The sequence below is a fragment of the Rhamphochromis sp. 'chilingali' genome, assembly GCF_963969265.1.
Source record: "Rhamphochromis sp. 'chilingali' genome assembly, chromosome: 8".
Taxonomy (NCBI): Eukaryota; Metazoa; Chordata; class Actinopteri; order Cichliformes; family Cichlidae; genus Rhamphochromis; species Rhamphochromis sp. 'chilingali'.
In genome coordinates, this window is record NC_137935.1 from 11,050,386 (window position 1) to 11,121,577 (window position 71,192).

The following is a 71,192-nucleotide window of genomic DNA, read 5'->3' on the forward strand; positions in this document are numbered from 1 at the left end:
TAATGTACACGGTATGAAGTATGTTGTGAATATTCTATAACTATAAGTATGTACAGGCTGTAGTGAGTACAGACCTTCTCTATACTAGATGTATTAGTTGATCTCCTCTATATACTAAAAAATGTAAGTAGCTGGACACTATAGCCTTTAGAAAAAGATGGATGCTTTTAATTGAGAGTATTTTGTTCTATGATGAAATAAAAATTGAGTGTTATTAAATTATTGTTGGCCCTTTCAAAGAATCAACTAAGATTTATATAGCTTGCTACAGTATGTGTAAGAATTACATGCGCATCTACCTTTAAAAAGTCAAGCAATCAGAAAATCAGTAAATATATTTAAAGAAGGAACATCCAATCAGTACTTTTAGATGCATAGATTAAGAGAGAAGGTTAATACATGGAGGCTAGAGACCGTAATACTACCTCGTCTAGGTGAGAGACTTTAGCAATTGCAGAAGTGTCACCCTTACTTTATTGGGGTGGCAACAGATAACTAAGAGGTTGCCATCTTACAACCCGGCCAAATAAAACTCAAACTGTCTGTGAGACGAGATACCACTAGGAGCGAGCAAGAAAAGATGATTTTTATGGTCTGAGTGGACCCGACCTTTCAACTCTACTAGGAGGAGAAAATAGAGTTGCTCTTAGAAGAAGAAAAAATCTTTCTGCACAAATAATGCTGTACATAAAAACTAAAGCACATCTCCTGCTTTATCCCTTTTATATCCTCATCTTGCCACACGTGGAAAGAAAACATTCATTTTCAATCTGCTAAATTTGGGTCTGCATGACCTTTTCCTTTTTCATTACATTGCATATTTATAAAGCGTGGTCAGGTTGCTTCCAGATTACAAAAAAAAACAAAACAAAAAAAACATTGAAATGTGAGCACGACCATCTGCAGACTGGAAACTAATGTAACATTAGCAACATGTCATTTGTGTAGTCTGACTTTCAGACCATTTGGCATTGAATGGATAATAGCTGTCACGCTAACGCTGTAATTAAAACCAGTGTGGTGAAATTCTCTGATTTAAGAGTAAACGCACAGCCACAGTAAACAGAAGACTTGGCTGGGGGAATAATTATCACACAAAGCACATCTCTGTTTTATAGACAAGTATTTAAAAGTAGAGAGTTACTATGCCCCCCAGTGGTGCTCACTAAAAGAAGTTGGGGCGGGAAGCAAAGGGAGGAGAAAGAATGGTTAAAGCAGCTGAAATCATGGTACTTTGTATGCAGGGGACTGAAGCGTGCTGGACTTTTGAGTCAGTCAGGTAATGGGTGAAATTGTGTCTGCTGCACAGCTTATAAATCGCAGTGCTGGCAGTATTTATCTATGTCTCAGACAATCCTGCTGGGAGATGGGAACGGTGAAATGAGAATCAACAGCCTACTTCTCCTCCCCTCAGCTCCCATCAGGTCATTTCACCCCCACAACCCTCTTCTTGAAAGCAACGTGTGAAGAGAAACTGATAAATATAAAGCAAGCTGGGAGCCGCCTGCATCTGCCCTCTGCCTTTTCGCCACAATTCTTCAGGTCATTTTAATGTATTTTGTCCACTTCTGCAGGGAACCTGACAAAACCGCCTCGCTTACCTAAAATTCCTTGTAAAGTATTAGCTATGATGAAGTATTTATCCCTGTCTACCACTGCCATCATGTCTGGCCTAATGTTGCATTTTCCCTCAAACTTTGCATATTTCATCTCCCAAATCAGAGGGTTTTGCACTTAGACGATACCCACTCTGCTTTGTAATAAAACACGCATCTGGGCTATTTCTAGCTTCCCATCCAAAACAATTGCCCTTTGGCTTTGTCTCTAATAGTCACACACAGTTAGAGAAAGATGCAATGAAAGGGACAGACGTGGGCATGAGAAAAAGGGTGGAGGCAGAGGAGAGGACAGGAACACGGGGAGGCAACAATAACACGCAATTTCAGGCCTTGTTGTAATTCCTCTCTCATCTCGGTCCCAAGTGACAAGCAGTGAAGCCGCCCAGGATTCCAATCATTCCTGTTGTCAGATTGGTACCCCAAGTGAGACTGAGTTGATTGCTTGAACAAATTTGCAAACTAACAATGCAATTTGATGTCTTTGGAGGGTTTTAGGCATCAGATTTGTGGCATCAGTGGAGAGAGTCGCGGGAGACCACGCTGGAAAGTTGTTGCCTTCTCAGAGAAAATTGTCGGCAACTAAATTTATCTCACTGTTCATGATTACACCCATAAGGCACCGAGCTGTTTGATATCTGTGTTTGTGTGGTCTGTGTGGGTTTTTCTGGTGCTAAAGGAAGTTTTTTGAGAAATATCCACGTTTGCTTTATTAAGACAGGAAGACCGGATGAATACGATGCTTTAACTCTCTTCTTTTGTACAGTGAACACAAAGCTGAGCGGAGTCAGCAGCAGCAGCAGCAAGCTTGGCTGTATCAAAGGGGAGCAAAACTCACCTGCCTGCACCTTTAATGTTTCATTTATACTTGTGTGTTAAAACTTGACTGTGGCAGTTATGTGTTCAGCTTCTGTGCACCTCCTCACAAATGTAATACTTGTGTGAAGGCTGAAAAATGTTTCTTATCTTCTCTTTAATACAAAACTTGAAAAGCCATTTGCACTGCAAACTTTCTGCAGAGTGCAACCCCTGCAGTGAATGGAAGAACGGAAATGTGCCAGCTGCAAGTTTTGTATTCGGTAAAGCGATAAGGGAGGCCATCCAATTGGATCTTTATAGTACGCATGAGATCGGTTCAAAAACTAAAGAGATGACATTTCAACATAATGTTTGCTTTTGTAATTTAGTGTTTTATGTATCAAAGCACGTATTATTTGGTGAGATTTATGGGGTGGAAGCTTTGGTTTGTGAGTCGTTTTGGCCTCTTTTAGCCCTCTCAGTTCTTGGAAACCAGATGTCAAGAGCAAAGGCTAGTATGTCATGCTTTATCATCTATTTAACTCTAAATGAAGCCATCATTTAGCAAATTAATATCATGCTGTTAACTAAGACTCGGGACTAGCTATTGAGACCACAAACACATAAGGAAATTAGTTATTGAGGGCATAAATCAAGTGAACAGCAGAGTAATTTTTTCATAGACATCTGGACTCTGGACCTCTTTTATTCCAGAGAAGTTGCCCCCTGCTGGTCAGTAGAGAAAATGCAGGTTTAACACACTTCCACAATGGCTGTGTGATCATAGGCATTTTTCAAAAATTAAAAAAAGGACCACACTAGTTCCTCCCGCTCATTTCGGGTCCTTATCCTAAGCTCAACCAATCAGCTTCTCACTGTAGCTTCAAACAGTATTTATGAGAAATCTGATATAAGATCAATATTGATTTTCTCATTTAATTCTTATTAAGGAAGCAAATAATCGGGAAATGAGGAAGCATTCAAACCATTGTGTCCTCTAACACATCAGGGATGTTTCATCCTTATGTATAATGAGACATGTCATTTTCCACTATCTTCGATCAATGGACGTCACAGCCTGAGGAACCCCAATCATAGACAATATGAATATGAATTGGTTGCTGTTACAGATCATTACAGATTCCACCGACATGTTAGTGCACCAAATATAAAGACCGTTCATTTCCAGTGTGACACTCTTCATGGCAATTACTCTTTTATGAAGTTTGACATATTTTAATAGATATGACAGATCGGTGGACCAAGGTGTGCCAGAAAAGTATATTTGTCTTGGAATGAAATGATTTGTCAGTGAGATCTTGGTGAAAGATTTAAAGGCAATTTCATGTATGTAGTCCTATGCAAATGAAGAAACCGATGGAAAGATCAGCCAAATATTTGCTTATGAAAAATCGCATGACAGATATAAAACTAAATAAAGATCTGTATGTCAAAAAGAAATGGGGTTGCTAAACTATATAACTTCAACTGTTTAGATCTCAAGAGTGTAATAAACTCACATTCCAGTATTTCCAGCATCAAAAAGTTCATCTTAAGTCTCAAATCAAGAGTTACATTTCCCATTTAAAAATCACATTAATCTGATAGTCGGGGCTTTTACACAGACATGTTTCCTGCTGGGTTTTTAACTAGCAACCAGCATTACGTTAGATATTTTAGTGTCTGTGTACAATTTATAAACTGCAGCAGAATCTTACTGAAATATATAATGAAGTAATTTTTTTATTTAAATACCTAGTTGTCTGTTAAGTGACAACCACTTAACCAGACTCAGATTAATACATCAATATCAGTCATTTGTTAGCTCTCAGACTTTTTGTTTATGATCGTCCATAATTTTGACCTTATTGCTTAAACTGTTTATTCTGACTCTGTCTCGTGTACAGGAGCAAAAACGTCTACTTTTACTCATGTAGGCTTTGATGGTGACATTTGTCAATCTCAGAAACTAGGTACATTTTGAGCCCTACTCGTTGGCTTAGTCCAGGTTAACATTGTCATGCAACATGTGCTGCACAGCCAGTAAAGGCAGTGGTTCCTGTTAGATTGCTGTGTAGTGAACTGTTACTGAGCGACCACTGAGCTGCTGGAATCGCTGGAGGACCACTGGAAAAACGATTATCCAGACACCAATGGGCGCCTGGCTGCTCCCACTGGCAAAGCAATCACTGTGTTATTTGGTAGAGAATGAATTACTGAACATTTTGAGATTTGATGCTTAATCCCCAAATGAATGGCTCAGAGTATTAACGTGCTGCACTACTGTTTGTGTGTTGCACCTTTTTTGTCTGTCATTTATTCTCCCCAACCTCCCATTCTGTGTTTTTTTAATCTTATATTATATGGATTTTATAGGTACAAGCAGGAACTGTTTGTTATAACAGTCCCTACAGTGGTGGCATCAAAGGATTGTCGTCTCCTTGGCTTTGTTCTTTGTAGTTGATCCAACTCTATGCTTTTACTCATCTCCTGTGGCCATGTTTGATTTGCTGTAGCCTTGACCAAGGCTCGGTACTCAGCATTGTCACCCCAGATTACCAAGAAGCACAGATCTCTACAGAGCCCTGCAGAGGGCAAAAAAAAAAAAAAAAAAAAAAAAGCATCAGAGATTGCAATGGGTAATCACGTTTTTTTTTTTTAAAAAAAGGGCTGCAAAGGATATGAGAATCTTTGTACAAAGAGGTGTACTCTAGCAATATGAATGAGTTGGAAAGGCTGTGCCCTGCAGGGATTTCTATCATCTCTCTCAGAACTTGATACCAGGTTGAAGACTAAGCTTGCACCAGCTCCTTTTATCTAGCCTGAGATTGGTGATTAGATTGAGGAGCCCGGCAGAGGAGACGCAAGTCCTCTCCTCCACACCAAGAGGAAAAGCAATGTTCCACAAGACTACACATTCATTACTCAAAATAAATCTCCATTAAACAAATGCCACAAGCATAATTAGGCTATAGGAATAATTATAATTGTGATTAGTTTCTCCATGGGCCGACCTATGTAAATTGTGATTGACACTCTGCAAATAGGGAATGCATAAATCTGGCATTGGAGATACACAGACACATATGGCAGCAGAATACTGAGGAGACAAAGGGATTGAGGGCATGGGTGGCTGTAAACATGCCTCCGCTGCACATTCACAATCCAAGCTTTACAAGGCTACACAACCAGCATGTGTTTTGTATAAGAAATAAATCCTCAAAGAAAGGATTACATGCACTCGGCTGCAAAGGCATCGTACCACAGCAGTCCAGCAACAAATCCAGCCATTATGAGGGTGATAATCTTTACATTTTATTTAGCTGTAGGCCTCTATTGAAATAAACACTCCATTTGAAATGATACAAAACAACAGCACCACAATGTACAGTCCCATATAGCAGTGGCATAATATTCAGATTGTATGCCTGCGTGTGTGTGTGTGTCTGTATTTTTGTTTTTGTCCTTCTTTTTTTTTTTTTAGATAAAACAGGAAAAATTATTAGTTTAGTGCAAGTAAATTTGACATATGATGCCGAATAAGTTATTTTGGGTCTATTAGAAAAACAACGTAAGATTAAATTATGAGCTAATTATGGCATACAGTATGTAAGGCATAACCGTGTCCTGTCATTTAATAACAAAGGGACGACTTAATTAAAATGGCGAGATTCAAAACAGACTTGAACTGTGTCTCAGTTCCATAGTGAGACATCATAGGAAGGACTTTGTTTATAACACAAGAAATCAAAAAAATTAAAGGAGAAGTCTGTCACTAAAATAAAAGACATGGATTTGTTTGGGAACAGCACTATCCTATGGCAGTAGTCTCTCCCAGCAGGACAAGATGCCCCAAAAAATGCTCAGAAACTCAAAGTATGAACCCCAAAGTCTGGCCTTCAAGTTTACCAAACCCAGTCAGATCCAGTGTCCACCGAGGGTGACCACGTCGCAAGAAACTAAATGAGAGGCTAAGAGTAAGTTTGTCAACTAGTAAACTCAGTGCATTTTACAAAAATAATAATAATAATAATAATACACATATGCAAAACTACACTGTTCAAAGATTTAGCATTGATCACACAAAGAACCTTAATTGACTAATTAAACTTAACTAATTCAATTAAATACATTACTTGAGCACCATTTCCTGACCAGCTTAAACAGAAGCTTAAATTTATTTATTTTTTATGGTCTGAAGCAAAAGTCTATGTAGACTTGAGTATTTCTATTTCTAGCACAATGTAATATAAACTGTAATTCCACTGCTGCTGTCTGGTAACTGTCTTTGTTTCCCCCCTTGGGATGCGACCATACATTTGCACATTTTGTTTCAAGTTGACCTTTGTAAACTGGAGCCAATCAAAATTTAAGACTTCATCAAAACCCAAACCAAAAGATCTGTTACCAACATTCTGGTGCTAGACAACATTACCCCCAGAGGTCGCACCATTACAAAGTGTTCCCAAGAACTAGGCAGATGGTTCTACTGTCCAGGCTACCTGTGGTTAAATTTTATTTAACAAATTCAGTATAAAACTATTACCTTTATAAAGCCAGACGAGTTTAGAAAGATGGTTCTAGTCCGCATGCACACTGACCATAAAAGCAGCCATCGTTTGTGTTTTTACAGACACGTTTAACACCTGATGCAATAGGACAGAGGATGCCTGTAAACTTTGATATGCTTAATCTCCACAAACAGCAGTCAATCAGTCACATAGCACAGAGTCCCCGTCTAGCTCTTCAAAAGGAAATGATTACAGCCTGGGCCTTGATCCATCCAAACTGCTGCAGGATCCCGCTGGCGGAGCAGTCCAGATATTTGTGTGGAGATAGCAGAGCCTATTATTACCAGGCTGCGGTTGCTGCTGAGGTTCCACTTTATGCGCACCTTTGATCTCCAAAGATATCTTTTAGAGAAACAATACCCAGCCCAACCCATCCTTTTGAACTCACCAGGTGGGGGCAGCAGTGCTGATATCAACTGAACAGGTGACTGGTGGAGGGAGGTGGTGTCTAGTGTTTTGTATCTTATCTGCTAATACACTGTGTGACTGCTTTGTCAATACATATGGTAACACTAGTGTCAGCAGCTTTGCAATATATTCAAAAAAGGGCCACCCAGCTTGCACTTGGCTCTTTCCATTTTAATGGACCAGCTAACAATAGCAGATAAAGGCATTGATAGAGAAAGAAAACCATCCAACGCTTCTACAACCACAAGGAGACATTTTCAGGCTATAGGATCTAATCCTGCCCTTTGGAAACCAATTTCCCCAGAGACACTTGGATTCACACAACCAGAAAAATGACATTAAAAGACCACAAGATAATCAGTTATGATATGTTCACATTTATTGTGCAGTGACTTTTATATACATACATTTTATACACCTAATTTACATGAACAGAAATAAATTAATCTGCTAATGTTCTTTAACTCATCTGGCTTTAGTGTTGCCATTGACTGGACACAGCAATCGTTGAAGGAGAAAAAGCACAATAATTCCAAGTGACACATGAGTGACAAGGCAGTAATATGAGTCAATGTAGTCTAAGTTTCAGTAGTGTTATATTTTTTACGCACATAAAAGAAGCAGTTGGTAAGAGTTTTAGTGTTGTGAGTTTGAACGAATGGAGAGGCCAGCGTGGAGCTTTGCTTCCACAACTGGATGGAGACAAATGAACAGATGTTAAAAAACTTGTTTAAAACGACACTGTCACACTTGTCTGAAGCACCAACATTTGGTTTTATCTTTTAAATATAGATTAAACACTTTCCATAGTGCTGGTCCTCTGATTTTAGCTTTTAACTATATCAAAGTGTTATTTAAGAGACTAAGTCAGAAAACTAATTACGTCAGTCGTTAGCTTAAATCATTTTTTAAAAATGGCTTTATCTTAGAGAAAAGATGTGCATTATTTTGCACCAATGCATTTAAGGGGGTTTAATGTTCCATAAAATATATTTATCTTTTATATATTAATGAATTAAAGATGTTTCAGACACAATTTTAACTCTGGATTCCTTTTACATTATTATGTGTTGTCATTTACTTGTGGCGATGCATTTGATGTGAAACTATTTTTTATACAACATGGTCAAACAGACGCCCCCTAGTGTCCAAAACATCTCACAAACTGCATCTTTAACATTAGATGACTTACTATTGTGCTACATACAGTATTGTTCACTGACAGACACAAAGATAAAATACAACTCGGCTTAGTAGTGTGTTCTTTATAAAAACTAAATCTAAACGAGCTAATGTGAAAATCGTCTTAAATGTGTACACTGTAGTGTGTGAAAACGATAAAAAAATACATTAACTGGAGCGGCCAGGTACCCACACACATTAAAGTCTGGCATAGGAAAAGAATAAAAATGTAAACCACTTAGAGATCATCTCTAGGTTTCCCTGTGACAAACTAAATACAGACATCAATTTGCTCTCAACTTTTCAGTGTTGAAGAACCTGACAGGAAGTCTAACTTTCTACTGCTAGCTTATGATAAACACTGACACTACCTAGAGTGACATGCCTATGTAACACGAAACAACACATCAGCTCCAGCCTCCTCTTTTACCATACAGAAACACAGAAAGAATTTGCAGGATACACTGATGGCTCTTAAGCACTACAATGCTGCAAGCAGCAAAAACTCTAAGCTATCAAAACATGCAGCCTGTGGTGAGTTTCTACAGTACTATTCAGAAGTTGTTGGTGGTAAATGTCTTTGAGTAAACCCAGAGTTTGTAGATTGTTTTTATTACTATTATATCTATCATAATATAATGATTTTAAACATGGCTCTGTTGTTCCATTAGCCTCACTCAAAATCTTTTCAGACTCTCTCAAATAAAGTGAACAAATAATCGCATGGCAACCGCACTGGAACATCTGATTATTGCACACTAGCACTGAACTTGCAAATGTTCATGCAGAATGAATGAGAAACACACTCCACTCAAATCAGTGTTTGCTCACTATGTGACAGATGACCGTAGAGTTCTTTGGAAGACTGAAAATACATTGTTTGAGTCGGGGAGCGGGGTACATGACTACGTGGCACATCACCAAGACATCTAAAACTCTTTTGTTACAACCTAAGGTGAGAGAGAGAGAGAGAGAGAGAGAGAGAGAGAGAGAGAGAGAGAGAGAGAGAGAGAGAGAGAGAGAGAGAGAGAGAGAGAGAGAGAGAGATGCTGTGATGTTTTAGAAAATCAGTTTGGGGATCTGACACCAACCGACCACAAGTGGTTTACAGTACGGTCTTTAAAACAGTAGAAAAGGAGGCGTGCCGGAGATGATAATTGCACTGAGGGGTACGAGGGGACGAGAGCATATGTGTGAGGGAATTTATCAACCTCTTTTTCAAGCAAAATCTAGCATTGCATTTAAAATATAATACATCCATATTCAACATTCATGGCATTGTTTCTGTTAAAACACAAAAATATTAAAGACTCACAGGAGGAGTCCCGGCAAAGACAACATTTGATGCCAGGGGCTCATCTGTTTGGAGATGAGAGTTTAAAATTCTTGTATAAAGTAAAAGCCGAAAAAAATATATAAATAAATGCAATCTTTTCAGACACACATTTTCCCCACAAACTACTCTGCACACTGTAGACTAAGTGACGAGACAAGTCGTAAGGCAGAAGGATGAAGAGAAGGACAAGTGAGAGTGAAACGGGGGCTGTTGTGATGGGTCCTGTGTTTAAAGGACAGTGTATCATCTGCACTCGAGCTCACGGGGACTGAGATCCTGACCTGTAGCTCTTGAAGCTGCCGAGCAGACTCTGCATGCCTTTCTTGACGCGGCGAGCCACAGAGTCGGCGGGAGGCGTGGGCAGGCAGGAGGCGAGGCTGGGCGGACGTGCATCCAAACATTTCTGGTAGCGAAGCTTGAAAGAGAACAAAACCACAAACATGGATGTCTAAGGTGACAAAGACAAGACTCAACACTGGATTCCACAACTGTGGCAAATTATCTTCCCACTTAAGGACAAACAGGAACTCTTATTTAGTTTAGTCTCATGCTGACTCATGGTGAGTGTTTCATGTGACTCACCATGCAGGCAGCCTGCACGGCCTCACTCAGACTGGCCGCATTGGGTTCACACCAAAACATGTGACAGGTGAAATCGTGGGGACCTTCCGCCATGATGAACGCAAAGGTGTGGACGTCCTTCCCCACACCCATGAAAGACAGGAAACGCACCCTGCACTCTGACAGCACCTCCTCATCCTAGAGTTTTAAAAAAATAAAAAATACAAAGGTTGTCCAGTCAAAAAAATTTGTTAAAATGTGGAAATCTTCTGCAGTCCACCCTAACCCTCAGACACAACTCTAGATCATCACACGAGGAAAACCAAGTACCTTATAAGTTCTTTTCAACTACCAGCAATATACAAGATGAGTTCAGGAAAACAAATAGGTCAGAAAACAAAGTACCACTTGGTAACACTTGGTATGTGGCTTTGCTTCATCTGTTCAGTTTCTCCTTACAATCTAAATATTTCATGGTAATTTTAGAGTAAATCGCAAAATCCTAGTCATAGAAAAATCATTTGATTTTCAAAGCAATTCCAAAAGAAAAACATTTAAGTTTATCCTCTAGGATGGTTACTGCAAGTGATAAATATCAGAGTCCAGACTATGAGAATCACTGCTATTTCTCACAAAACTTTAAAAAGAAAAAAAGAAAAGCGGACAAAAGCAAAAAGGACTGTTCTTACAAATGTCTCTTGTGTGTGTAGCTTAATGCCCCCAAATTAATTAAATTACTTTTAATTAAAGTAAAACGTAAATAAAATGACTTATTCCCACAGAATAGAGTTAGGTTTAGGGTTATCACTGATGATGACTTCATCGCACATTTTAAACATACTGATGACAACTCAGAAAAGGACCAGTGAAGATGACAATCAGTCACTGACTTTAATTCCCCATACTGTTCTGTCATGTTCAGACTGTTTTCCAATACCTGTCGTGAAAGTATTGTGAGGGTGGCTGGTGCAACATTCACAAAGACAGGAGTCCAGTCATTTTTATCTCTGCCATTCATTGCTGTCTCTAGTGTTTCATTGACTATGTCCATACCTGAAAAGAACACACACAGAATATATGATCAGCACATCACAAACACGGTCAGCATGACAAAGTACAATAGAAGTATTTAGCACAGCAGTTACACACTTTAAGGCGTTTTCTTACCAACGGGTTTAGCCACAGGCTGATTGCCCAGGTAATAAACACGGAAGCGCTGGAAGAGTTCATTTTTTGGAGCTGGAAACTCTGTTAAGAAGTGAGGAAACATTATGCAACTTGTTCCTATGCTTTCAGAAATTAGGACATTCAAAGTGTCTAACTTTGCTTTACCTTCAACAGGGATGACCACAGGTTTGCCTGGGTCAGAGTTGAGCCTGCTCACCCCTGGCTTGGAGGCCTTTCTCTCCATCATTATCTGAAGTTAAATAAGGGAAAAACTGTGAATTTTAATTAAATTTAAAAAAAAAAAAAAAAAAACCTCAAAATCAGCGGAGACTCTTTGAATTCATAATGACAAATCTAATAAGGGCTAACCTTTGAACACATCTCATGTAAGCTGGTGGCAATGTTCTTGGCGGGCGAGTCGCAGCGGAAAACGTGACACTTCAGAACTTGGGTCAGGTTGTCTCGTGCGACATAAGCAAAATCCCTGCAGGAGAAAGATTATATACACATACAGAGTGGCTTATTAAATCTGCAGTTTTTAAAAATACGGTTTTAAAAATACAAGCTTACGAGAACATAAAACACAGACAGACATAGGGCTGGGCCATATCATGCCGGCCACGGTAATACCGGTATAATGTTGGGCAAGGATAAGAAAATGAAATATCGTGATAGAATATGGGTAAAACGTGCATGCGCAGTGCCTTTGTTTTCATACACACATGGCAGAAAAAGCATGCCGGCGGCAGAGAATGAGAAGGGCGAAAGAGGGAACGCTGAATGAAACAGATAAACCAGAATTGGTTTGTAAAGCACAAAGCACTATTTTTGGTAGAGCATGCTACCGTGTTTTTTGGAAAATACGGCACACTTAAAATCAATCCTTTGATTTTTCTGAAAATCTACAGTGCCCCTTATAATCCCGTGTGCCTTATGTATGAATTCTGGTTGTGTTTACTGAGCTCGAAACGATTTTATGCGGCACACGGCGCAAATCTGTCAAATGTTTTAGTACGACTTTGCTAAGCTATGAACCCGCACCGCTTGATGGATTGTCAAAGCATTACGGCTATTGTAGGTAGGAGCCTCACGGAGTGATACGTACTGTGCTTCAACATAATATTACCGTATTGTGTGTTTATAACCTCTTTTTAGGTTTTGTGGATATTATACATGGTTATGCTGAGGATATTTCAGCCAAATGCAAATTCCTTGCTGGAAGGAATTTGCATTAGCACTGTTACATTTTTATATAACTTTAATGCACATAAAAAACAGCTGCTGTTTAAGTGAAAATACATTGATTGTATTTTGTCTAGTGTCAATTATATCACCAGTTATATGGTAAATGGCCTGTATTTGTATAGTGTTTTACTAGTCCCTAAGGACCCCAAAGCGCTTTACACATCCAGTCATCCACCCATTCACACACTGGTGATGGCAAGCTACATTGTAGCCACAGCCACCCTGGGGCGCACTGACAGAGGCGAGGCTGCCGGACACTGGCGCCACCGGGCCCTCTGACCACCACCAGTAGGCAACGGGTGAAGTGTCTTGCCCAAGGACACAACGACCGAGACTGTCCAAGCCGGGGCTCGAACGGGCAACCTTCCGATTACAAGGTGAACTCCCAACTCTTGAGCCACGATCGCCCCTATATCGTTATTGCAAATTTTCAAATGTATAGCGTGATAAATATTTTGGGTCACATCGCCCTGCTCTAGACAGACACACACGAAAATAACAACAAAATGGCACACAACAAGAATTATATACAGTTTTTAGAATAGTAATCATTAATGGATACCTTTCCCTGCTCATGATTGAAAATGCAGCATGAAAGAAAAGAAAGAAATACACAATTATTAAGAAATCAGCAACAGGAGGCAATGTTATTAAAAATCCAGCAGAGGGCAGCAGCATGCTGCAAAATAAAGACTAACACAGCCACCATGCCAGATCTCAGAACTGCAGCACATCATTTTAAGTCACTGAGTAAGGACCCAATACAAAAACAGCAAAAAAAAAAAACCATTCAAATATGGAAAATAAAGCAGCTTATTCAGTCAGAAGTTATGAAGAATATTCAGGAACTCAACTAAACTAAATTTCACTCAATGCAAAAATTCATCACAGCAAACTTCAGTTAACCTTAAACCGAGTAGGATTTCCGCTCCATTTAAACATTTTGGCATCCATCAGGATAGTTATCAAGATTGTGATATGCAAGATATGATCTGCCCCCCTCCATTTATAAAGTGGAGTTAAATTTACTTAAGCTTAAAATACATTGTGCTTGTCACTATTCAAAGTAACTCAAAAATTGGGAAATGCAAAAAAATTTTTAAAAAAATATTTAAAAAAAAATCCAATCAGGTTTACATGCCCTCCAAAGGTAGATTTTAACCTAGGAAAAAGCCTGGAGATATATTTAATTTGAGATTTAAATAGCCTCATTAGAAACATGCTGTCACTGAGCACCTCAAACAAATTACAAATGCGAGCTACATTTTAATAGAAAGAAGAAAAAAATGCATGTCCAATTAAAAAAAAAAAAAAATTATATGAGCTTAAAGTTAAAAATTATATTTTTTAAGTATCATAAAAAACAGCAGAGCCAATGACATTACATTTGTTTTCAAAACTGACTGAAGAAGGCAGTTAAATACATTTTATAGTTCTGCCATTTTCAATTTGCCCTTGTGCTGTGGATACTGACCTGCCGTTGTCTCTGCCGACACCCCAGACCCGGATGCTGCCAATCGGCTGAGCATGAAGCAAAGTCTGGCCCAGCGGGTCGATCAACTTCATGGTGTCATTCTCCAGGACCATTAGCATGTCTTTACCCTGTCACAACACACGTTTCAGTTTGAGAAGTCAGACTAAGCACACATTTCTACAAAATGTTGTTACCCACGGTACTTTAAGTATTTCTCTTGAATTCAAAACACTATTTTAGAAATGGAAATGGAGCATTATCAATCATTTTCAATCAAATCATCAAAGACGAATTGTGGTTGGAACCAACCACTAAATGAAACATGTTTCTGCCCTGCACATTCAAAGAAATTCTTATTAAAAAGAACATTACATAAAATGTCATGAACATATCTGTGTGCGTGTGTCATTACAATCATCTTACCTCTCCCCAGATCCCAGCGGTGTCATGAAGGTTGTGTTTGTGATAAGAGAGCTGCCTGATGCAGTTGTTGACAGCGACACTACTCTTGCCAGGTGCCATGTCGTCCTCAGACATCTCAACCCAGCCCAGAGAGCGCACTGCGAAACACTGACAGTACAAAAGTGCTGCATATTAGTATAAACTAGGACACAAAAAACTCTTTCATGTGCAGAAAACTATTAATCTTTGGTAGGTAGGTAAATAAATAGATAAATAATCAACGCCCCTACACATTTCATATGTCCTACATCTCTGAGACCCATTCCAATGCCAGTTTTCTGTGACAGCATTTCTAAAATGAAAACTGAAACCCAACTACTCTGAACATATTGAAAAAATCTAAAATTAAGCAGATGATTTACCTTAGTTTCTAAGTCTGTGCAGAGTGGAGCAAGCTTCTCTTCATCCTCAGATTGGGAGCAATTATAACTACAATGACAGAAAATAAAGTTTAACATCTCCAAAATTAACACTGACTAATTAGAAAGTTTTAACACCACATACTTCAGGTTGATAGATGCATAGCGTAAAGTTGCTCCTTCAAACTCCTTCAGACTTTGATCAGATGCAACTTCTCCCTCCTCCTAAAGACAAACATTTATGTGCAGATGGAGCCATTTGATCACAGAGCACATATGCATGAAAGGTATGTAAATTCTGTCATATTGTCCAAAATACTATAAGGCTTAGGGTTGTTCCTGGTGACTAACTTACTAGTCTTAAATGGGAGAATGCAAAAACTTTAGTGAGCTAGTCTTAAAGTTCAGGAAAAAAAATCAAGTTCTAATTCATTCTAATGAATTAGGGTAAATAGTCTCCATCAAAAAAAACTGTCTGTTTGTATTTAGGGTGTTTTTAATCCATGAATCATATTCTTTAATAGTCAGATCTTATTTTAAATGTCTGAAATGTGTGGCATAACACTGCACACCCTCTCTGTGAGAGGCCTGCTGCTACCTAATGTGATTGTTTACACCTGAGTTTACCAAGTGTCTTGGCAACCTGCTGCTTGATTGTTAGATACTGTGTTGTTATTTTTTTTATTGATTATTGCACTGTAGAGGCTGGTGAGAAACAACATTTCAGCCTGTGTATTTCTGCAAATACCATCCAAAATTACAATAAACTATCTTGAATCTAGGAACTACCTAGGTTTGTTAGCAGATTCTGAATAACATTAAATGTGCTAACCAACAGCTTTCATTCTTCAGGGATGTAAGCATCCCACCTAGCGAATGCAGTTAAGCATTGATTTATTTGAGTATTACATACAACTATCCTTGTTCTAGATCAAAGTACTGTAGAACATCTGTCTTACCTTCCACCTTATAGATTGATAAACTGAAAAATTTTTCTAACTAAGCAATGACAGCAACATTTAATCTTCTAGGACTCGTTACGCACAACCCTACTAAATATGCTCAAAAGACATTTCAAAGAGGTGAGTTGAATAAAACTCTAGCCATGATTTACCTTCCACAGTTCCCCTTCACCAGCACCTTCATCAGTGCTGGACAGTTGGGCCCAAGATTCCTGGAAAAATGTGACAAGACTTACCGTTAACAACAGTTTTACTTGTCAGTGCCTCTGTCAAATTAGGATGCTGGTTAGACCTCACCTCAGGTTCCTCGCAGGGCGTAGTCTCCAGGGACATCGTGGAGGACATCATGGAGTCCCCAACTTTACCCAGGGGTGAAGGAGGCTCCCACTGAGTGGTGCCTGTGGGAATGTGCCAGTAGTACGTGCCCGATGTATCTCGCACCCTCATCCATCCCGAGGGCAGGTCTGTGTCCGTCTCAAAAGCGCTGGAATCCCAGAAAGACTCTGAAGGGCGGGAAGTAGGAGACCAAGGTTACTATAGGTAACTTCATCTCAACTAAATGCATGGAAATGCATATTAATTATCTAATTAACAAAGTAAAAAAACATTTTACTTTTTTTGATTTGGTCAACACAACCAGCCTTTGGAAGCGTTGGTGAAGATGTAATAGCTGTTCTGCTTTCTAAATTTTGCCCCTGAGAAAAAACACCCCCCTAATATTGCAGTATTTAAAAGGGGGGAAAAAAAGGAAAGGTTTAAACTAATAATAACTAAAAAATAATGAGTTATTTAAGTAATAAAGTATAGCATCTGGCAATCAAACTGTAATTTAAATAAAGAGATGATAATTCACTATTTCCAGGAGTCTCTTTTTTACTGATATGTTTAGCAGCCAAATCATCCTGTGTTGCTTCTATTTTGACCGTTTTGGCTTTTCTTGTTAGCTGCAGTATGATGCTAATAAACAGAGTGTATTCTTCAGATTTTTTAATATCTGCACAAGCTACAACATAAAGTTGTCTAAACACCTTGTATGTTTTGTTTAGTTTTTACCTCTGTTGCCATTTGGAGAGCTGTCAGCTGTGTTGTCCTGAGACAGAGCAGGCCAGCTGGACTCTTCATCACTTGGTGTCCCGTTCATGTTGGAAAAAAGCAGGCAAGCGTTCCTCCCCACTCTCTGAGACTCCACATTACTCTCTTCTTCTGCCAGTTTCTCTCCTCTGGTGTCACCTGATGTTTCTTCATCGTCTTCCAATTTACTTTCCTTCTCTTTATCATCCTCTTCTCTCTCTTTATCTTTCTCTTCTGTGGATTCCAGGGTGTCAATGAGAAGCGGCTCATTAAGGATGTTCTTTGACTCCTCCTGACTGAGACCAGGGGTCATTGCGATTTTGGGAGACTTGGTCTGCTCCTCGTTACCCTGTTGATCTTCCTGAGTGGTGTTCTGGTGAGGGAAGTCTTCCCTGTTCCCATTCTGATTGATATTGCAGTTGTGGTCTTGGTCCTGCTGGTTCTCCGCTACTTTCCGCAGCTGGTTTTGGCCTTCCTTGACCCACTTGGCATTGTTGCCGGTGGACTCCTGGTCGCACCAGTGGCTGCCGTCATTCAGTTTGTTCTTTAGCTCTTCGTCTTGCTTCTGTTTATTCACAACATATGTCATATCTTCATCATCATGACCACCCATGGTAACTGTCCATGTAGCTGCTCTGACAGAGAGAGGAAAAAATACATTAGCATTGCCTTTAGCATACTAGTTAGCAGTGATTTTAGCAAAGATTCTCATCAAGGTTTCTCAAATATAGAACGACCACTTGATACAAATACATTCAAATATTTCACAGTGGCCGTTAAATGTTGAATCAGCGAAGTAATAATGTTTAAAAATATGAAGGATGAAGTCCGTTTCTTGTTCGTGTATTCCGGGTTGGTCATTTTACTGGCAACTTTCACTGTTTGGTTTCAGGCGAATACAAAACGCACTTCAGCAGCTTCACCTTCCATTTGCCAACACGACCTTTTTCATTTTTAGATAAACGGGCGCTGTAAAGAGCCTGTATAAACCTGGGTCATTATTTAGGTTCACTCACATGATTGTTTAATAAAACCTAGGTAAATACCGTGGTTTTACTTGTTAGATAACATCGCCGCAATTGGAAATAACGGGCACCGTCCGCCATCACCGACATCTTTGCTAGGCTAATGTTAGCTTCTCGGTTGGCTAGCTAACATTTCCAAACTGCAGAAGCAAAGTGACTGCAGCAGCACTGTTTTTATTAAAAATTTTGACTCACCAGCTCACCAAACTCCTTTGTCGTCGAAATGCGCTAAAATGTGTAGCGTAACTACATATTTCCAAAGATCGTGAGGGCTCTCGCTCGGTTTCTAGGTGGTGTTTTCTGTCTGTGGGCTCGGCTAGTGATGGAGGGCGAACCTGCGTCACGGATTAACGTCACGGCCAGAGCCCACTGCTGCCACTCAGGCACAGAGCAGGAGGCAGACCCAATGAAGGAAAACCGGTCCTTCACACTTCACACACAAATATTGATTAGACGCTGAGCGGGAGGGGGCATACAGGTCGCAGGGTAAGCAGCTCCCGGTCTAACCAAGAAAGAAACCATAACGAGTAAAATAACAAAAGAAGGCATGCAAAATAATCACAGGGAGATGAAGATGACATCAAAAAGAAGCAAAAGTTGGCCAAAAACAGGCTCAAATTGAATTTAACAACCACAGAGAGATGCAAAAGTGACCACAAAACACCTGAAATTAATAAAAATGACCAATGTTAGACGCAATAAAAGAATCAATAAAGAGCTGCAAAATCGCACCACAAGGAGACGGAAGGGTTCCAAAAAGGTGGAAAAATACAAAAAAAAGAAGAGGGTTTTTTTTTGGGGGGGGGGGGGTTGCATCTGTGTGTGTTGATTCTTGGGGCCTTTTACATTTTTGTTGTCTCTGCATTATATGGGTTGATCCCAAATGCGTTAAATGTTCATATTCATATTAGCAGACCACTTTTTAATAAGCCCAGCTTTTATCTATACTAACGTCTTTGGCCAAAAAAGTGCTAATGCAACACTATAAAATACTTTGCTGAGTAGTAGCAGTAGTAAAAGCTTGAAACATATATTTAAAAAAAAAAAAAGTCAATTGTATTTCGGTGCCTCAACTCCACTTATATCATTGAAACTAATAATGTACTGCTACATGTCACTGGACACGTTTGGAAGAAAAACTGCCCTTAAATGAAGAAAGTACTGAAAACATTTCTCAGTGATTTTGGTCCATACTGACATCACACTGACATCACACACTTGTTGCAGGTTTGTCAGTTGCACATCCATGATGCAAATCTCCTTCCACCACATTCAAAAGGTGCTCTTTTCCACTGACATCTGGTGACTGTGGAGGACATTTTGAGAACTCATTGTTGCATTCAAGAAACCAGTTTGAGCGTTTGTGACATGACATTCTATCCTGCTAGATGCACTGCGGTGATAAAGGGATGAACATGGTCAGTAACAAGACTCAGGCAGGTAGTAATTGGCTTGAATATTGCAACAGAAATCAAGACTCATCAGAACTGTTATTGTCTAATTTTGGTTAGCCCAAACCCCCCGTTGCTTGTTCTTAGCTGACAATAGTGGCACCAGATACGATCTTCTGCTGCTTTAGCCCATCTACTTCAAGGTTTGCTGTGCAATCACAAACCCTCTTCTGCACAATCACAAACCCTCTTCTGCACATCTTGCAGTGAATGGTTATTTCAGTTACTACTGCCTCCCTATCAGCTCCAAGCCATTGTCGTCTGACCTCATCAACAAGGCATTCTTGCCCAGAGAACTGCTGCTCTTTTTTTTCCAGACCATGCACAACTACACCAAATTCAAAGCGACTTAAATCATTTTTCTCCTGCATTCTGATGCTCAGGTTTATCTAAGCAACATGTTCATATGCCTAAATGCACTGGATGATAGCAGATATATGCATTAGCAAGCAGTTAACCTGGAGAGTATGTCCGATATTGGGAAAGTATGCTTTCTAAAATAGTGATAAACCCATAACTCTATTATTGTCTCATACTACTCAATCATGTTTTACATTTCTGATCAAATTTGTATGTCAACACTGACTGAGATAATGAGACTCAATACTACAGAAAGCTCAGAAAGCCCTGTTCCTCATAAGATAAATGTTACGTTTAAATGTCAATACAATGACACTTATGTCGCCTCTCTTGAAGAGATCTGCAATCTTTATGCATTTCCCACAACAATCCTGTCATGTCCAGTTCCCTCCAGAAAACGCACACATTCAAGTTGTCCATATGTTTTATTTTTTAATATACTCATATATAAATACATACATTTGCATATGTCATTCTTGATTTTGGCTTCAGCACAAACAAGCAAGCTGGTGGAGGCACAGAAAAGACAAAAAAACCTTGAGTGGGATATAAAGCAAGAAGTAATCCAGTGGATCAAATAACAAATGAGAGAACACAAACACATGTTAAGTCAAACCCTTGATGAAAACCAAAGAACTGGGTGAAGTGTCCCTGACAACACCTAATTTTGACTGCATCCATCTTATGCTTTAATAAATTACATAATAGGGTGCAGCTTTCATGTTGGTTCACAAAGAAATGATGCCAGCATTGAGCTGACATCATTTCTTTGTGAACATTTTTCATATTTCATCATTTCTTTCATACATGATGACACAGGCTGACTGACGTTTTTGTTCAACAGTAGAGCAAACAGGATTCAAATAATGTATCAGGGGGAAAAATAATTACTGAAAGATTAAGCAAATAAGTAATGCCGATTACATTAACACAATTACCAAAAATTCCATTCCATTCTGGGTGAATTTTTCCCAAAAACTCCAAGCTTTTATGGCCAGTTTTAAATCATTGTGAGGTTGCACAAGATATAGTCGGTCCACGAAAAGGCCAAGCTCATCATTACCACTATGCAGCCCAGCTAAAAGGCACAACGCTGCTTTTTGTACATGCGCTCAAGGGCACTGCTCATTCATATTGTTTTATTATCTAATACGTTTAAATGTTCAGCTTCAAACATTTGATGATATTAATACAACATATTCCCACAAGCTTTTGGTTAATATGTTATCCATTTGTTATGGACCATCATTGCAAAAGGAGCAGTCACCTTAGAGGGAGACTTTTTAATACAGCGAGGATCAGCATGGCAGGCCCACCACTGAAGGAATTCAACAGAATGTCATGCTGACCTCCACGGGTTATTTTGTCACTTGAGATTTTACTCAGTTCAATATGATTGCAGTTTATACAGTGAACAGTAAATACTATGCTTCTGCAGACAGTGTCAGCAGATCAGTAACAAAACTTTGATATCACTTTAACAGAAGAGGAAAAAAAACAGAATATAAAAAGGAGTGATTTCTGCTGAATTCATCTCACAAGCAGAAGGTACAGTGGTGTTGAAAACAGCGGTAGAGTGTGAGAATGAGACTTTAAGGCAATATTGGTAAGCACCACACCAACATCTCAGAGTCAAATCTGGGTTAAGATATCCTGTTGTTCATCAGTTAGGTAAAGAAGGTCAGAAGACGTTTTTCACTTGTCCTGCATTTTTTCCAGAATTGGCACAATCATGTCAAATTTAGGCCTCTTTGCTGGATCTTCGTTCATGCATATCTTCATGAGCTTGCAAATGTGGGGAGAGATGCCAGGGGGGATAGTGGGCCTCAACCCCTCCAAAGAAACCTATAAACCAGAACATACAGACACCTTAAATCCATTAAACTAACAGGTAATAACTGTGAGGTCTGTCTGCAAGCTGCTGATATCCATTTGTTAATCTAATAAGCAACAGTGCTGCTAACCTTCATGCCTATCTCCATGTTGGACAGGTCAGCAAATGGCACTTCCCTGGTTACCAACTCCCACAACAGGATAGCAAAGCTCCACATGTCTGCTGACCGGCGGTTGATCTCTTCTGGCTTCTTCTGAAGGGCTGAGCAATGCCAAGAAAAATAAAGAAGGTTATAGAGTAACGTAACGACATGCCACATCCTCAGACTACTGTGGAGAAATGAAAAGTTATTGCAACGAGTGAGGCTGTTCCTTCCTTAGGATGTGCCTAATTTGATAACATCATGAATAGCTGATCAAAATCACCACCTTGTGTCACTTGCGGTGTATTGTCAATGAGTCTGCAGAACTCAGGTACAAAATATAGTAGTCAATGGTCTACTAATCTGCAGCAAATAACATCCAAAAAAAACCCTGCATTATAAAACAAAATTGAGGCAATTTCTGTTTCCATTCTTGCAAACTAGTGTCTGCCTGCAAACAGCAGCAGACAAGCAGAAATATATACAGTATAAAGTGGGGAATCCCAAGGAATGCATTTTGCACGACAGTTCAGTATTTATCTTAAAAAAAAAGCTTGAACAACATGGAGCTCTGTGGGCTTTTTGCCTGTGATCTAGCATCGTATAGTATATGTTGCTATGGAAACCAAATCTTGTAGATGAAGAGAAACTGAAGACATTTGAGCAGCCGATTTCACAAAGGAAGGTAGCAGGTTACAGATACAAAGCGCAGCACAAACCTAATGTCAGATTAAATACATTTACTTCAACAACAGTGTGTTGTGCCATCTGTTTAGTCTCACTGTAAGGTTAGTACATGTACATCAGCTTGGATTCCAGGCTAAAGTAAAATCTAACTAAACTAATGCCTCTGTAAGTGGCCATGTTTCTTTGAAGATTAAACAGCCTGTTTAAAACCAATTGCCAACCAGCCATTAAACCAAATTCCATAATCCTTTAGAAATTACTGAAATGTAAATATCATCATGTTGCAAAAGCAGTAGAAACATATTGTTGCAATTCTTCTACAAAATGATACAATAAGCAAACTTGCTAATATAAGGAAAATTCGAAGCAGTAGTGCATTTCTATTATTACATATTACAAACAATTCTTGAATATAAGGCATATTATTAAAATCTGTTACCATGCCAACTATGTGAATTTGTTTTAAACACAAGAAACACTCCCTTGCATATCACAGCATACATACATGTTGTTTCTATGTAACTGGTGGTGATAAATCCCCTTCATCCCATCCCCCACACGCTGTTTCTGTTTGCTTCTCTGTTGCAAATGTTCCCTGGTTATTTTCACATTTTGTAATCAGTTTACGTTTCGAGCTAACTTTGATTTCAATCTATCTCCTGGGGAAATCAGCTGCAAATTACATTTGGCTCAGAGACAGTCTAGAGTTTCCTGCATCCATCATTCAAGTGCAAGCTTGTGTGGCTTCAGCTGTCACTTTGGATCTGTGCTGTATGACTGATGCCTACCCTCAGGGGCTACCCATGCTGGCGAGTACATCCTGCCAGGACACTGGAAGGAAAACTTGACGTCTGCCATGCTGATCCTTGCCGTCATGTCCTCATCTATCTGTGAAAACGGAAAACAGAGTTGACTTAGACGCCTCAAAAAACTGTACCACACATCTCTTATTCATAGTTTTCTTCTTCTTACCATTACACTCTTGCTGTTGAGGTAATGGCGAGGGATCATGGGTTCAAGTGTGTGTAGGAACGCCATTCCATTAGCAATGTCAAGGGCAAACTTGACCGCCTGTGTCTGATCCACCACAAAATCTGACAGCATGATGAAGAACAAGTAATAACAGGTTTAAGCCATGTCTTTCACTACATTACTGGATGACAGTGAAATCACTACTGTAGAAAAAGTGATGACAACTTAATGACCAAAACAAATACTTAACTCCAATAAATCACAAATCCCTACAAATCACCCAAACTGGTCACAAGTATGGCCTGTGACCAGAGTAGAGGTACTCACTGGTGCCTTCATGCAGCACGTTGTAGAGGGAGCCATAAGGCATCCAGTGTGCGATGATGATGGGGTGAGGGGCGGGAGGAGACTGACATGCTCCCAACATGGGTAGGACATTCGGATGGGAAAATATCCTGGGATTCAGCCCAAGAGGGAAGGACAGGGGAGACAGACAGACAAAAACAGGCAAATCCACAAAGGATTTGACATAAAAAGTATGAGATGCACCTCCCCACGAAATAAAATTATACACAGAATTTGGCTCAAGACAGTGCAAACAGACAAATGAGTGACTGTGAAGGCAAAAAACGAAAAAGTCTGCAGAGAAAAGTCAGGATTATATAAGAACCTGAGTTTGGGATACTCCTCATTGAAGTCTCTGCCTTTCCTAGTGGTCCAGTCACGAACTTTTAGCAGTTTAATGGCAATTTCATTTCCCTGCCAGCGCCCTTGCCAGAGCTATAGAAGAGAAACAAAAAAAGTGAATCTTTAATTCATCATTAGCAGCTCTGCATTAACATTGAGCACAATGAAAAACAAGAAGAAATTACCTCTCCAGACTGGTTCTCGTTTACTTTATGGGCTAGAGAAAGCTGTCTGTAGTCAATGCCTGCCTGTTTATTCAATGTTCCATTGCCTAAAAACACAAGACAGAGACATAACTCAGGACGCGAGTTAAAGCTCAGACAAAAAGCTCATTATTTATATGAAATCTGAAAAATCTGTGGAAATTTCAAAAGCCACATTAAGATTAATCTGGAGACTAGCACAGAACATTTTTCCATTTCATGCAGCACTCTGTGCAAAACTGTGGGTGGAAAGTGGTCAGCTAATAAATTGGTTTTTGGGTTGCTGGGACTCACGGGGACGGGTTCTGGTGGTGCCTTTCCAGAAACTGTCCTTGAAGGGAATTTTAGTCAAGTTCTGTCCCATTTTCTCAGCCTTTTCTGTATTGATAGTAAAATGAGAAAGTCAGTACAGAGCAACAAATCTGAAAGATGTATGACTGACGCTGACATTTTTTTTTTAAAAACCAAACAGTCAAACCACAGGCATACCTCTGAGGAGTTCACGGAGGTGAGGTTTCCCTTTGTCCAATGGAGTTTCCCCATACTTGTTACAGATGCTCACTAGAGCTCCATTAGTCACAAGGTCCTGAGAAAAAACAAACGTTATCAACACTTTAAAAATACTTTAAAACACACAGGTTTTTAGCTTCATCGCCACCAGGAGGCACACTAACCTCAGCTACTTGGTCTTGTCCCCAGAAGCAAGCATAATGCAGTGGTGTGTTCCCGTGTTCATTGACGGCATTGGTGTCTGCTTTGCACTGGATCAGCTAAAAGAAGGAAAAACAACGGATTACATGCAGAGAAAGGCTGGTCAGATCTTGTTTAGGCTGTACACAGAGATGATCCCAATGCTGCCAAGAAAAATCATGCACGGTTGTTTTGCCTGTAGACACATACCAGAGGTATTGAGACATGTCTAATATTAAACTCAGTAGCTGCTTTACAGCCATTTTAAAATCGACATCGTGGAGCAGAAGCCCGCCATTATATCAACAGGACTGTGTACAGGATAATACAAAATACCTTTCTTTCTTTTATGGACAAACATCAACAACTTACAGCAAATACACTTACTGCCACAATGTGTTTGCTGCACTTTGAAAACCCAGCTGTGTTTCCTATAAAGAAAAACACTGCAGGTTTAATATGCTGCATTGAAGTCCCTGCCGTTTGCTTTGCAGCTCCAATTTTGTCTGTGCATTTATATGTAGCAGTAAGCACATTTTATATTCATGCTTCAGTTTTGTCTGTTACAAAAGGTGCAAGTACAAGAACAGACAAGACATGTTTCAGTTTTTCAGATGATATCATTTTAGCTTTCACAATATCCTGTGCTAATGAACCAAACTTGCAGGGAGAGCATCATTTTGAAACTTGTATATTAAGATCTTGCATTTGCTCGCTCTCACTGCTCCGTCTCCAACCGATAACACAACCAATTTGTATAGAAAACCATTTTGATCCCCACTGCTCATTTCAAACTAACAACTGCAGGGATGATATTTTTGTTTTGTTCTTTTATATATAATCAGCTCATATAGAGAATAAGGCTTAAAGTTAGGTGCGTGACTGCTTTGCTACACAGATGTGCAGACACAGACAACTGTATCCAGAAGTTATCTGCTAGGCTTCACTTCTGCAAACTAGGGCTGCTCAATTAATCGAATTTTAATCACGATTACGATCTGGGCTTTCAACGATCATTAAAAATGACTGAGCCGATTATTAGCCCCTCCCTCATGCTTTACTCTCGCGCTGCTCCATGTGGCAAATCAAGCGCACTGCTCTGCATTTCGAACACGCGTCACAACAATTAAGAGGACCCGAGGGAAGCTCGGAAAGCTAAGCAGAAGTTATTTGGAGAGGAGTGGACTGCCGTTGGTTGAAAAGAGAGGTAAAAAAAAAAAACTTAAGTGGTGTGGAAACATTATGGCTTCGCGGAGTCAGACGTGGATCAAGTAGACACAGTGTGTAAACTTTGCTATGGTGTCGTAGCTGCACCACAGAGCAACACTGCAAAGTTCACATTTTTCATTTATTTCTTATATTGCAAACATTTGCACTGTTATCAGTATTTGCACACTATTTTATATTATTTTTTAAAGTCATTATTCAATACATTGTTATTGTTAAACCTTTAAAGCCGGTCAGAGCAGCATGCTCGTTCTGTGTAACTATTTTTAAATCCCTGTAGAACCTGAACGCTAAGCTAGCACAATCAATTTTTTTCCATATGAAACCAGAGGAGTTGTACTTACATCTTATGCCATCAGCTTGTCCTCGGTCACGGTTTCGTTCCACATATAGCTTTGCAAAAATTGCATAAAAAGCGCTTGCAGGAACAAAAACATAATATTCCAGAAACACGCTTTGCCGATCCGATCAGCTGTTCTTAACACTTCCCACATTGAAAAAGACGTCAACGTGAACTATCGCAAGTGACGTCATTTTTGCGGAAAATGTAGTTTTTTACTTGTAGGCCTTAGAACTCGAATTGCACTGCTGGAAATAGTTTATTTTGATGCACATGCACATTCTTTGCAAATTTGCATCATAGGATTGTTTTTTTGTTTTTCCTGCAGTATATACAAATTGCTGTATCTCCAAAAATAAAACTATGAAGACACTCAAAATAAATTTCCTGTTGTTGTAAACTATTTTTTGCAACTTTTTTGTATTTAAAGTTTTGAGGGATAAACCTCTTCAATTTCTCCAAGTAGAAATATATGTAAAAACAAAAACGATTTTCAATTTTTTTGTAGTTTATTGCACTTTTTTGCAATTAATGTAGTTACTATGGACTTAATGCATACACATTTTTAAAATATGGGCTATAACAGTTGTATTGATGTATAGCAACTTGAAATGCTCCCACAAATGGCACTACAGCATGTAAAAAAATAATATAAGCTCTGGCGGACAAAATAAATATCGTCAAATAATCGTGATCTCAATTTCAGTGAAAATAATCGTGATTATCATTTTTGCCATAATCGAGCAGCCCTACTGCAAACTCTAGTCTGGTCCTCTTGACCATGTTTGTATTGCTGATACATAATGAGCCTGAAGTTTATGCTGGCTACAGTTCTAGTATTTAATAATCTGTTAATTACCACTCTTAAACAGACCTATAGACAGTATTAAACACAGATATTGCTTTTGAGTCAGAAAAAGAAAGCCAATGCCTTAAACCTGTAATCTATGTGAAAGCTGCCAGATGGCTTATGACCCTATAGAAGTCTGTGGGAAAATGGCTTTCTGTCTTCACCTCTGCAAACATTTTCCTGCTAAGTTTATGGTCTCAGTCACTCAGTTTGGGCCATACTGAATTTAAAAAAAAAATGAGTCTAATTTGGAAATCTCAGTCATATTATGTTTCAACATAGAGGATTATCTGTGGTATAAAACTGCACGCTCAACGGCAAATGACTTGTCAATCATGATTCATTAACCAATTAGCATGTAGTTTCAGTAGAGTCAGGTCTGCCCAGCCTCTGGGGTTTTTTTGCAACCAAGACAGCAACAACAGAAACAGTCAGCTCATGGCTTCAAAACAGGAAGCCAGAAACCAGTGGGTGATGAGGGCACAACAGTTGCATCCATCTTTTATACCACCTATTGTTACGTCCATTCAATCTATGAATGCAGCTTGCTCACCAAGCACTACTATCACTCCATACATAAAGAAAGCGGCAGTAGCCAGAAAGCCAAGGGTGAGTCCATAAACTAATGGGTGATGTCTGTCTTTTATACACAATCCATGACACGTTTATGATACATTTTATGTTATAGCCACAGTGGAATTCATCCAAGAGACTCTAGACAGAGTTACTGTGCTCCAGTGTTTACAAGAACTCTACCTTTCCCACAATGTCGCGATGTCCATGGCTGGCAGCCAGGTGCAGGGGTGTGTCGTCTCCCCGGTTCATGACATTAATGCGCGCTCCTCGCATGATGAGCATGTCCACCACATTGGAGCGACCCTCTCTGCAAGCCCAGTGGAGAGGGCTGAAGCCATGGTCATCTCTACAGGGGCAGAAGCAATACAAGCTGAGCATGTTTTTTTATACAAAAACCTGCTTAGCATAACCTGAGGGACAAAACATCAGCAATTTTCCACACAAACACCTCTGTGGTATAAATGGTAAAAACTACAGCTGTTTTGGGAAATGGGTTTTTGGTTTGACAAGAAAACTTCATAAAAAAAAGAAAAACCCAGATCCTCAATGTAAAGATATACATGTTAAGTGAGATTACCAGTGCCTCCGTTCATGCTTAATTACCAGTGCAATGAGAAAACTGAGCTAAAAAATCTAATAAAATACATTTACACAACTGTTGCTTTAATGTAGATAACACAGCTCCAAAGCAATGCTATGAGTGAGTTCTATGAAAAAAATTGAATGATTAATCCTTCACAAAGCCTGAATTTACTGCAAAAATACTTATTATATTTGTTCCTAATAATCTGTTATGCCAGTGATGTGAAGCTGAGTTATGTATGCATGATAAGTTTATTCATTTTTACAGTCATTTTCTGCTTCTGTAAAAAAGGAAGCTCATGCGACTCAGTGACAAAAGCTAATAAGCCTCTGGCACTCATCATTCCTGTCTCGGTGACAGCAGCAATGCCACATGTCGCACAGTGGCCTCGATTATATGACAGACACACTGATGGAGTGTCTTCACTGTGAAACACAGTAAAACAGAGATTAAGACACAGGAAGAGCGCAGTGACAGAGTCGATCACGAAAAAGACTGGACAAAAAAACAGCAGCGCTGAAGTCCTTAAAAGGCTCAGTGAGCCGCGAGTATGACTCTGTCTCATCACTCCACTCACTTCTACCAGATCATCTGGACTACTATGATGGATTTTACTTTCCATGAGCACAGTGCTCTTTTTAATATCTTTTTCACTTCTTCCAAAATTATAAGTAGACAGACAGCATAATAATAAGATCTGAGAACTGAGGGAGTATTATGATTCTGCAGGAATTTGAACCGTCTGCCCCAGCACTCAATTCACTGGCTTGTATTCACACAAAACAGCATCAAGAGTCCCACAGAGACCCTCAGTCCCACAACACACATCTAACTGTGTGACCTGCTGTGGATCAACTCAGAGAGTAATTTCCTCTCAGACCAAAAGGCCAAATCCTGAAAACTAATTAGCTTCAGTTTAGGAGAGAAAAACTACCCACACACTTTTCTAATCTGATTAGCTTTCAGTGCCAAGCAAGTCTGTTTGGGGGAGGAAGTGGAGCATCAAGGTTCATGTACATCTTCTGTAAAATCAAGAAATTACAAAATAAGCAAAATTGTGCTCTGTATGGGCTTAAATGTTCTGTTTAACAACAGCTGCCATGGATGGATTAGCTTTAAAACATATTACTCCTCATCTGTCCTGAGAGTTTTACATTTGAATTCTCTTACAAATCAAAAGCTTCTCCAATGATACAATGTGCTGCTTTTTTCAGTTTTATGTCACTGAACAACTTTGAGTTGTGGCTTTAAATAAGAAAAATAATAATAATTCCCTATAGCTTTTGACAGTGTGATTTTCTTTTAGAGTTTCCTGAGTTGATGCACAACTTGTTCAAATATGACTTGTGCAAAACATTTTAACAAAATAAAGATTTTAGATGAAGTTATTTCCCTTTATTTTTCAAGATATATCTTGAAAAATCTAAGTTCAGTTAACTCATTTTTATTCAAATATTTATATAAAGCAATTTTATTCTAAAAAAAAAGTACACAATAATAGCTCAGGTCCACATATAAATGCTGAAAATGTACTGTGGTTACATCAAGTAAGCCTCAACACTGGTCTCTGTGTGTATTTTTGTTACAGGATGGATTTTCCCTTTAAGCTACCTTCATCCCACAAACCCATGAGGACTTGAGTGCCAGGGTTTCCTCTTGCTCACTCCCTCCTCACTGACTGCAGTAATTTATTTCAGGCACTTTCACCTGCCAGCAGAACTCATCCGGGCAGACTGAAGAGCCAGAGGAAGCGTCCCTGTCTGCACCTTGTATGTCTGCACTGACATCTCCACTGGCTCATATAACAAGCCTCGGCTAAAGAAAAACAAATCCACTGAAATATCTAAAAAGCAGCTACGGGAATAGTAAATTAGTGTTTTTACTCTTGAAAAACTCATTTTTCTAGTATTCATTTTATTCATTCAAATATCCAATGACAAGAAGGATCATTCTAAAATAAAAGGTACATAAACTACAGTAGAACTACCACAGCCAAATCACAGTGCATTTCTACCTAATACTTTATATTCTGATAGATGGGAAATTTTATCTCTTAGTGTTACAATTAACCTGATCATGTTAAATCCCTTTTGCAGTAGCTGCATACAAGAATAACAACCTGATACTAGCTACACTAAAAACAGCTAATCCGGGACTACAGCTACATATTTTTATTCAAATGTGCAGAGCATTTTCAAATTGATTGTTTAACATATCATACAATGTATTCTCTACCATTAAAAGTTAGAGAGGGGAATTTAAAAGAAAGTATAATTTATTGTTTCTTTACTCAATTAATTTGTGTTTGTTTTACTTCAGTTCAGACACATGGAGCAGAGCACAGGAGACACAGTGAAAGTAAAGATCACATTACTTGAGTTAAAGCTTCTCTTCACTGCAGAATTGATCTTTAAATCCTCCTTCTCGTCCACAGTCCTGAATAAGCAAGCTCCATCACATCTTAAAGACCTCAGTCTCACATTGACCCAACAGAGCACTTTGCTCTCAGACTGCAGGTTTTGAGCCTTCAGCTATGAGGCTGCTCTTCTGCAGAACCAGCCTCCAGTTTGGGTTCAGGAGCCAGACATCATCTCTACTTTTAAAATTAAACTAAAAAAAAATCTGTTTTGATGAAGCTTACAGTTAAGGCTAGATCAGGTGCCTCTGAACACTCCCTTAATTATACTGCTATATGCTTGGGCTGCTGGAGGACGTTCCATGATGCACAGAGCGTTTCTTCTCCACAATCCTATTTTCCCTCCTGTTGAACTGACATACAGCTGTTTACTGTCATTAACTTCTTTCCACTCACTCCCACAGTCTGTTTTGTTCTTGGATTTCTATGCTCCTTTTTTCTTTTCGTCTTCCTGTTAACCTAACAACCAGTTGCAGCAGATGGCAGCCCCTCTTTTTTTAGATGGAAATAATAATAATAGTAATTATTATTATAATAATAACCCAATAACATAAGACCTGAATCAAACCTTATGATCTCTGTCAATGCTTAGCACTGCTTGTTCTGAATCCATTACTACCCATTTGAACAAGAATTTAGACCACTGTGTTTCCAATTACCCACCATCAATCAACCACAGCAGTCATACTGGTCAATGGAGCTCTATGTTAGAGGTAAAAAATGCTTGGACATGGTACAGATACCTTACTAGGAGTCAAACCAAAGAGCAAAACTAAATATTATTATAGTACTATCACTTAATCTGTCAACGGTCTGACTTCAAGCTTTCCCAGAAGTTGAAGACACTATGGATTTAGGGAGAATAGGGAATAGGGAGAAAACACACATGTGAAAAAGTCTTTGCCTCCTTCCTGTTTTCCTAGTGTTTTTCATATTTGTCACACTTACATGTTTCAGATTATCAAACAAATTTTAATATTAGACACAGATAACCCAATTAAATACAAAATGCAGTTTTCAAATGATGATTTCATTGATTAAGGGAGCAAAGTTATTTAAACCTACCTGGTTCTGTGTGAAAAAGTAATTGCCCCTCTTGTTAAATCTTGAATTAGCTGTGATTAACCCCCTTTTTTTGGAGAGCTAAGCTTAAAAAAGGCGGTTCTGAAAAGACGAGGAGGTCAGATTTCCTCCACAGTACTGTGAAAGACTCATTACCAGTTATCGCAAAGTTATCGCAGTTGTTGATGCTCAGGCTGGCCCAACCAGTTATTAGGTTTACAGGGAATTTACTTTTTCACACAAGGCCATGTAGGTCTTTAATAATAAACACCTGCATTTTGTGTTAATAATAATGATCCACCAACCAGTAAAATGGTACTGTAAAAAATACTGAGAGACAACATCAGAACATAATGACCACATTACAAATATTTAGGAGAATATGTTTTAAACTTTGCAATTAGAGTCTTCTAAACTTGGCGGCAGCAGTAAGGGGAAATGAGTGGAGCTATCTAATACCACAGGGAGACATACAGGAAACATATCAGTAGAGAAGGGGGAAGGTGATGTGGGCTGCTATGGCTTAACTATGCATTCCTCTTTTGAAAAATTCACTATACAGCCCCACATACACAAAGATTTTCTGTCTGTCTTTTCAGCCCTGCCCACAATAATAAACTCCTCCCCTTAGCCCTCAGTTCTGGTAGGTGGTAAAAGCTTCCCTTGAGGCCCATGTGTTGCTCCTTGTAAGGAGATTCTGCATTCCACTACTACTGTTCATGTGGGAGTTACATCAGTGTAAACACATCGTCATTGTAGAGCATAGAAAATATCTCAGGGAGGGTTCTGTCAGGCAAGAGCACAGTAAGTTTACTAAAACACAGAAAAGGAAGGCTTGAGGCTCTGTAGTGTCTTATACACTGGAGGACACACATCAGCCGGAAAAGGGAACTAGACGTGTAATCAACTAATGGGCGAGTCGCATGCATGAATCCACACTGGCTCAATGCAATCAGATAGACTCACAAGAAGTGGAAAAAACAAAGCAAACAGGAAGCCAAAGAAAAGGAAAAAAATATAACTTTCTGAATAAAGTGTATGTATAGACAGACATATCTTGTTTGCATCTATTTTTAGAATACAGCTATATTTTCAAGTTATGATGTATATTCTCAAGTTCCTCTTTTATATTTAGAGCAAACACGTCCCAAATAAGAAAAAAAAAAGATGCTGACCAAATAGCAATTTTAACAACATTAAAATATTTCTTGAAACATCCCTGTGCCTCTGACGTTACCAGTTATCTTTTCTGTCAGTTAACAAATGTTTTCTTGGTTACAACCATGTCAAAAAAAAAAGAGGACGACCACTAATCCAAAAAAAGCTCTTTCGTTTTCATAGTACTAGCAACATAATGAAAGCTTGACAACTATGTCATTTGCAAATGAATAACTGTCAGTAAAAAAAACCCTACCACAAGTCCACTAAAACAGAGAGAAATGGAGAAGGAAAGAGAACAGCTACCACTTACACAAGGAACATAATTAAATTGACTCATTTATTATTTCTTTGTTTGCTTTGAACACAAACACCGGTAGTCTAAATCTTAAACAGAGCTCTCTAAAAAGACAAGATTCGTGGGTGGCCATCCAGACTGGACTGCCAAGTTTTTCCCAATGTAGCCAGCTTAGGATAAAAACAGCAGCCCAGGACTCTTAATCTGGAACTATTAGACAGAAAATGCTGTGTACTAAATGTGTCATGTCAGAAGTAAAGTACAATATTTTCTGCATCCAAATCCATCCAAAACCAAGTTGTATCCAGAGCATGCAGAGCCTGATTTTGACTGCTGTGACTAACTATACCATCACAGCATGCTTCCTGTCCAACATCATGCTTTTGATTTACTGTGCTGGCATTCTAAACATAAACATGCGCACACAAGGAAATGGGTTCAACGGCAGTCCACAATCTCACAGGGGATTGAAAAGGCGGGCTTTCAGACTGCACCAGAGAAGAACTTTAAGAATAAAACATTTTAAATAAAACACAAGATCACATTTGAAATTTTGAGCCACGCTATTTGGAATCACAAATTCATGTTTTAGCAAGTCACAAGCAAGCAGGCACAGCTGCTTGGGGATATAAATGAAATTCTTAATTAGGATTCCAGTATCCAACTTTCATTTGAAATAATATGGACAGAAGTGACTGATAAATTCTGGCTATGAAAAAAACTGCAGCTCACCCTTGATTGAGATCATTCTCTGTGTTGTCCAGCCATAAACGAACTGCCACTGCATTGCCTTCCCGGCACTGAGTGAATATATCATCCATTTTGGCTGGTGTATTGTTTTTCTTCTAGGACGCACCCGTGGGAGCAGATGCAGAACTAAACTGGGACAGACAAGAGTTGCAACCCGATGGGTTCAGGCACGTCCTGGCCAGCATCAGTCCCTCATTTGGGACAGTATGAACCACAATCAGAGCAGCACCAACACGATCCTAAAGAAATTGATTTAAAGAAAAATGGTCACTCAGTTAAAATTATTTCTTAAAAAACAAAAACAAAAAAACAAAAACAAACAAACTGCTGTACAAACCTAAAAAGGAGAAAGCCTACAGACAAGACAACCTAGTGTTGAGTAATCTCCAACTGAGTAATACAGGGTGGGTATGCCGTTTACAACACAGTGACTCACAAAATGTAGCTGTATGAAAAAATAGCCCTGGACACCATGGACACCAGAATAGATAAATATAATCATCCAGAGTCAAACTGAAGTCTGTATTCCTTTAATACACCGGCAACAGACTAATATATTATACTGATTATACTAATATATTGATAATAAATCAATCACTTCATGGCCCTATCAAGTTTACAGTCTGGATTTGCTGCTCTTCTTTGTAGAAAGAAAGTGGTTGATTTTTTATTATCTTCGTATTGGTTTTGCAGCTCTAATTGATTGTGAGACTGGTATTAGCCAATAAGTGGGACGGTATAATATGATAATACAATATTTTTTTAATTTTTTTTTCAGTATGGTCACAACCTAAGTTTCACGCGCCATTGATCCACGCAGTTTATACCATTTACACTCCCAACAATGTTGTCACTGCCTGACTAGCTGCTTTGCTATCCGGCTAACACAGTGAGGGGAAAGCTCACTTAAGTCAGCCGCCTAGTTCTTCTACAAGTGGCAGCACCACCGACTGCTTTTACTCCACCATATGGAAGATATATATCTTGGTTAGCTCCTCACTATAAACTTGCATCTTCTACGTCGTGAAATAAAATCCATTTGGGTCTGTGCTAACAAGCTAACTATCTATCCTGCCGCGGGGGCTGTCCGTGTTTCTCTCATTTAACGGTGACCGACTGAGGATTTCACTCGAACCATCATTTAATAGTTTAAACAGGTCAAATTAAAAAAAATTATTTACCTCCATGCCTTTAAACTTACCGGATATATTAGCTTGTTGCGGTGTATTGTAGCTGTACAGAGGAAAAGTTACAAGCCTTGCTGTGTTACCTTCAGCATTCAGAGAGCTGTGCGTCCACACCCGTACGTACGTGGAGGAAGAAGAGAGAGAGAGCCGCCTATAGGTTGCAAGGAGAATTGCAACGATTTCAAATTCACCCCCTGAGGTCATGATTTTTTTTCTTGAAATAATTACATTTTATGTGTACAAAAATCTAAAATACGAAGCTCAGCTCAGAATTACAATAAATGCCACCATGTCACTACATGTAGTCTATAACATGTTGCTCTGAGACCTAATGTTACACACTACAGACTCAGACAGCTGATGTCAGACCTCCAACTAGAGCATATATTGAATTAAAATCAAATTCAAATTTTATTTGTCACACACTTAAGGGAGCGGAAGCGCTTCCCAGACCTCAACAGTGGGAAGAGTCCATTGTTGGGATGGGAAAGGTCCATCATAATCTTCCTAGCTTTAGTCTTGCACCGCTTGGTTTAGATGAACAGCAGGTCAGGAAGCTCTGATCGAATGATGCGTTCGGCCGAGCGCACCACTCTTTGCAGATCTTGTCTGTCCTGCTTGGTGCTGTTACCAAACCAGGTGCAGTTTCCCTTCAGGACGCTCTCGATGGTGCAGGAATAAAAGTTCTTGAGCACCCTCAGTGGCAGATGGAAATCTCTAAGCCTTCTGAGGAAGAAGAGACACTGTCGGGTTTTCTTAACCAGGGTTCTAATGTGGCAGGACCATGACAGGTCCTGAGTGATGTGGACATCCAGGTACCGGAAACTGTCCACTCTCTCCGCTGGCATGCCATTGATGATCACGGGCTCATAATTCCTCACCTGCTTTTTAGTGAAGTCCACGATCAGCTCCTTAGTCTTGCTGACATTTAGGAGGAGGTTGTTCTCCTGGCACCAGGTCTCCAGGTTCCTAATCTCCTCCAGGTAGGCCTTCATGAAGGACACACACACACACACGCACCGTTTTGAACCTTGTAAAGGATCTGAGTTTTACAGAGGGTCAGTTTAAATTGTCATATCTTCCTTCTGAAGTGACATAGGGCTTTCTACTTATTTCATTTAAAAGCAAACAAATGAACAAGGAAGGAGCTTTCCTAGTGGGTCCACTTAAGCGGTAAACATGTAAATAAAACTGTCTGCTGTTTGTAGTGTCTGCAGATTAAGTTTAAATTCTCCATTCTTCTGTCTCTAATCATAAGCACAAAGACATGTTACAGACACATTTTGGGGTCTGTAAAGGGGAAAATCCATCCTTAAACACAACATTTCTTGTCATATTGCATGGTATGTAATATGATGTTTAAGAAAGTTTTTTTTATTACAGGTGATTAAGAACATACATATGGCCTCAGTGGTCTGGAAATCATTCCCTCCGTCTAATTTACTAGTTTTAAGTAAACAAATAATTTCAAGTAAAGTATGTTTCAAATTTCAAGTAAAAAGGAAAAATGTTTTTTTTAATTTTATTTATTAAACCCAGTGTGTCCTTTTGCGTGTCCCTAATTACAGAATATAACAATTATGCAACAAATATATTGTGTATTTGATATGTAGGTTTACTTAAGTCAGTCCGTCTGTTTATTGTTGTTTAGATTGGATCTTACAAATATCTATAAGATCCTAACAAAAACACTGTTAATTTTGATTATTCAGAGACATGTTTGGTGAGAGAAATCTTTGTAAAACTATATTTTCTTGAAAATCGTTGGAGCCACTGAAGAGTTGCATTTTTATTTTAACTATTTTTAAGTTGTTTTTATTAATACAACTTAAAATCCTTAAAATTAAGAGAAGCTGAATGTTTATCCACGTCATCACGGAAAACGCCATTTCCCAGATATCTCCGGTGTGCTTACGTCAGTTATGTGCGCCCGTAACTCTGTTTTGCTCCCCTGACGCGCATGACACTGAACCAACGTGGCTTTTGCTTGAGAATAACTTTATTTCTTTTAGGTATTACGTGTAGTTACACGTTCATTAGATAAAAAGGTTTCATGCAAACAGCGGGAAGAGTTCCTCTGACACGTAAATCAACTCGTTTTGCTGCCTGAGAAACAAACTCGTGAGTAGTTCAGACATCATATAGGACTATAGGTTAGCTCTCTGATAGCAAAGAAGTGCGCTCGAAAGAGTTTTTCATCTCCAGTAGCGGTTTACAAAGGTGTGCGTTTTTCTAAAAGGACACACAGAAACATGTTTAACGAGGATGAAGACTGGAATGATGAAGAAGAGGGTCAGATCTTGAGTAAACCTGCCCTCAGTAACACCAAGAAGACAAGCAGTGGCATCAATGTGAAGGTACGTGTTTCTTTTGCGCTTACGGAAAACTTTTTATTCTCGCAAAGCATTACTATGTTTCTACTTATGGTAGTCGCTACTCGTTTTAAAAATATATTATTCAACCTGCTGTGATCCTCTGATCAGCCCAGGGTTGTGGGTAAAAGCAGCCTGATGCGGACACTGAAGACTCTGGGGTCAGTACCAGAGTGGAAGAGCGACAACCATAAACAGGACAGTGATGAAGACTCCGAAGAAGCTCCATCAAACATTAGGACAAAGAAGAAGAGAAGAAAAAAGAGAAAACTTGCAGAAAAAACAGAGGAGCAGCAAGAGAACACAGACCAGATCTTAAAGGAGGAGAAACCTGCACCAAAAAAGAGGAAGAAAAACAATAAAGCTGGTGAGTAATTAGCTGGTTATAAGCTTAGAAATCTGACACAGTGGTTTGCCACATTAGAGTTTTTAATCCAGCATCTGTAATTGGAGTGTTTGGATGTACAGTATTGTGCAAAGTCTTGAATCACATCTCATTTCTTTGTATTTTTTTAAGAAAATGAGAAATTAGTTCATCTATTTAGAGGTCGCCACTGCAGGCCATTTGTTTCCATCTCACCCTGTCCCTAGCATCTTCCACTGTCAACCAACCCTCTGCATGTCCTCTGAGTTCTTCCTCTTTTTCTCCTGCCTGGGAGTTCCATCTTCAGCATCATTTGTCCAATATGTCCAGCATCCCTCCTCTGCACATGTCCAAACCATCTCAGCCTTGCCTTGCCTCTCTAACTCTATCTCTAAACTGCTCAGCATGCTCATATCTAATCCTGTCTAACTTTGTCACTCCCAGTGAAAATCTTAGCATCTTCAACTCTGCCACATCCAGGTATGCCTCTTATGTTTTTGTCTTAAAACTCTACATCACAGCAGGTCTCACTACCATCTTAAAAAATTTCCCTTTCACGTTTCAGGCTGTCCTTCTGTCACTCGTCTCTACCCAGCCTGCACTCTCTGCTAATTATCTGTTGTTTTTGATGATCTTGCCCTGGTCTTTTAACTTGTCCACCTTCATGACCTCTATTTCTTGCATCTTCACTGTTACACATGTCCCCCTCTCATTCACACACATGTATTCTGTCCTCCACCTCGCCGGGCTCTCTTCCACACACTCTCACTACAGATCACAGTGTTATCTGAAAACACCATTGTCCATGAGAATCCTGCCTAAACTCATCTTTCACCACTGGAAACAAAAAGGGAGTCAGATGTAATCCAGTCACCACATTAAACCTATCTGTGCCTCTTACCGCACACCCCACCACAGTCTCTGTGTCCTCATTCATGTCCTGGACATCTTCATATACTTCTGTCCATATGTCCATACTATATGCTTTCTCTAGAGCCAAATAGACACAGTGCAACACCTTCTGACCTTCTCAATGCTTCTCCATTGTGGTGCAAAAATACTATTTTATATCTGTCAATCTGTGTTATCTTTGGCATTTCTTTGTAGATTCAATTCAATAAATGGGGATAAATTATGCTCTTGCAACAGGCTGCAAGTAACAATTCAAAATTAGTTGTATTAGATGTCTTTCTTTGCCCTGAAAAAGGTCAGGTGGAAGGATAGAAATGAGTGAAGAAGCAGCCAATGTCCAAAGAAAAACTTAAGACTTAAGTCTTTCAGAAAGCCTGGAGAACTATTGCTCAAGATCACTACATCATTGCAAAAGTCTGGCTCCTTGGAAGAAAAACTTAAAGAAATTAGGGGTCACTGAAGACTTTTGCATAGTACGTAGTACCAGCCTCAATCTTTCCTGAGTGTAAAATATTGACTAAACTGTTTTTTTGTTTTCTTCCAAAAGGATCTTCAAAGGCAAATGGCACATCTTCAGGGGAGGAGAAGAATAAAGAAATGACTGAATTGCTGATGAATGTAAACAATCCACAGAACACAGAAAAGATTGGCAGAAAACAGTGGAAAAACAAAATGAAGAACAAGAGGAAATGTAAAAATAAATACCGCCAGAAACAGCCTGAGGAGGAAGTAAATAAAGTAAAGTCTGTGGGTAAACATGAACTAAAGGAAGTAGTTAAACCTGATTCACATAGCAACAGCAACACTGGCAAAAACAATCAAAAAAAGAAAAATGAGAAACACCCTGAGGAGGCGAGTAATGAGAAGGAAACAAAGTGTGTCCCAGTTCAGAAATGTGTGCCTGAATCTTCTGCTGATGGATCAGAACAGAAAACACGTGAACCTGCAGTGGAGATTAAAGTTAATCAGCAGCAGTTCCCCATGAAAAGACTGAAACCTGAGCAGAGCAAAGCTCAGAGTCTGAAAAGACAGAAGCTGCAGAGGATGCTGCACAGCGAGGAGACAGAGCACCACGAGACTCCTGCAGAGCAGGAAGATAAGCCAGCAGAGTCAGAGGAAGAGGTGAAACAAGACCGCTCTGCCTCCCTCAGGTCCCGGATGGAGCAGCGGTTGGAGGCCGCTCGTTTCCGCTACATTAATGAAGTTTTGTACAGCACGTCCAGCGGCGAGGCGAAGCGTATGTTCAAGCAGGACCCACAGGCTTTCTGGATCTACCACAAAGGTTACACGGCTCAGGTTCAGAGGTGGCCCGCCAATCCAGTGGACGCCATCATCTCTTATATTCAGAAAAAGTGAGAAGCCTTCAATTTTCTGTGATGTTAATGCATGAAATAGAATTTTGCCCACAACCAAGGAATCTTCATGATTACAAATTTATAAAATTGTGCCAAATTTTTCAAATGTGTATGCCTATAGCTGGCATACACATTTACACCAGCAACACAAACAAGCACATTGTGTTCTTTACTCCCACCCTTTTAACCTTTGGGCCAGTAGAAGCTGTGATATGACTGTGAAACAATCAGGTAATATATCCATGAAGTATAAACACTGAAATGTTTTAGAATACAAATAGTTCCAAAGAGCACAGCTGGGAATATCCATTTATTTAAACTGCTTTAGCATTAATTGAATTGGGGGTTGGAGCACAGACCACTTAAAGTGCTCTCTGGTCAAGAAAGTGTGAGACCGCCTGATAATGGCTTTGCTATAACAATCCTTGGGCAGCGTTTCAAACAGAAACAATTAACCTGATGATAACAAAGCCCACCTCTTTAAGACAAGTTCATGTGATGAAAAAGTCCCTTGGAGGCAGGGAAAAGCTCCAGAAAGCTGAACAGGACCTCTGAGCACAAAAGGTTTAAAATTAAATCTTAAATGTCTGCACTGCAGTGTGTTGTCTGACCGAATAGGTTGGTTTGTCAAACTGTGCACTGATGGAATTGTGCTTTAAGATCTTTTCATCACAGGATGATCTTTAAAGTGGGTCTTTGATGCTCATTTCCACCTCCATACTTTTTCTTGGACTTTACTAGAGTTGCTTTGCCTGATTCACCCTTCAAAATAATACTTTTGATTTAAGCCCCTCTGTTCGTCACCTGTCTAAACAAACTATTTTATCTCCTTTCCCTTTAAAACATCTTTCTTCTGAATTGCAAACCATCTTAAGCACAAGGACTGGACAGCAAGGCTGCGATTTTCACAGAGCTGTGTGCCATTAAACAATGTGACATTGTGCATATATAAAAAAGAGAATAGGGAGGGGTTTCTGTCATTATTAGGCATCATATTCACACTAATGGAAATCCTCAGTTGGGTTCCTGTCTGCATAGAGCATGCAGTGGGGTTGGGACACCCACTGGCTCACCATAAATTCACCTGCAACAGAGATCACATCTGCTTCATTTGCTTCAAACGTTTGTGTTCTCACACGCACTTGTGTTTGGTAATGTCTGGAAAAAGTTCAATGTTTGCAGTGCATGTGTAAAACTGCTTAAGACAGGAGATTCTTAATCACCTCAGCTCAACATCTGAACGATTCATCATATTTTGAGCAGAAAGCACGGTGTGCTGTGTACACTGTTACTTTCAGACTTTTCCCAAAACATTTCCAGACCGTCTCTGCTCATCTCAAGAGTAAGAAGGAATTCTTCATGTAGAACTCCGGATGCTGACATCATTTATCTGCTGTAAACGGTAAACAGAAGACATTACTCTGCTGCACACTCTCGACAGCGAGGACTCACGCAGCTGATAATTTTGCACTGTGGGTGTTTAATCGATGCCTGGTTTTGCTGCTGTGAGAAGTTTGCCTCGTTAACATCAGCGGTTTGTCAGAAGACAACAGTTCTAACTAAAAGAAACACATCTACTGTACTGTTTTCTTTTTGCAGACCTTCCTCTCTCGTGGTTGCCGACTTTGGTTGTGGTGACTGTAACATAGCGCGCAGCGTGAAGAACAAAGTTCATAGCTTTGACCTGGCAGCCACCTGTGAGCTGGTTACGGTCTGTGACATGGCTCACGTGAGTGTCTTTCTGCAAAATACAGACACAATTGCACTGCGATTGTCGTAAAATGGAACTAAAATGAAACGCCCCGTGTCTGCAGGTGCCTCTTAATGACGCCTCTGTGGACCTCGCTGTGTTTTGCCTGTCCCTCATGGGGACCAATCTGGCGGACTTTTTAGCAGAGGCCAATCGAGTGCTAAAAAAGAGGTGTGACAAGGATTCTGCATATGCATGTGTTTAATGTCGTGCACACACTGTGTTTCTCATTATTTTTTGGCACCTTTGTTGCAGAGGAGTCCTTAAAATAGCAGAAGTGGCAAGCAGATTCGACAACGTGCGAAACTTCATCACTGCACTGTCAAGTCTTGGATTCAAGATGGTGTCGAAGGTGAGAAAAAGGGGTGATGCTTGGGACCATGTTTACAGGAAAACAAGTACTTCTTCCTTCTTTAAAAAATTCATGTCACAGTTATAAGATGAAAGTCTGAATTAAACATGTAAATATATAATATTTACTGTGTTCAGGTGTATTTTCTTTCTTTTGTCGTTGTCCTTTTTAAGAGCCTGTTGCTGAAAAATGCTTAATAAATTTGTCACAAGTAGATCAATGTCGTCTAAACAACTGAGTCTGAAGAACACTTGGACCACGTGATGAGTAATAGCTTAAACATTCATGTTTGTCTGCTAGAATTACTGTTATTTTTTTTCTTCCTTTCAGGACACAGAAAATAGTCATTTCTACTCCTTTGAATTTGCGAAGACGGGAAAGGCTCCAGAAAATCTGAAGAAAGTTGGACTACAGTTGAAGCCTTGTCTTTACAAGAAGAGATGAAGATGTAATAGGAATTCATAAACTTCTCTGTGCATCAGTACATAACTGGACAATGCTTCACGGGGTCACAGTTAATATACACTTAAATGTATCATATTTTTTGGTATATTTTTGATTATTCCTTTTGCATTTTGTTATAGATACGTGATTTTTTTTTTCATGTAACAGAGGTCTGTTAGTCTTTATCATCAGTATCAACATGGACGCACATTTTCTCATCACACAATGCACAGATCATTGATTGTATTGTTTACTCAAATACTGTAAATAAGAAATGTTTTTACAGTCCTGGAGTAAGTCACTGCGTTGGGTACAAAATCAAAAATGAAACTCGAGGCTGCTTGGTGACAGAATTTTCTAAGACAACTCTGTAAGTGCTACAATTGCTGTGGGAAAACCTTTAAAAGTCTTTAAAAATATAAACTTTTAAAAATAACTGTGTGATGTCTGTGATGCTTCAGACCCAACATGTCGTTCCCTAACCCTATTACAATTACTCTATATGAACAAACAACTGACTCCATAATTATTTTCCACAACAGTGCTGCAGAGAAGCTGCAGTTCAGTCTATTTACATCTGAATCACACATAGTACAGAAATGTATTTATAGCTTCACTCCTTTTGTCGTAGCAGATGGTCCTGACTAATTAAGCATTGCAAAGACACTAGAAGGACTTTTTTCATGTTGGAGCAGTGTGACAGTCATCAGTATGTGGGACTGTTTGCTGTGCTTGTAATGAGTTTGTTAAAACTAAGAAGTTAAAGATGAAAGATATTTACTTTGGAATCACTTTATTGACAGATCAAAAAAAATATACATCTGAAAAGAAACTGTAATAATGAAAAATTCAAGTAAGATTTAGTTTTTTTCTAAAAGTGCAAATTTTATGCATTTGAATAAAAAAGCCGGCAGGTGCCCCAAACTGCAGTTCCTAAGTGCTTCAAAAGTGAGTGACTCATGTTGAAATATTTACAGGATGGTGAAAAAGAAAAACAGTTTTGATTTCTATGGATGCTTTTCCCTTTCATAACAACTCAAGGGTGGATGCATTTTGTATTTAATTTGGTATTTAATCATTTTAAATAAGTCATCTTATTACGTTGTGTGGGTCTGCAGACATAGTTGTAACCTGTTCTGTCACAGAACTGGACTTTTTGTGCTGTCTAGTATTATGGCCTGATAAAAAGATACTATTAGCTGCCCCCTTGTTCTCTAGGGCAGGTGCTTTAATTTTCCCATAGGGGTTTGTGTCTCCTGCAGGAGTCTAGTATTATGGCCTAATGAGTATTTTATTAGTCTGTGACTTACTGCTAATTACCAGATATATTACAATTTATGAATATGAATAGTTTGTTAGCACTCCACCCTCTAGTACAAATATGTGAGGTCATGGCTCAAAAAGCACAGAGGCTTCAGAATGTGGAGTCTAGTATCAAGGGGTGACTACGTACATCCTTTATACAGTCTTTAGTTTAAACAGTAAAGTCATCAATGCTAATCTGCTCAAAATCTCACATTATTCAGGATATATACATACACAGTTTTTTACTTCAATGCTACAGAAAAACAAAACACTTGGAAAAAAAGAGTGCTACAGTTCCACTAAGATGCCACACCTAGTTTGTGCACAACTGGATGTGGTTTAAAAAGCCCCACAAAGCATTGTTGTCTTCACACTGTACTCTTGACGTCAATGACTATGGAGTAATTGACCATAGGAGTGCCCTCTTTGCTGTCTTTTTCTGTTACTGCTGGCTTTTTCACCTCAGGGGAGCCGGGGTCCTGCATGAGGGATGTCAAGGCTGAGAGATACTCCTCCTGAATTATACGGAGACAGATGGAGATACGGAGGAAAAGAGTTCAATTTAGTTTTGGATTTGAGACACTTAGCAAAGCTGGAGAAAATTATCATATTTAAATGTACCTTGTGCTCTTTCCTGCTGTTTCTTTGACTATAAAACAAAAAACAGAGGTTGATGGTGAATTATCTCAGTCTGGTATGGCAACCTGACTGTGGCAAACAGGAACAAACTGGACAAGATTGTCAGAACAGCTGGAAAAATCTCATTAGATAAACTGTATCACACTACTGCCTTACAGAGAGCTCAGTCTATTGCTGACTAAGAACGCCCTCTTTAATCAGATTTGATCAAATGGCCCCAGGACAACATTATAGGATGCATTTTGTGCCAAATCCAATTAGTATAGTGAATAACAAGATGCTGTGATGTGATTTCTGTAGTTTTGCTAATGTTTTATGTATGTATATGAATGAATGACTCTTGATGACTATCAGTATTTTTTTATATAAATTGATTTGTGACTTGGTGAACCAAAGACAATTATTCAGTTCAATTTAAATAAACCCGTTTTAAATTTTTTTTGAGAGATTTCACCACTAGATGGCACTGTGACATAACTGGCCACACCGAGTCAATTCAAATAAGCAAGCTGCAGAGGTGAATGCATTATATGTGACGGGAATATCAATGAATACGAGTGGTGACCCAAGCCTTCATCATTGATCTCTGGTGTCAAAAGCAGACGCTCACTTTGTACACTGCGACCTCAGTGACACAAACCCAGTGATGTCCTGCTGCTGACAAAAAAAATGTCCTCATGCAGCACTGGAGATGAGGGAAGGAGGAGTGGGGGGTTGACATTAGTCCCAAAATAACTTTCCTCTGTGGGGAGTCATGTTTTCTTGTTGTTCACTGGGTGCCTGACCTTCCCAAATTAACTTGACAGGACCCTCCCACTGGAGCATGCGATAACGTGCCTAGACTCCGTCAGCCAATGGCACCTTCACCAAATGTTCCGGTCAGAGTGACAGGCGTATTGAAATAACCTGTAAACCACTCTTGTGCAGCTCTATTCACAGCGGGGCTTGATCTGATCCTGACAGACATTCTTGTGAGAAGTTAGATTTGGCAGTGAATGTGGAAATGTGGAAGCTTCTGGAGGCAGAAACCATTAACAGTTCTAGGACTGTGAAAGATATCCCACATCAGTACTAAAAGATGTGACTCTTTCTCCAACAGCAACAGGATTAAGAGATGAATTTGTGGATTTTTTTCCACTGGTGAATGGCAACTTGAATTTTATTATACTAATAACTTCCGAACATGTGGACCTTCTGCACATTTCACCTTCCCTTTTGCAAAGTGTCGGTGATGATAATTGGCCAGCGAACAGCAGTCTGCTGCGCAAATTGCCAGAAGTAACACCGCTAAAAGCCAGAACAGGAAACTGGAAAATAAATCTGTTTTTCTGACTGCCTAACAGCCTCTACCTGTCTGCAAGCAGGGCTGTGGTGGCAGAGGCACCTGTCTGCTTCAGCCACATTACTTCCTGTTTGTGAATAACAGCTTGGTACTGGGGTTTTGGTTAGTTGGGTTAACGATCCACACATCCTGTTTGTCTAGTACTCTCTGTACACTCTGTGCCATCGGCAACATTGCCCTCATTTGCCCGTCAGCGCATCACCTGCCGAGTTGCTGTTTGTCACCTGTGGAAGCGCTTAACTCACCAGCACACACAGAGGATGATGACAGAGATAAGAACGAGGGCTAATGCTGAAGAGATGCAAATCATGGATGTGAGAGCTGCAACACAAAGCACACAAAGAAACTGATATCAGCTAAACATCTCAGAAAACCTCACAGTGAAACTGGTTACGCACGTAAGCATGCCGATATTATCAGGAGCTCTCTGTTGTGTCATGTTCCTCTGAGTGCAAAAGCCCATCATGGCAGACACGTACCGAGCTGTTCAAGCCTAGTTGTGACTTCCACCTGAAAGCTGACTGTAGCAGTGTGGTGACAGAAGGATGCCCAGCAGGTGTACAGGCCTTTGTTCAGCTCTGCAAGCTCTGACTGGAAGATCATCGCAGATCCCTCCGTTTGCACAATTGAGCCATCACTCCTGAAATACCAGGGATTTACAACTGAGTTTCTCTTTAAGTGACATTTTTGGGGAAATATAGCCATGTGCTGTATTTCTGAGGGTTAAAAATAAAACTCTAATCACTCTAATGTCTGTACAGTAAATAGGAGGCTGTAGGTAACTGGCTTAACTTTGCTTACAGAGTGGAAGCAGGGAAAGAGCTAAGCTGGCTCTGCACCACTATCCCTAAAGCTCACTTTAACGCTTCACATTGTGCCAAAAACCCCAAAACAAAACCAAAAGTGTAGAAGTTTCCATTATAGACATTACATGCCAGATCATTTCTTAGCTGGTAAAATCATCTGAAAGACTGAAAACAGGTGGAAAGTTGGTTAAGAAATCTCTGCACATTACTCTGCATTACAAAAGTTGTTCACACGTGGTTACAAAAAATCAACAAAAAATGTACAAATGGACAGAACCAGGGTAATTATTTGCCTTTATTTAAACGGTAAAATACCCCCTAATAAATCGTGCTCTATGACAATGTGTTGCTTCTTCTACTTCCTCTACTACTGTGGGAACACTCAATTTTGTGTGTTCACAGGAACTTCCTGATCATGATTAGGTGGTAGATAACAGATATACCTCCTGCCAGCTGAGACTATAATTGGACAGGCTACTGTTTTTTTGACAACAGTAGGAAAGTTAATGCACCTGGTACTAAAGGTGCTGTTTTTAGTTGTTTGCCTGCTCCCAGATAAAGCAAAGTTAAACTGTCTCCTTGCTGTTGTTGGCTATTGCACTAAGCTCTTTATGTAAATAACTCAACTGATATTTTCAGAGAGCTACTTCTTAATTGTGGGAGCACAGATTTTTGTGCAGTGCACTATGTTCAGCTTCCTCATTGTGAACAGGTGGTTTGAAACACCGGATACAGCACCTCTTACAGCTGAGCTCGTACTCTGGCACGTTGCCTTCAATTTCGAGCAGTATTTTCTGGTTGTGACAATTCTTGTCGAGGGACAGTCTGTATACAACAGGTTGATCGCTGTAGCGGCTTTGCAGAGGAGTCGTGAAGTTCAGGACTCTCAGAGAAGAGATATCTGGCAAAAAAACAGTAGAAATATTTAAGATGAACTTTGTGCGTTAGTGTTCAATCGAGTATTGTTTCTGTTGCTCTTACAGTATCTGGGCATATGAACAGTCCTTCTCTGTGTGACCCCTGGTTCAAAATGGTACACACAAGTCAGGTTTTGCCCCTCATGACGGTTCAGCGGAAATTCATAAGTCGCCCTGAGATTCATTGAGTTTCTTTCATATTCTGAGTGCACAGAGGTTTGCCTTTCATTTTTTTCGGGAAGGTCCCATGCAAGGTTTGTCTCGAAACACTCCCCTGTGCACTTGCACACTGCCAGCCAGAGATGAGAGTCTTGTTGTCTCACCACAGATGCGCTCAGCAGGGGGGCTTCTGAAAAAGAAAAGGGGGGTGTCAGGAAGGGGATGAGCAACCGCGTGAGGTTGTCTGTGTCATAGAAGGTAATATTTCTAAGAAATGACTAGCGTACTGTGCATGGGGATGTTTATTATTCTTTCCTCTTCTGCCTCCAGGCTCGGATGCTTTACTATGCAAGTCAAATTCTGACCGGCATAGAGAGAGGACAGGAAGTGCACAGAGCTGCGAGCAAATACCAGACCATCAGCCTGCTGTTTGGTCTCCACCAGGCTATCGATGCTGTTGTTGGTGTTCCTTACGTGCCAGGTTATAACTGCTGCCGGAGGGGCGCTGTCCACAGAGCATTGCACCTTTGTGTACTTCAGACCTTGTCTCCACTCAGTGCTGGTGTTGACGGTGATGTTAGGGTGAGCTGTGCAGGAAAGAGAAGTTAAACAACAGGAAGTGGAGGGCTTCCACTTGATGAAAAAAATTTAATCTATGGCCACATATATCCGCTACTGATAAGAAATTAGGGTTGGTTGGTTGATTTGCTGAACATACCACAAAGAGGGAGTGTTATGCTTCTGTTCTCTGGTTTTTCAAATGCTGGGTGATTTATCACACACTCTGCAGTGAGCTCCCAAGGCAAGCAGGGAGGGAGGAGTACAAACCCCCTGACAGAGTGGCTTCCATTATGAGAAGTGGAGTTGAACCAAAAGTCTTCAGACACACCCTCTGGTAGAAGCCAGGACATGTTGGCTGCAGGAACAGCATCATCTGCTGAGCACTCAATCACTCTGTGTCCATCTTCAGTCCGCAAATCAACTCGTATTGTAGGAGGAACTGATGGGAAACGTATAGAGAGAAGAGTTCACATCAATATTTCATAGTCAGATGATAGAGAAGGTCAAAGCAGAGTTTCACCTACCTTGTTGTATAGGTTTAACAGTGACATTGAACCGCAGCACTGCTGTAAGGTGCTGATAAGAGAAGGTGCATTTGTAAAGACCAGCGTGTTGAAGATCCACAGGGCCCTGGAGTCTCAGGCTCTTGTCCACCAGCTTCACACTCTCAGGCAAGGGGCCATCATCTCTGGAGGGCAAATATGCAAAATATGCAGGAATTCAGAAATGTTTTCATTTGTCTTAATATAAGAATACAAAAGGAAAAAAAAGCTTGAATAAATAAACATTTGAATCAGAAAATGTATCTAAATATGGTTCCTGCTTACAGTCACTTGTGGTTTTTATGCCACCAAATATGCCACCACTGAAACTACCTACATATCCTGTGGAGGATGTGTATATTCTTTCTCTGTATATATACATGAAAAAAGTGTGACTGAAGCTTGTTTTTATTTTTGTAAAAGCATATTATTTTTGCAGGTACTGTTCATTTTTGCTCCTTTTCTTTTGGTTATGTGGTTAGTTTCCCAAATATCTGAACCAGCCCATCCAGCACCAACAAATGTTTCTTTGCAGGTTACTCGACCATGACCTAAATTCACTCAGTTGCTGATTAGATATTTGCACTGATTCACAGTTGAACAACTGCACCTAATACGGTAAAATAGGGAAATCAAACACAGTACGAGCACTTACTGATGAATATACTTCTTATTTTGTCATTAATGGGTAATTTCCCCATACTTTTTTAATAAGTCATTTTTATCTGTCTTGCACATTATTTTCTATTATTTGTGCACAATAATGGAGTGGACCTACTTTGTATCAGATTCTCAACCTTAACCTTCCCTAACATGATGAATTTCATCATCATGCCAGCTCATAACGCAGTCTGTCTGTTATAATTATCATTTTTAGAGTTCGAACGCTTCTATAATATATGAAATTGATGTAGTAGTCCTTTGACACCAAATATTTCCTACTTTTTGCAGGTAACATTGTAGCGTGGCACGTTCCCTTCGACCTCGAGTCTGATAACAGCTTCAGTCTCCTCTTCCTGCAGCTCCACGTCATTGCTGTTCCCTTCCAAGTCTGAGTACAACTGACCTGGAGCCAAATCTGTAGATTTAAAAAAACAAAAACAAACTCTGTTCCTCTGTTACCTCTTGAGCATTAGCAGTTTATTCAACACTGATTGTACTCACAGAAAACTGGCAGTGTTAGGGCTTGTGACTCCTTTTGTGTAAATTTAGGATGGTCAAACACACAAGTGATGTTGTGACCCCCGTATTTTGTTACGGGGAGGCGGACTGAGACTCTCTGTATGTCTGAGTCTGTGTCGTTCTCTCTCGCCAGCTCTTCAGCCATGTTCAAAGCCAAAGAGATGTCAGTGTCAGGTCTCCCTCCAGATGAAATGCAAGAGACCACCCAGAAATCATTTCCGTCTTCTTGGTGTACCATCTCTGCTTTAATAGTCACATTTGGCCTTGCTGCAGAGCAGGAAGAAGGGCGAGAAGAGTTATTTTTCACAAGCTCTAATGTTTTTTCCAGCAAATTAAAAAGTCAGATAACAAGTAGAGGCTCAGGGTGTTTTGGTTAAATAGGAAGCTGGGGCCGGATGAGCTGAATGTTAGCTAAACACACGCCATGAGGAGCTTCTGCTTGGGTTTGGAGAGTGCTGACTTAGGCTTATCACCTGTCCCATCTGTTGGCTGAGCTGCAGCTGAGAGCAGATGTCTGGCCCAGCTGCTACCCAACCAAAGCTGAGAGAACCGCAGGCTTTAATACGAGGAATCAGCATAGATCAGAGTCTATTATCAAATACGTAAAAGTTTTGGTGTTACGCAACAGTCAAATGCCTCTAATGAGCAAGTGGGTTAACACCTCATAATAAATTGGGTGCTGGACAGGGGTGTGCACACATTTGGAGTGAGTTAATGCTCTTTGGCTTTAAAAAAAGTTCAATCTGTTTACACATAAAGTTATGTCTGCATTTAACCACTGCAGTTTGAAAATTACCTAAGCTGCTATGCTTCAGTGAAGTGGAAATGTATTATGGACAAATGAACTGGGTGGTGTGGCTTACGTTAATAGGACTGTTACTAGGTCTGCCACTGAAAGAGCAGTAAGAGGCTGTAATGCTGTACATATTAGTATGATTGTATGAAGAGAGCATTTAAAGCTTTATTACCAAACATATACAGTGGTGTAAAAAAGTGCTTGGCCCCTGATTCCCGATCGCCTACTTTTTGTATGTTTTTCACACTTCAATCAGATCATCAAACAAAAATAATACAAGTAAACACAAAATGCAGTTTCTAAATGAAGTTTTTATTATTAAGGGGAAAAACAATCCAGAACTACACGTCCATGTGTGAAAAACTAATTACCCCCTAAACCTAAACCTAACTGATTGGGCCACACTTAACAGCAACAACTAAGATCAAGCATTTGTCATAACTGGCAATGAGTCTTTTACAGCCATGTGCAGGAAATTTGACCCTCCCATCATTGCAAAATTGTTCTAATTCAGCCACGTTGGAGGGTTTTCAAGCATGAACTGCCTTTTTAAGATCATGCCAAGGCATCTCAATCGGATTCAGGTCAGGACTTTGACTAGGCCACTCCAAAGTCTTCATTTTGTTTTTCTTAAGATCTTCAGAGGTGTCCTACTGTCCTACTGCAGAACCCAAGTGCACTTCAGCTTGAGGTCACAAGCAGATGGCCCGACATTCTGTGGTGAATGAATGTGGTCATTTACCACAGCAAGTTCCAGATTCTGACGCAGCAAAACAGCCCCAGATCATCACACTACCACCACCATATTATACTGACTGTTTTCTTGTGTTTTCACTTTAAATTTGTGTGATTCATTTTTGAATTTGCATCTTCGGTGAGTGAAATTCATGGACTACATGGTGTTTTAAATAGCCAGCAAGGGCCACTAATATAGATGCAAAAATATGCTGATCGACATACAGCTTCATTTAGACTTCTGTGTTCATATGTAGTAATCAGAAACTCATTTTATCTCTACACCACAACCTGCTGTGTAATTCAAGTTGTTGTGACGGAGTTCTGGTTATGGGATAAGTTATGAAGTAGGACGTAGTTATGACGTAGTTATGAAGTTATGACGTAGATCTGATTTGGGTGTAAAAGTCAGGCAAAAATGGCCCACAGCTCCCCTGCTCTATGACCACATGAAAATCTGTAATTTTAAGTCTTACTGAATAAAAATTAAATGCATTTAGCTTTTATCTTTCTATGTTAGGATTTGAAGTGGAAAAAGCAGGTTTAGGTTGCTTCGAGCTTGTCATGTCTCTGATCAGTGTGATCACCACCATCATTGTAAACAGATGGATGGCAGATCATCGGATTCAGCAGCTGTTCCTACACTACATATGACGACAGTCCATGTACTAAGGGTATTTATTTGCTGGGAAGAGAGCAAGGAGCTAAGATTTATTAAGTTAGCAATGACATGTACATGACATGGTGAAATTTTTCATCCTGAGTGAAAGAAAACTTTTATAGTATGAGAAATCTTTCCTGCTTTGGTCCAATACCAGTAGAGCTAAAGCATCTAGGTGTAGTTAATGATCCGACGTCCTGCCTTTGCCTGTGAATACTGACAGTGTGAGGGGTCTCGTCATGGTAACCACGCTTTCATGACAGTCAGTGCAAAGTTGCTGAGGTATAATGTTTGTTTGCTTTGTGGTTGCTCATTATCATTACTGACTCTATAACAGTGTCAATGAGGGTTGTGCTAAAGAGTGAGTCTTTGCAGGTGCACTAAATTACAGTGTGGATGGTTTTATATTGATGTTTGCTGTATTAATCTGTCTTTCCTGTGAGCTCGGGGTTTCTGTATGTGTGTTTAGCCTATATTTTCATCAGAAATGTTTTTTATTATTATTATGCTTTCATAGACCTAGATTATATTTTATATATATATTTTTTAATATATTTTTTAAAGTTTTTAACTTACAATCATGAAAAACTAACTTATCATTTTATCAGCTCTGTAATAACTCAGAGTGCTGCTCTGCTCGTATTGGTCATCCGCACTGCACCCTCTAAATGCAACATGTTCCTGCAGCTCTGCAGTGCTGTGGATAAAACAGAAAGGTGCTGCCCTAAAAACAACAACAACAAAAAAAACCCCATATCATGACCCAAATGCTAAAATGCTCAGTGGACCTGGGAAGAACTGCAGAGTCAGGTAAAGTACGGACTCGTTACTTTGACCCCCCGTCCTGCGCTTTTTATATCAAGATATTGGTTATAGCAGCTTTAACGATTTGATGAAATCTATGAAACAAAATATCGTGATTAACTGGGATGCTGGATTTTTAGCTTTAATGTTATGCAGTCGGATTTTCATCAGGTCAACAGATGCAGGTGCGCATCTTTTGACCTGCTAGACTTGAGCCATTAAACTGTACACTGCACCATATTACAGTACTGTTATTAATTAGTTACTGGGTCGTTGCTTCATTTTTGCTTCCATATACTCAGCTTCAATGGAAGAGCGCATTCCCACATGAATGCATAGCACTGTGCAACGTGATTTATGGTCTGTCACTGTGCATGTGGAGCAGAGTGAGAAGGAACAGGCTGCGTAAAAACTCAGCAGGAGAAAGTTATTGTGTTGCAAGATGCTGAGTCATGATGCATGATTGCAAACGTATGAGTGGTAATGCAACACAATATGTCACCACCTAGCAACAGGGACATAAAAACACAACAACTCTGATGCTCTTACTGTAGGTTTCCACCCTAACTGTGGTGACCGCGGGCTGTGGGAGGGTCCGGTGTTCAACCACACAGGTCACGTTGTCCTCCTCCTGCAAGTGGGTGGGAAAGCGGAGGACGCTGCTGACGGTGAAGGTGTCATTTGAAGGAAGGGTGTTATTCACAACCTCGATGAAGGGGAAATCTGAAGGAGGATACCCATTCACCAACCAGCTGATCTGGGGCTCAGGCCTGCCATTGATGGCAGAGCATAACACAGACTGATAGTGAGTCCCATTTATGGTCTCTGCATTCAGAGTGATGTTGATTTCTGGTTGAACTGTGAACAAATTGAAAAATAAACACGTTGAGTGACATAGGCATGTCTCAGGATAATAATGCATCTGTTTAATTAAAATCTGGTGGTGCATCAGTTAACACCTTTTAATTTTAGAACTGTTTGTGGCAACTTCATCGGGCTTATTTGTTCTCACAGAGGTGAGTCGATTATAGAAAAGAAATCACATGTTATTGGCGTAGCTTACCTACTACAGTGACGATTACAGTGCCAGTGTAAGTATCTTCAAGTGATTCAAACTCACAGGTGTATTGTCCTTCTACTTCCACACCGGTCACCCTAATCTGAATTGTGAGGTTGGTGAGAGAAACTGGGAGTGAAAAGTTATCTCTTTGAAATGGTCTCCCATTGATAAATCCTGCCAGTCGCTTTTTTTTTTTTGAACTGATCTGTTGTTTCCACTCGCTGCTGTCAACAGGATCGTCACCCAGATAGATACAGCTCAGATACATGTCCTTTCCCAGGACTGCTGTGATGCTCTCAAAAGGCTCTTCACTCGAACCTAATGAGAGATCAGAAAACATTGAGAAAGCAGAAATGCCTTGAGGGGGAATGGGTTTGATGAGAGGACTGGGCACAGGGTGATAGATGCTACTTGTTGTGTTGACTCAGCCTATTGTCTGTCGCTAGTTAAGTAAAACTGTGATCAAAGAGGTAGACTAACTAGGTCAGTAGTGATAAACTCCTCAGTCATTTCTCAATTAAAAAAAGACATAAAATCGTATAAAAATAAGGCTAAAACAGACAAACAGACTATATTTAATTTGTTACAAGTAAAAGTAACTGAAAAGAAAACTGGATGAAAATGAAAAGTTTAAGGCTCAGTTTGAAACAGAGAAGGCAGACTGCGTCGACAACGAGCAAGCTTCCTTTTTTTAATCCACAAAGTAACACAATCCAACAGGAAAATCCAAAAATACAAGGAGTGAGGAAACAGGAGAACACGAAGAGTTTCAGAGGGCAACACACAGGGAAGCATACACAGGGAATGTGACGATGATGAAGACGGGACTACTTATACACCGAGGGCTGACGGCAGAATGAAAAACAGGATGAGAATGAGACACAGGTAAAAGTAATTAACACAGGTGAAGACAGTCAGAGACGGGAAGTGAAACTAATACATCACATGAAAGATAACCAGACCTCAAAGGAAGTAGCCAAAAGAGAAAGAATAACAGGGAGGAGAAGACTCTCAGGCACAGAAAGATGACAGAGGAAACTATAAGTCACCCATAAAATAAACACAGAAATTAAAGACTCATTCATAATAATATCACCAGAAGCAAAGCTCACAGTCTAGAATAATAAAGAAATTAAAACAGTATTCCCAGAATTTAACAGGCCCTAAACTGAAACCCCAAACCCTAGGATCATAATATTTTTTAAAATAAAAGATCAATAAAAGATTAAGCAAATTAATTGTCTTCACTTTGTAAAATTCTGGTAAATTATTTGTTTTTACAGAGAAAAAGCAAAAGACAAGAGGTTAACTTGCACACAGTGACAGTAATAAATAAATGCAGCCTTGTCTCCTGCCTGTGTATCTGATGGAGGACTCCATTATGTTAATGAAATGAAAACCATCCAAAATAAGATCCACACCCAGACAGGGTCCTCTGCACTGTTTAGAAATCAGCCACAGTTAGGGCATTTCACAGGAGAGGGCATTTAATATAGGCTGGCAGGTTTTAGCACTCTCAGAGAGGACAGTGTGCAGACTTTAATGCATACCAAGTCCCCTTCTCTCTCTGCTTCCTCCCCAGACTTCATCAAAGTGCACTTAAGGACACAGCTTGCTCTACCAGTCAGCTGGAGCCAAGAACCTCTATTCAGCTTAAGGTACATGATGAGTAAAATGATGACAGCTTACTGCTGCACTACTTCATTGAAAACCTCTTAATATGCAGCCGGCTGCTGCAGTCTAAACTGTTTGCATCAAGCACTGTTAATGCTGTTGGTCTTACTATACATCACAGCAAATGGAAACAATGTGGAGAGGCTCCAGAGCCTTTTAAGAGGAAGAGAAAGCAAGAAAGAGAAATAAATATGCTATATCAGTTCAATTATGCCTGGTGGGATTGTAATTCATTTGCCCTTGCAGGTTAGTGCCAAAATAAATGTCAGCCAAGAATGGAGAAGGCACACCTTAAGGATACAAACTAAGTAATAACTGTGAAAGAAAAATCACACATTCTTCTACTGCATCATATTTCCTGAGTCCCAGGGGCTTCTTTTTCTCACCAGACAGCAACAATGCACCAGTGGCACAAAGCACACCTTCCTCTGCAGACTAGGGATGTGGTAAACAAATAAAGACTTTCGACTTTAGAAAATGAAGCTCTTTCACACGTTTAAACTTTCATCTCCAGCTGGAAGTCTCGGTGACTCTGCAGAATGAAGGACTGCACCAAATCAAAGGGAAGAATCTTTAAATAAGTACAGCCAGGAGAGGGTTTTGTTAAATGTTAAAGACCTCATATATTAGTTTTAAAAGCCTGTAAAAAAAATGCAGTGGTCACACCGAGGAAGCGCATATGATTCCTAATAAAGAGTTGCCTGCCAGGTTGACATTACAAACATACAATCAGGAATGTGCTGCTGAAAAATGTATTATTTAGAACTTTGTGATGCATCCAGTGTGTAGTTTTATTGCTCATTTGTAATTATAGTTGGACTAATCAGTAAGGAAAGCCAGTAGCACTGCTGGGTATAAATGCCTCAGGTTAAACAAGAGCTTAAGGTCCAGTAAAATGAACACATAAACAGCTGATTGCAACAGATGGATTGTAACTCTGCAGACTTACCCAGAATTTCCAAAGAATGAGCAACATGTAAGAGAAGACCCAAAATCAACAGCCATGAGCATCCCATGGTGGTGTCATTGACTGAAGCAGAACTATAGACCAGCTGTATGCAGGGCACATGGTATTTAAAGGGTGTGTGTATTATGTGGTTTATGGTTTATGGCACACACCCTCTACAGCTGATATTCAGTTGTGTGAGCCACACACACACACACACACACACACACACACACACACACACACACACACACACACACACACACACACTTAAAAGCAACTTCTTCAGTTTGCAACAGTAGGTGTTCTCTTGTGTGTTTTGCACATGTCTTACAGTTCTGTTTTTGTCAGCATCGCTATACAGGATGCATCTGTTCAGTTACTCAGCCACCTCATATAGCACAGTATCTTGGGAAGTGGTAAAGCTATGCATCCCATCCCGCCTGAGGCCTGCAGAGACTGCCTGTCTGCGAAACAGCTCGCTATCATTCATGCCCTGCAGTTTGTGAAATCACTCACTTCTGGTCATTGTTTCGTGGCATAATGCTCCTCTAATTCACTTTGACTCTGTGTGTTTTATGTTTCTTCTTTCTTCTCTTTCTCAGCATAATTTACCACCCTACGAGGAAAAATAAAAACCAAACAATTGTGGTAGAGAACAGCGAATCTTGCAGAGGCTCAGCAGTGCACAGCTTGTCAGAGGTTGCCATCTTTCTCTAAAGTTGATTCACTTTGGCACTGACTCATGTGGACCACAAGAGGAAGACAGTGAATGAAATGACCTAACCGAAAAATTTCTGTCAACACATTTTTTTTTTTTGATCGTGTGGTTTGTAACGGCTGTTTTTGAATTATCCGGTATGAAACTGCCACCCATAGTGAGAGCTTTTGTAGGCTATGAAACTGACTTTACAACAAAGAAAATGGTAGATATCTCATCCTTTTTCGCTCTCAACCTCACATACTCACACACCCATACAGAGTAGTGTTTCCATTACTTCACAGGACTTTACATTTCCTGAAGACTCCACCATAGCTACTACTTGTCTAACCTGACGCTTACTCTGACCTTAAATCAAGTCCCCACCCTAAAATGGACATATTTACATTATGTAGAGGAGCTTTTAACCCCAAAAGGGAGGCAGCTCCCTGAACTATAACAGTGTAAACAGATTTATGGCAAATGAGTTAAGCTGGTTTTATGGTCCTGACTTTGTGTCTTTTTATGTAGCGCTAAGACTACTCAGAGAGAAAAAATATTGGAAATTAACCAACAGCAAAGTTATGGAGAAGAACGTCCTTGCAGTTCTATAAAGATCCCTTCACGATACGTCTTAGCTCTTAGTATTATTCTAGCTCATACTATCTCTTAGTATTTAGTTTTGACTCACGTCTCTGTTTGCATTTGAGTCCATTTTCCTGATTCAACCTTTGGCCGTGACAACGAGAAACCCCTTCACAACTGCCAACCAAGTGAACAACACTTTCCAGGATGTAGGCATATCAATATCAGTGTCTACACTAAAGAAGACTGCATTAAAGTAAATACAGGGGGTTTACTGCAAGGTGCAAGCCACACATAAGCCTCAGGAATAAAGAGGTAGTGTCACTACTGTGACACTACTGTTTATTGCCTGGCAGAACATTAAAAATGAGGAAGCCCAGCATCTGGTGACGTTCTTTTTTTTTTTGTTTGCCTGTCCCGTTTGGCTCTTTTGCCATCAGAATTGTTGTCTAAAGGCGAAGAAAGATGCCCAACAGATTTACTTTACCAAATTGACCATCCCAGCCTTGCCATAATGGTCCATTTGATTCACCTTTTATTGTTTATTTTATTTTCACTTACTGAATACGGGACAGACTTGACTGGGGGAAAGAAGGGGAGAAAGAAACAGGGAAAGAAAAACAGCTGAGAAGAGGGACGGGGGAGAAGGGCAAAAGACAAAAACCAACAGAATGAGCAGAGAAAAATTAAATGCATATATCGATCACCTGGATCACCTGTTGAGAAAGAAAAAAGAAAACAAGCAGAAGAGAACAAGAGTAATAGAATAAACAGCATCACAATGATATATGGGAATATGACAGTAAATACTAAATATTAAACATAGATCAACAGAACACAGTGTGCTTTGAGGTAGGAGCCAAAAAGGGTGTAGTTTGTGGGTGTGATCACCCGTGTGTACACCTGTGAGCATGGACGTGCTTGTTTTTTTTAAAAGGTTCCTTCATGTAATGATCTGCTAGAGGGTGTGGGGGGGCCACTGCCCCGGCCTCCAGGGCATGAAGCAGGTATGGAGGAGATCAAAACTCCAGACATCCAGAGGCCCCCAGAACACAAGAGACCAAGGAAGACCAACAGAGGGGCAACCGCGCCACTGTCCCAGTAAGAGCTGAGGAGAGTCCCAGATGAGGGCTCACTCAGCAGCCGCGGAGCAGAAGCCAGGGGGGGTTGCAGTGACGCACCCGTGAGCTCCGCCGGCAGCCAGCCGTGCCTGAGTGACCGAGCCCCAGGCCGAGAGGCCGGGGGCACCCCACCTCCGAAGTGGCCCGAGCGAGCCCCAGGCTCCAGGCCCCGATAAGCGGCCGCCAAGGAGTGAGCCGGTGTGTACCTGGTGACGTTCTTGAGTTCAAGGCTCATGGGTTTTCAACAAGGTATGAGAAATGAACATTTTTTTTCAGTTATTTATTTTGTCCAATTAGTTCTGATCCCCTGAAATGAAGGGGTTGTGTTAAAAAATTCTTTAGTTCCTCACACTTTCTTTTTGTTCAACCCACCGAATTAAAGCTGAACATCTGCACTTCAACTGCATTTGAATTGTTTTATTTAAAATTCAGATGCAGACTTTTTTCACTTAATACAAGATATTTTAGCTTGAAATAAGTGAAAAATCTGCCAATGGAACAAGTGAAAGTTTTCTAGTTTCAAGATTCACAGTCTTGAAACAAGTTCATACATCTCATTGACATGTCGCTCTGTAGCTGATTGTGTCTTATTTTAAGTGTAATGAGATAATATTAACTAGAAATATGACAAATATACTTAGTAAGATTTTGAGTTTTTGCAGTGAAATTAGAAAAAAGTTGTCTCTGTCCAGATATTTATGGACTTAACTGTACATGCGATTAAATTCCGATACTCTGATTAGTGATAGAATTGAAATCGGATAATCATAAATAGACATAAAAGCAGAACTGTGAACTTGGATAAAAAGTCATATGCTAAAGTAGAGGTGAATGGTGATTGGTTGAAAAAATGACTTGAACAAATGCTGCAGTACAGTGGCTTGCAAAAGTATTCGGCCCCCTTTTGTCACATTACAGCCACAAACATGAATCAGTTTTATTGGAATTCCACGTGAAAGACCAACACAAAGTGGTGTACATGTGAGAAGTGGAATGGAAATCATACATGATTCCAAACATTTTTACAAATAAATAACTGAAAAGTGGGGTGTGCGTAATTATTCAGCCCCCTGAGTCAATACTTTGTAGAACCACCTTTTGCTGCAATTACAGCTGCCAGTCTTTTAGGGTATGTCTCTACCAGCTTTGCACATCTAGAAACTGAAATCCTTGCCCATTCTTCTTTGCAAAACAGTTCCACAACTGCTCTGTGACGGCCTCAGAGGTTGTCTAAGAGAATATTGGGAGCAACAACACCATGAAGTCCAAAGAACACACCAGACAGGTCAGGGACAAAGTTATTGAGAAATTTAAAGCAGGCTTAGGCTACAAAAAGATTTCCCAAGCCTTGAACATCCCACGGAGCACTGTTTAAGCGATCATTCAGAAATGGAAGGAGTATGGCACAACTGTAAACCTACCAAGACAAGGCCGTCCACCTAAACTCACAGGTCGAACAAGGAGAGCGCTGATCAGAAATGCAGCCAAGAGGCCCATGGTGACTCTGGACGAGCTGCAGAGATCTACAGCTCAGGTGGGGGAATCTGTCCATAGGACAACTATTAGTCGTGTACTGCACAAAGTTGGCCTTTATGGAAGAGTGGCAAGAAGAAAGCCATTGTTAACAGAAAACCATAAGAAGTCCCATTTGCAGTTTGCCACAAGCCATGTGGGGGACACAGCAAACATGTGGAAGAAGGTGCTCTGGTCAGATGAGACCAAAATGGAACTTTTTGGCCAAAATGCAAAACGCTATGTGTGGCGGAAAACTAACACTGCACATCACTCTGAACACACCATCCCCACTGTCAAATATGGTGGTGGCAGCATCATGCTCTGGGGGTGCTTCTCTTCAGCAGGGACAGGGAAGCTGGTCAGAGTTGATGGGAAGATGGATGGAGCCAAATACAGGGCAATCTTGGAAGAAAACCTCTTGGATTCTGCAAAAGACTTGAGACTGGGGCGGAGGTTCACCTTCCAGCAGGACAACGACCCTAAACATAAAGCCAGGGCAACAATGGAATGGTTTAAAACAAAACATCTCCATATGTTAGAATGGCCCAGTCAAAGTCCAGATCTAAATCCAGTCAAGAATCTGTGGCAAGATCTGAAAACTGCTGTTCACAAACGCTGTCCATCTAATCTGACTGAGCTGGAGCTGTTTTGCAAAGAAGAATGGGCAAGGATTTCAGTCTCTAGATGTGCAAAGCTGGTAGAGACATACCCTAAAAGACTGGCAGCTGTAATTGCAGCAAAAGGTGGTTCTACAAAGTATTGAGTCAGGGGGCCGAATAATTACGCACACCCCACTTTTCAGTTATTTATTTGTAAAAAATGTTTGGAATCATGTATGATTTCCATTCCACTTCTCACATGTACACCACTTTGTGTTGGTCTTTCACGTGGAATTCCAATAAAATTGATTCATGTTTGTGGCTGTAATGTGACAAAATGTGGAAAAGTTCAAGGGGGGCGAATACTTTTGCAAGCCACTGTATACACTTGTTATTATTACACAATTTCATTATAAGCAGAGAAAAGATACCAGCAGCAAAAATAAAAAAATAAATGCTACAACAGTTTTCCTGTTTTTTTGGACACTGCACCCCGGTGTGAGTATGGTGTGAGTATGGTGTGATTATGTAAATACAACTTGTAGACGCAGAGCATTCATTAGGCTCTGGATATGATAAGTATGCATCACTCTCTGGACTATGCATCTTAAAGTATGATCTAGAATCAAGAATCTTTGCAAATATGTGGGGAATATACTGAACCACTGTAGAGGCATAAAGTGAACTTTTGAGGTGGAAAACATCCATTCAAATGCTATTTTATTAAATATTGACATTGTGTGTACTTTGGTTCCAGTTCAAGATCAAATTCACGTGTTTAATCCTTCAAGTGTAACAATCTCATTCACATTTCATGCTAACTGGCAAATTTCAAGCACTGTATCATTTGTTTTTGAATTTCTTTTTAATTATTTTGAACACAGATGAAGGGAAACTGCATTGTGATGTGTAAGATTTACTATCTGTAATCAGGCAAACCAGATTATGAACCACACAGACAGATGAGAGACATTTTGTCAGTGGGATCTAAAGAAGATTACGGCTCTCATTACTTCCAGTTTTGCTCTCTGACTTGATTCTGACTGTGGACGATCATATCTCCGGAAGGTAAAACTCAGTTCAGTCTATTACCTAAATTACATGCAACATTTGGTTTTGAGGGCAAACACTTGACACGAAGTTGAGTTTTTCTCTTAATACCTGCTGGAATCACATGGTCATGGATGCTAATTAAATTACCTGAAGCAGTTTTTCCAGAAAGATGGAAGGAGGCGGAGGGAAATTTGGAGAAGGAGCCTGGAAACCTTCAGTCTTTTGCGGGTGTGCCCTTTGCTGTCTGCGAGCCTATGCATTTTACTGACAATGAATTGTCAACATTTCACTGACGGGGTATTTATTGATTTCACAGCTGTACAGCTGGCATCCTTTTCCAGTGGCTGTCTTTCTCTTTATCGCTTTCTTTATGGACACATATGTGGAAATTCAGCTGGATAAAAGGTAGTTGGTGATCAGCCAGTAATAACGTGTGTGCAGTAAAGCATCAGGAAGCCTGCCTGTGAAGGGCTGCGTGGTAACCCACTTAACTCAGTGGAACCTTATCATCAATTTCTGGAGAGGAGGAAAGTAACTGATCATCTGCAACGTCTCCTCCTGCTGTTCTTCATTTACAGATGAACTATGACCAGGCCCTCCAGCCCTCCCACACACACAAAGGCACTTTAACAGATTCTAGCCTGACATGCAACTTGATTGATATGCCGCTATCAATCCGAGTTGCATACCAGCATTGGCATTCACGTAAAGGAGAAAATTAAAGTCACCCTATATATACGATAAGCATGCATCATTCTCTAGACTATGCATCTTAAAGTATGATCTAGTATCAAGAAGTTTTGCAAACATGTGGGGCATATACAAATAGAAAGTGAGAGGGGAAAAAAGAACTCAAGTCAGTCAAATAAAAAAAGAAAAACTGCGTTTTGCTTCAATGAATATCAGCTTTAAATGTAAATAAACATGGCCTGTTATTAAAAAAATAGGCTAACATTTTGGGTTTTATGCTTACTCATTTCTTTTTCCAAAGAGATAAAGGAGATTACAACCAATTTCTAATAGTAAGGTTAGCTTGACACAGACTGGAACCAGTGGTAACAAAGGCAGCCTACCAGCACTAAACCTCACTAATTGTGTCTTATGCATCCTGACTTTTAGTCCATACAGAAAGAGAATTGCTTGCCGGTAACTAGAACAAGATTAGCCAGATTGCATGTAACACCTTATTAATGCAATGTCTCACTCTTGGCTAGATGAGACATGCATACTTCTCTATTTCCATCACATTTTTGGCTGCCTTGTCTGCTGAACACAAAATAGTGACACACCCTAATCAGCATCTGTTAAGTGTAGGCTGTGTGCAGGCAGGAGTGGTAGTAGGAGGACCCAATGTGCAGACACTCGGAGGCGGAACGTGAACTCAAAACAGCTTTAATGCTGAACTCAAAAGGGACAGAACAGAAAACAAAAGCAGGACACAGGAAACACCAGAGCCCAAGAAAGTATCCCAAACACAGTGCAGTTCAGGGGGCCGACCGTGTGGACGGCAACGAGGTGGAAACAGTTCAGGGGGCCGACTGTGCGCACGGCAACGGCGGCGACCCAGGCGAAGGGGGGTCCGGAGGCCGGCCAAGAAAACAGTTCCGAAAAAGTTTAGGGGGGCCAGCCCAGAGGCTGATAGCCCAAGAGTCCAGAACCAGGCAGTTCAGGGGGCAACAAAACTAGGAATACAAAATAAAATTACACAGACAGAACACACAGCTAGATAAGTGTAGATCGCGACACAGAGAAAAACATGGCTTAAATACATAGAGGGAGCAATCAGGGAATGAGTAACAGGAGGGAAACACAGCTGGGGCAAATCAGGCCTAACGAGACAAAGGAAGCACAACCAGACGCATTTACATGAGACACGGACTTTCAAAGTAAAACAGGAAACATAACACAGACTGAACTTACAGACTCACAGGGAGGCACTACAGAGGGAACAGAGACGTGGGGCCAGGGCAGACACTGACACAGAGATATAGCCGTCAGGGGAGACAGCAACTAAGGATTACACAGAGACATAAACCATAAGACAGAACTCTAACAAATTAACCAAAGACTAGAAATTATAAATAATATAATAAACTCAAAAACCCTGGGTCAACGACCCAGGCATCCTAACAGCATCAGCATTAAAACCACCTGCCAAATACTGTTTTTCGCCAGCAAAACAGCACTGAGCCATTAGAGCAGGGGTGCCCAATCCCGGTCCCCAAGAGCTACCGTCCTGCAGCTTTTAGATGCACCCTTGTTCCCACACACCCGAATCAAATGAATGGCTTGTTATCAGGCCTTTGCCAAACACGATGGCATGCTGAAGAGGTAATCAAACCATTTGATTCAGCTGTGTTGGAGTAGGGATGCATCTAAAAGCTGCAGGATAGTAGCTCTCGAGGACTGGGATTGGGCAGCCCTGCATTAGAGCATGGACATACACACCAAGACCTTGGCATGGATCTTTGGGGTCCTGTGGGTCTCAGGGCCAGTTTTGAATGAGGGGTTTTGAAGGCCAATTTAAAGCTTGACCAATAGTTCCTCAAGTTGGTCCTGAGCTGCTTTTCTTTTGTGACAGGGTGCTGGAGAAGGCCATTGGCACTGAGGAGTGTTGTTTTTCATTTCACTTGTAAGTGGTTTTAATTTTGTGGATCAGTGAATAACTGCAAATATTATTTAATTTATTATATTTAGTTATTGTCAAAAATATTTTCAACAAGATATAGCAAGATAATGTATGGGTCAGGGCAGGTCTGGTACTTCGGGCCCTCAGGTTAAGAGGAATCAGGGGAAAAGGGTGTTTTAGCTATGTCAATCAAGAATAAGAGTAGGAGTGGGCAGGAATCAGGACTGGGGGCCATAGCTGGTAGACTACCTGTAAGGAAGAAGGACAACAAATGCTAGACAGGAAACGAACAGCTAGAATGAGTCTGACAGACTACAGCACACCGGGTATGATGACTGCGACGAGTGAAGGTTGGGGTCAAAGCTTTAAACTGCAGGTAAGTGGAAATGGAAACAGGTGCACTGGCCGAGGAAGCGCGGGAAACCTCTGCACACCACGCCCCCAGGAAGAACGTCATGCATACTCGCATTCACGAGAGAGTGAGAGAGAAAGAAAGAGATACTACTGTCAGTATCACAAGTTGTTCGAATGCTGCCAGGCAGGTGTACAGTGGAAACTGTGTTGCTAAGAGTAGCAACGGTGAAAAAAAGCATGCAATGTAGACAATCCATAGAGCATGGTTTTATCATCTAAATGTACCCAACATAAAAACAGTTATAATGCATAATATCCCCTTCTATAAAATTAAACTAGTTCCCTGATGTTCATTTTCTCTACTGAATTATACTACAGATGTTTGTGCTACATAGTCCACCTTAAATCACAATATAACACCTGTCTAAATATGTAAGTCTTCTCTAAAAGAAGTTCAATACACATTTTGTATTATGACTTTCACGATGTGAGGATTTATTACAAGAGTGTAAGTTCCTCATAAACCCTCGTAGGATTAGGGGGTTGTTTCCCGTGCATTCTGTTGCAGCGATGCGTCATATTTTCTCAAGTCGCAATTTTTGTTGTCATGCATTTTCATGCATCCTAATTCATGGGTTTCAGTCATCTCTAAATCTAAAGGGCGGCTCGCGGGAGTTTGATGGGGGTACATGGTGCACTCCGCTGTTGAGGAGGTGCTGACCACAAAAGCAACTGTGCACTTGTAACCACGAAAAGATAAACACATTTAAAGCAGAACAGAAGCCAACATTGTAACGGCACCTTCAAAGGTCTGCTAAACATTAAACATAAAATTCTTCTTAAAGCATATATCAGGGCACTCATGACTTCAATTCATTCACATAACTTCCTGACCTTGCTGTGAGGAGCACATAATGGTCGCTGATGCGTTTTATCAGCTCCTATAAAACAGTACACATCGACAATGAATCATAGGCATCTCAGGGATGTTTATGACTTGTTGTCTGACAACCTTCTAAAGTCACTTTAATGCTTTGTAAATCCATCACTCAGCAGCATGACATTATACACTGACTACACACGGACACGCTGGCTTCAGGCACTTTGTTGTGCGCCTGCAGCGTAAGATGACTCATTCTGAGACACTGATTTTGGTAGAATCATTTCTAAATCTGAAAGGTCATTAAATATAAACAGACGGTACTTATCACAGAGTAGAAAGTTTTGTGCAGGTGCATGCTTATAGAGTTGAAAACTTTCAAATGTTTGAAACATTCTCTGCCATTTCTTTGTTCCTTTTCCTCTTTGACTCATAACGTCTCTGATCAATCTCTTCTTCTTTGATGCCCAAGAGTGTTTTAATTGTTGAGGGGAGGTGGTTGCTGAGTGCTTAATGGTTATTTAGTTCGTGGAAATTACTCAAACAGTGATGCGGGCTGTTCTAAAGATGATGCATCTTAATGTTCAGGTCATGAACCATTTATGAACTTCAAGAGTTGAGGCTGGACAGTTGAGTGCTTTATGGTTATTTAGTTGATGGAAATTACTCAAACACACTCAAGTAGAGTGAGGAGGCATATCTGGTCATTACAGTAAGTAGTGGAAGTGGAAGTGAGGAAAGAGGGTTAGTAATAAATGATGTGCTTTGAAACATGTTTCAGGGAAGTATAGCTTTTTGTTTTCTGCCAGCTGAACCCAAAGCTTTTGGTGGCTCGTGTGTAGATGGGAGGATTGTTCTCGTTCCAGGGGTGAAAAAGCGAGCTGCTGGCTGAGCATCAAGTGAGAATGTAAGCGAAATGGACAGCAGATGGTTCTGGTTCATGCACCGGTTGTTTGGGATGTGCTGAGCATGACTGGGCCGGTGCACCCCTTCAGACCTGGCACCGGTCCTGGCTTTCCCCGCCACAGCACCAGCAGGCTGAGTCTGTGCTAATGCAACCTACAATACTCCCATTAGAGGAGGAGGTGAGTTACAAGGTGCATCTAGAGAGACAATGAATTTTGGGCCTAAATAAAGCAATCACAAAGTCCCAAATAAATAATAATAAAAAATCAATCTGAGTGGCTGTATTTTTATCTTGTTACAAATCACTAAACTGTAGCTGCTGCTGCTGTTGTTGTTGTTTTTGTTGCGGCTAAGAAATTATTGTTACAGAACCCAAAGGACACGCCTCAGTAACCACTTCCCTTAGCCGCCCTGTGAAAAGGTCAGTCACTGGTCACCTTGCAGGGTTTGTACATATTTAAAGCCAAATTCAAGACGTTTGAGCTGACATTCATATGACTCAGCAGCTATAAATTGACATCATTAGCTATATGCAAATAATCACAAACACAAGGAACCATGATGCATGTACTGATTGTAACACTGATAATAGGTTTTGACAGAATGTGATGTGAAAAGTTGAATCACTACAGAGCGCCAAGGCATGCTTATGAAACTGAAGTCAGTTCTCTATTTTATTTCAAAACCTGAGCGTCAGCGTCACATTCTGGTCCCAGAAACATACCACCCAACTACAACAGTGTTGGTTCAAATCTCACAGGAAACCTTTGTAACATTTGATCCCCTCTCTCTTCTTTCTGCTTCTCTGCTGTATACTTTTGAATAATGTTTCCTAAATACAGTCAAATATCAACAGCAGGTGAAATTGTTATGTGCAATGTGAAACTGCTCATTCATATTAACAACTACAAAGAGATTTTTCACAGACTAAGCTGTTCCAGTTGTCACTGTGGAAGATTTAGGTGTTTTTCTGCCCATTAACTTGTTTTTTTGTGATACAAAGTGTCACAGTTTTCCTTGTCTCTCAGTTTTTCGGCATTGTTTTTTTTAGCAGCTGCATGCAGATGTTTTCAACTCTCTGCTCAGCATCAAGCAACAGACAGACACGATTAACAAATAGGTGGTGAACATACTGTAGCATTTAAAGTCCAATAGCTCCTTTGGGAGTTTAGACGATGAAAACAGAGCTGGAAGGAGAGTAAAGATGGGACACATGTCTACAGATGGATGTAAATCTGCAGATTCATGTCATTAGTGATGGTGAAAATGAAGCTTTCTGAAGCGCTCAATCACTATGGAGCAATTGCATTTTTTTCCCGTCCTCCACATGGATTCATTCATGCCATTTGGGCTGCACAGGGTTCTTTCCTTTTCTTTCTTTCTTTTTTACACTTGAAAATTAGCCAGATGCTCTGTGCCGTTCCTGTCTGACTTCCTGCCCCGATCATCTGCTGTGAAGCCTGCCTGACTGATGCACTTTCATTAAAAACAGGCACATTCTTCAGCAGTGAGTTGCTTCTGGGTGGCTTACCTGGTGGAATCACAACTAATGTCATGAGTGAGCGCTATGAACTCCAGTTCCTGGTGACATCTGCTGGTCACATTCTTAATCAGGCCCCTCATCATGTGACCACCATACTCCAAAACCTCCACAGTTGTATTTTAATTCAATTCAGTTTTATTTATATAGCACCAAATCATAACGGCAATTGCCTCAAGGTGCTTTACATTGTAAAATAAAGACACTATAGTAATACAAACAAAACAGAAAACCCCAACAATCATATGACCCCATTTGAGGAAGCAGTTTGGCGTCAGTGGGAAGGAAAAACTCCATTTTAACAGGAACAAATCTCCAGCAGAAAGACATAAACTGTGAAACTTATCCAGAGTGTGCCCACTTGATGACAGCTCCCCCACCCTGACCCTGAATGTATAAGCAGCTAAGAAAATGAATGAACTGATGGGTTGGTAGCTTGCTCTGTCATTATGTCTGGCTTCGTGACATCTAGGTTGGATTATTGCAACTCCCTTTACTTTGGTCTTAACTCTACTCTTCTCCATAGATTGCAAACTCAGAATGCTCCCGCTCGTCTCCTTACTGGTAGTGGGCGGTGTGTCTCTATCACCCCTGTCCTTGCCCACCTGCATTGGCTTCCCATTAAGTATCGCATTCAATTCAAAATCCTGCTGCTCACCTTCCGAATTATTAGCAATATAGCTCCAAGCTACCTCATTGAGTTACTTAGATTATACACCCCTACTAGAGCACTAAGATAATCTTCTCAGTCACTTCTGGTGCAGCCGAGATCCCGGCAGAAGACTAGAGGTGACTGAGCGTTTGCATTGGCTGCACCCGATCTATGGAGTAACCTCCCCATCACTATCTGCAAGTCTGATTCTATTCAATCCTTAAAATCGGGGTTAAAACCCACTTATTCAGCCTCGCCTTTTCTACCACTTAATGATTGTTTGTTAGTTAGTTTAATGCTTATTTCTATCTTCGGTCTACTCTTAACTACTTTTAATCATTTTTAAAAAATTTTGACTGTTTTATCCCTTACACATATTGTTCTTTCATGCTTTTATATGCATTTCTTTTGCTTCTGTGTTTTTAATGCTATTTAACATGCTAGCATGTTTGTACTTTGCCATAGCCTTCATCCTCCCTGTTACCTCATCTTACCCTCTTGTATGTCAAGAACTTTGGTGCACCACTGGTTTTTAAACGTTCTATATAAATAAAGTTTGTTGTTGTTGTTTACAATAAATGACACATGAACTATAAAACTTCAGATTTGTTGGCCCTCATAGACTGTATATACAGGGAGTGCAGAATTATTAGGCAAATGAGTATTTTGTCCACATCATCCTCTTCATGCATGTTGTCTTACTTCAAGCTGTATAGGCTCGAAAGCCTACTACCAATTAAGCATATTAGGTGATGTGCATCTCTGTAATGAGAAGGGGTGTGGTCTAATGACATCAACACTCTATATCTGGTGTGCATAATTATTAGGCAACGTCCTTTCCTTTGGCAAAATGGGTCAAAAGAAGGACTTGACAGGCTCAGAAAAGTCAAAAATAGTGAGATATCTTGCAGAAGGATGCAGCAGTCTCAAAATTGCAAAGCTTCTGAAGCGTGATCATCGAACAATCAAGCGTTTCATTCAAAATAGTCAACAGGGTCGCAAGAAGCGTGTGGAAAATCCAAGGCGCAAAATAACTGCCCATGAACTGAGAAAAGTCAAGCGTGCAGCTGCCAAGATGCCACTTGCCACCAGTTTGGCCATATTTCAGAGCTGCAACATCACTGGAGTGCCCAAAAGCACAAGGTGTGCAATACTCAGAGACATGGCCAAGGTAAGAAAGGCTGAAAGACGACCACCACTGAACGAGACACACAAGCTGAAACGTCAAGACTGGGCCAAGAAATATCTCAAGACTGGTTTTTCTAAGGTT

General features: G+C 40.1%; 4 protein-coding genes and 1 long non-coding RNA gene across 8 annotated transcripts; 1 reads left to right on the top strand and 4 right to left on the bottom strand.

Annotated features, from left to right (window-relative positions):
* Positions 1-4,944: 4,944 nt before the first annotated feature.
* On the bottom strand, positions 4,945-18,589 carry apbb1 (amyloid beta (A4) precursor protein-binding, family B, member 1 (Fe65)). Of its 4 annotated transcripts, none has more exons than XM_080888248.1 (15): positions 18,433-18,589; positions 17,195-17,847; positions 16,439-16,644; positions 16,294-16,353; positions 15,325-15,404; positions 15,183-15,249; positions 14,782-14,928; positions 14,359-14,486; positions 12,009-12,123; positions 11,805-11,889; positions 11,640-11,720; positions 11,410-11,525; positions 10,494-10,670; positions 10,193-10,326; positions 4,945-4,999 (listed from the first exon to the last, which is right to left on the bottom strand). In XM_080888248.1, the coding sequence occupies exons 2-15, from the start codon at positions 17,823-17,825 to the stop codon at positions 4,990-4,992; spliced, it is 2,037 nt and encodes a 678-aa protein (XP_080744374.1). In that variant the 5' UTR covers positions 17,826-17,847; positions 18,433-18,589; the 3' UTR covers positions 4,945-4,989. The 4 variants fall into 4 exon arrangements, with proteins under 4 accessions (XP_080744374.1, XP_080744375.1, XP_080744373.1 ...); XM_080888249.1 differs by lacking the exon at positions 4,945-4,999 and adding an exon at positions 7,751-9,525; XM_080888247.1 differs by lacking the exon at positions 4,945-4,999 and having other exon boundaries at positions 9,585-10,326; positions 17,195-17,842.
* A 1,878-nt stretch (positions 18,590-20,467) lies between these two features.
* LOC308401655 (scaffold protein ILK) lies at positions 20,468-35,840 on the bottom strand. Its single transcript, XM_080889974.1, has 13 exons — positions 35,725-35,840; positions 34,506-34,762; positions 28,437-28,602; positions 25,248-25,343; positions 25,063-25,159; positions 24,868-24,951; positions 24,556-24,641; positions 24,354-24,463; positions 24,011-24,138; positions 23,684-23,805; positions 23,500-23,599; positions 22,013-22,143; positions 20,468-21,893 (listed from the first exon to the last, which is right to left on the bottom strand). Exons 2-13 carry the CDS (start codon positions 34,592-34,594, stop codon positions 21,744-21,746), a joined length of 1,359 nt encoding a protein of 452 aa, XP_080746100.1. The 5' UTR covers positions 34,595-34,762; positions 35,725-35,840; the 3' UTR covers positions 20,468-21,743.
* Positions 35,841-37,646: 1,806 nt separating this feature from the next.
* Positions 37,647-43,695, top strand: rrp8 (ribosomal RNA processing 8). The gene is made up of 8 exons (XM_080888463.1): positions 37,647-37,831; positions 37,950-38,067; positions 38,194-38,449; positions 39,906-40,710; positions 42,313-42,442; positions 42,528-42,634; positions 42,719-42,815; positions 43,146-43,695. The coding sequence occupies exons 2-8, from the start codon at positions 37,963-37,965 to the stop codon at positions 43,257-43,259; spliced, it is 1,614 nt and encodes a 537-aa protein (XP_080744589.1). The 5' UTR covers positions 37,647-37,831; positions 37,950-37,962; the 3' UTR covers positions 43,260-43,695.
* A 1,225-nt stretch (positions 43,696-44,920) lies between these two features.
* On the bottom strand, positions 44,921-48,403 carry LOC308401755 (uncharacterized protein). Its single transcript, XM_080890134.1, has 6 exons — positions 48,333-48,403; positions 48,090-48,252; positions 47,025-47,185; positions 46,791-46,866; positions 45,186-45,213; positions 44,921-45,079 (listed from the first exon to the last, which is right to left on the bottom strand). Exons 1-6 carry the CDS (start codon positions 48,343-48,345, stop codon positions 44,933-44,935), a joined length of 588 nt encoding a protein of 195 aa, XP_080746260.1. The 5' UTR covers positions 48,346-48,403; the 3' UTR covers positions 44,921-44,932.
* A 1,128-nt stretch (positions 48,404-49,531) lies between these two features.
* LOC308401330 lies at positions 49,532-50,821 on the bottom strand. The gene is made up of 3 exons (XR_013972533.1): positions 50,695-50,821; positions 50,473-50,608; positions 49,532-49,676 (listed from the first exon to the last, which is right to left on the bottom strand). It is a non-coding gene; the product is annotated as an uncharacterized lncRNA (long non-coding RNA).
* Positions 50,822-71,192: the final 20,371 nt, after the last annotated feature.

Excerpts from the sequence above, each read along its gene's own strand:
- apbb1 (XM_080888247.1), bottom strand. The coding sequence starts at position 17,825 with ATGGGTGGTCATGATGATGAAGATATGACATATGTTGTGAATAAACAG. Across the intron at positions 16,645-17,194 it reads CTCTCCAAATGGCAACAGAG|AGTCTTTCTGGGATTCCAGC; the intron begins GTAAAAACTAAA and ends CCCGCCCTTCAG. Across the intron at positions 15,405-16,293 it reads GTGAAGGGGAACTGTGGAAG|GAGGAGGGAGAAGTTGCATC; the intron begins GTAAATCATGGC and ends GTTTGTCTTTAG.
- LOC308401655 (XM_080889974.1), bottom strand. The coding sequence starts at position 34,594 with ATGGATGATATATTCACTCAGTGCCGGGAAGGCAATGCAGTGGCAGTT. Across the intron at positions 28,603-34,505 it reads GAGAATGATCTCAATCAAGG|AGATGACCATGGCTTCAGCC; the intron begins GTGAGCTGCAGT and ends CTGCCCCTGTAG. Across the intron at positions 24,642-24,867 it reads CACCACCAGAACCCGTCCCC|GCAATGGAACATTGAATAAA; the intron begins GTGAGTCCCAGC and ends TTGTGTTTTTAG.
- rrp8 (XM_080888463.1), top strand. The coding sequence starts at position 37,963 with ATGTTTAACGAGGATGAAGACTGGAATGATGAAGAAGAGGGTCAGATC. Across the intron at positions 38,450-39,905 it reads GAAGAAAAACAATAAAGCTG|GATCTTCAAAGGCAAATGGC; the intron begins GTGAGTAATTAG and ends TTCTTCCAAAAG. Across the intron at positions 42,816-43,145 it reads GATTCAAGATGGTGTCGAAG|GACACAGAAAATAGTCATTT; the intron begins GTGAGAAAAAGG and ends TCTTCCTTTCAG.
- LOC308401755 (XM_080890134.1), bottom strand. Across the intron at positions 47,186-48,089 it reads TACGAGCTCAGCTGTAAGAG|GAGTGATGGCTCAATTGTGC; the intron begins GTGCTGTATCCG and ends CTGGTATTTCAG. Across the intron at positions 45,080-45,185 it reads ACAGCAGGAAAGAGCACAAG|GAGGAGTATCTCTCAGCCTT; the intron begins GTACATTTAAAT and ends CGTATAATTCAG.